Raw genomic sequence first — 72,089 nt, 5'->3', positions numbered from 1 at the left:
GTGAATATATGTGTTAATATATATACTTGATATAGGTTCGTGAATCCGAGGTCAACCCTATACTTGTTCAATGTCGTTCTATGTATTTTTACTACAAAAATACATTAGGTGAGTTCATTTGATTCCTTTTTACTCTTTACATTTTTGGGACTGAGAATACATGCGTTACTTTTACAACTGCTTTATTAAATGCTTTTGATATACATTTTGAACTGCGAATACATGAAATGCTTTTATAAATGCTTTACGAAATAGACACAATTGATCAAAACTACATTCTATGGTTGGATTATCAAATCGAATATCACCCTATATAGTCTGGTAATCTAAGAATTAGGGAACAGACACCCTAATTGACGCGAACTCTAAAGATAGATCTATCGGGCCCAACAAGCCCCATCCAAAGTACCGGATGCTTTAGTACTTCGAAATTAATATCATGTCCGAAGGAGGATCCCGGAATGATGGGGATATTCTTATAAGCATATTGTGAATGTCGGTTATCAGGTGTTCAATACATATGAATGATATTTTTGTCTCTATGCATGGGACGTATGTTTATGAGAAATGGAAATATGAAATCTTGTGGTCTATTAAAATTATGAAATGATTATTTATGTTAAACTAATGAACTCACCAACCTTTTGGTTGACACTTTAAAGCATGTTTATTCTCAGGTATGAAAGACATCTTCCGCTGTGCTTTTGCTCATCTTAGATATATTAATTGGAGTCATTCTTGACATATTTCAAAAGACGTTGCATTCGAGACGTTGAGTTCATCAAGATTATTATTAAATCAATTATAGTAAGATATGTTATGAAATGGCATGCATGTCGTCAACTTTAGATGTAATGAAAGATTGTCTTTTCAAAATGAATGCAATGTTTGTAAAATGTATCATATAGAGGTCAAGTTCCTCGCGATGTAATCAACTGTTGTGAATCGTTTATAATCAATATGGACTTCGTCCGGATGGATTAGGACGGGTCCTTTCATATGGTATCTCAAGATTACATAATATACAATACAAGTTGATTAAGTTATGGTTGGAATAGATTTGTTACCAATTTTCACGTAGCTAAAATGAGAAAAATTATCCAATCTTGTTTTACCCATAACTTCTTCATTTTAAATCCGTTTTGAGTGAATCAAATTGATATGGTTTCATATTGAACTCTATTTTATGAATCTAAACAGAAAAAGTATAGGTTTATAGTCGGAAAAATAAGTTACAAGTCGTTTTTGTAAAGGTAGTCATTTCAGTCGAAAGAACGACGTCTAGATGACCATTTTAGAAAACATACTTCCACTTTGAGTTTAACCATAATTTTTGGATAAAGTTTCATGTTCATAATAAAAATCATTTTCTCAGAATAACAACTTTTAAATCAAAGTTTATCATAATTTTTAATTAACTAACCCAAAACAGCCCGCGGTGTTACTACGACGGCGTAAATCCGGTTTTACGGTGTTTTTCGTGTTTCCAGGTTTTAAATCATTAAGTTAGCATATCATATAGATATAGAACATGTGTTTAGTTGATTTTAAAAGTCAAGTTAGAAGGATTAACTTTTGTTTGCGAACAAGTTTAGAATTAACTAAACTATGTTCTAGTGATTACAAGTTTAAACCTTCGAATAAGATAGCTTTATATGTATGAATCGAATGATGTTATGAACATCATTACTACCTTAAGTTCCTTGGATAAACCTATTGGAAAAGAGAAAAATGGATCTAGCTTCAACGGATCCTTGGATGGCTTGAAGTTCTTGAAGCAGAATCATGACATGAAAACAAGTTCAAGTAAGATCATCACTTGAAATAAGATTGTTATAGTTATAGAAATTGAACCAAAGTTTGAATATGATTATTACCTTGTATTAGAATGATAACCTACTGTAAGAAACAAAGATTTCTTGAGGTTGGATGATCACCTTACAAGATTGGAAGTGAGCTAGCAAACTTGAAAGTATTCTTGATTTTATGAAACTAGAACTTTTGGAATTTATGAAGAACACTTAGAACTTGAAGATAGAACTTGAGAGAGATCAATTAGATGAAGAAAATTGAAGAATTAAAGTGTTTTTAGGTGTTTTTGGTCGTTGGTGTATGGATTAGATATAAAGGATATGAAATTTTGTTTTCATGTAAATAAGTCATGAATGATTACTCATATTTTTGTAATTTTATGAGATATTTCATGCTAGTTGCCAAATGATGGTTCCCACATGTGTTAGGTGACTCACATGGGCTGCTAAGAGCTAATCATTGGAGTGTATATACCAATAGTACATACATCTAAAAGCTGTGTATTGTACGAGTACGAATACGGGTGCATACGAGTAGAATTGTTGATGAAACTGAACGAGGATGTAATTGTAAGCATTTTTGTTAAGTAGAAGTATTTTGATAAGTGTCTTGAAGTCTTTCAAAAGTGTATGAATACATATTAAAACACTACATGTATATACATTTTAACTGAGTCGTTAAGTCATCGTTAGTCGTTACATGTAAATGTTGTTTTGAAACCTTTAGGTTAACGATCTTGTTAAATGTTATTAACCTAATGTTTATAATATCAAAAGAGATTTTAAATTATTATATTATCATGATATTATGATGTACGAATATCTCTTAATATGATATATATATATATACATTAAATGTCGTTACAACGATAATCGTTACATATATGTCTCGTTTCAAAATCATTAAGTTAGTAGTCTTGTTTTTACATATGTAGTTCATTGTTAATATACTTAATGATATGTTTACTTATCATAATATCATGTTAACTATATATATAACCATATATATGTCATCATATAGTTTTTACAAGTTTTAACGTTCGTAATCACCGGTCAACTTGGGTGGTCAATTGTCTATATGAAACATATTTCAATTAATCAAGTCTTAACAAGTTTGATTGCTTAACATGTTGGAAACATTTAATCATGTAAATATCAATCTCAATTAATATATATAAACATGGAAAAGTTCGGGTCACTACAGCATATACAACCAAAGACACAGAAATATTTGACATTCGGGCATCTACCATATAGTAACCCATAAGGAGTTTTATCAAAACATTTATTAATGATATATTTACTTATCATAATATCATGTTAACTATATATATAACCATATATATGTCATCATATAGTTTTTACAAGTTTTAACGTTCGTGAATCACCGGTCAACTTGGGTGGTCAATTGTCTATATGAAACATATTTCAATTAATCAAGTCTTAACAAGTTTGATTGCTTAACATGTTGGAAACATTTAATCATGTAAATATCAATCTCAATTAATATATATAAACATGGAAAAGTTCGGGTCACTACAGCATATACAACCAAAGACACAGAAATATTTGACATTCGGGCATCTACCATATAGTAACCCATAAGGAGTTTTATCAAAACATTTATTAATGATATATTTACTTATCATAATATCATGTTAACTATATATATAACCATATATATGTCATCATATAGTTTTTACAAGTTTTAACGTTCGTGAATCACCGGTCAACTTGGGTGGTCAATTGTCTATATGAAACATATTTCAATTAATCAAGTCTTAACAAGTTTGATTGCTTAACATGTTGGAAACATTTAATAATGTAAATATCAATCTCAATTAATATATATAAACATGGAAAAGTTCGGGTCACTACAGCATATACAACCAAAGACACAAAAATATTTGACTTTCGGGCATCTACCATATAGTAACCCATAAGGAGTTTTATCAAAACATTTATTAATGATGCAGCGATTTTGGGTATAACATGCAGTAGAAATGGCTTCCCCCCACATTTTCGGAGGTAGTTTGGAGTAAGCAAGCATCATTCGAGCTGCTTCGCACAACGTACGATTACGTCGTTCGACTACTCCATTCTGTTTAGGGGTTCGTGTAGCAGAGAACTGATGTTCAATGCCTTGGACTTTCAAATAACTATCATGCAGGTCATTCTTAAATTCCGTCCCATTATCAGTTTGAATACTCTTAACATGTTTGTTAAAAGAGCGTTGAGTCTTTTTAATGAACTCAATGATAATGGCGGGGGTTTCTGACTTTGTTCGTAGAAGGAAAATCCATGTAAATCGGGTATAATCATAAACAATGACAAGTACATGTTTTCGGCCACCAAGACTAGAAATCCTCATGGGTCCACATAAGTCCATATACAATAATTGCAAGGACGATGAAGTACTAGGGTGTTGCTTAAGCAGATGATTAGTCCGTTTCAGCTTACCCATTGCACATGATGGACACACATGATGCTTATCATATTGAAAGCTTGGAATACCATCAACTAAGTCTTTAGAGATGAGTCGATTAATACCCTTGTAATTCAGGTGAGACATCTGGTGATGCCATAACCATGAATTTTCCTTTGTTAAATAAGTGACCAAACACATGGTTCCATGTGATGGTGCATCATTGAGGTCAATATTATAAAGTGAAGCACAACGTTTACCAACAAGGAGATCGATTCCATCGGTGGATTGCACCGAGCATTGACGACGTTCAAACAAAACCTTGAGATCTCCGTTACAAAATTGGCCGACACTAAATAAAGTGCACCCCAAACCCTCAACATATGAGACCCGTTTGATCGTTATGCCATTTTTCACAAAATCTCCATAACCCGTTATTGCTGCACTCTTATCATTTCCAAAAGTAACCGTTCCTAGGTATTTGTCAATGAAATTGACAAGCAAGGATTTATCGCCCGTCATGTGTCAAGAGCAACCGGAATTGATATACCAAACACAGACGTCGAAACCCTGTAAACGTTAATTTCCTAGAGTTTAGGTACCCAAAGTGTCTTGGGTCCTTTACGGTTAGTACCAACAATAAACTTTGGATCAACAATGAGATAATCACGTAAAGCATCATGCAATTTAGACAATAAAACATCATTTAAAACCACATTACATGAAGCATCATACGCAATATCAAGTTTTACATCGTTATCAGAAGTCTTAACACACGACTTATTCCAAGTAGATGTTTTGTTCACAGACGAAAATCAAAAAACATGAGATGATTTCCTAGGTCGACTAGCAGATTTCTTTGGTTTAGTTGCTACTTTCTTAGTCGTGGACTTAGGAACCCATACAGACTTGTAAGTCAAATTTGGATTATAACCCGTGACACGAAAAACACCTCTGTTAGTTAGACGTCCAAACTTTTTAGTTGACACATGAGATGATTGATTTTGCAAAATTTCCAATTTGATTTTACGTTCCTTTGCATCATACTCACTCAAATCAGGTTTTGAACTCTTGTGTTGTGTTGACTTGACTGATTTTGGTAAAAGACTTTCCTTTGATTGATTTGACATTGGAATCATAGGAATCTTTTCAGTTAACACAGAACCATTTTGAGAATGAACTTTCTTGACAACAAATTGTGTTGAAGGTGCAACTTTTGAAACACGTTTACCAAATTGAGAACGTAATGAGTTTTTAAGAATAGTAATGGGTTTTGCATCCGTAGATGTTGTTGTTCCCTTCCCCTTCTTATAAATCCCACCAACACATTCAGACACATTGGTTTCAACAGTAGATGATTGCTCAAGTGTATTGCCTGTTTCAGTTGAATTATTTTTTATTTTAAGCTCTTAATTTCAAGACATAATTCCTCTGCAGAAACAAGCACTTCACCTTCCGTAAAATCATAAGTACATTTTTTCTTAGGAAGTGGAGGCAATTTATCACACAAAGCAAGTATTTGTTCTAATGATTGACACTTAAGTTGCAAATCAAAATTTTCCTTTTCAACTATACCTAATATATGTTTCAAGTTTCGTACAACAGGTATGTTTGCATAAAATTCATTAATTATTGTGTCAAAGTTTATCATGTTTTCAACATTTGGTTCATCTCGAGGTTCTATCTTTACATCTAAATCAGGTTGACCTAGGGATTCTGTCTCAAAGAAGACAGTTAGTTCATGTGCTAGGTCTTCACGGAAAACATTATCAGAACATGCAGGCAAAGCTGGTAGAATTGGTTTCGCATCAAAAGTTGATTCATCAAACACCTCATCTATGGCAATAATGCTAGAACTAAGTTTGTTAAACACTTCATTCTCAAGCATTAAAATATATTTCTCTAGCATGAGTGTTGGGATATAAACCAGTCTACGCTTAGGCACATAATTTTCACGTTGCATATTCTTTTCAGTTTCAACAAGTTCCTTCAAGAAATCAGGATTTGATTTACCCATTTTCGCATTGATTTTCTCATACATTAAGCTAATTTGATGGTATTTTCTAGATTTGCAATTAACAATAATATCATCAAAATCAGCATCAGAAGCATGCACAAAATGATATGATAAACCAGCTTGAAAGTAATCAGAATGATATAATCCTGGAATCTTTTTGGAAGCATTTTCTAAGATCTTAGGATCTTCATAACCCAACCCCCACTTGTCACCATGAATTGTTTTTGGTCTATTCATGAAAATCGTTTGTTTTGAAAGTTCCATATTCATGATAGCTTTGGATTGATCTGTTCGATAGAGTTTTTCCTCATATCGAGCAAGTTGTGCTTTCATTTAAAAAGACTCTTTTGACAACGAAGAGATTTCAGAGTTCTTTTCAATTATGGTGTTTTCCAATTGAATAATTTTCTTGTTTAGCTTTAAAAGTGTGGGTTCATGTTGAGTTTTTAAATCAGAAAGATCTTTTTCTAGAAATTGAACTTTTTCAGCAAGTCGTTCCAATTTTAGACGATAATCTGTCCGTTCGACCTTAATCGGATGAACTGATTTTTTAAGATCTTCCAACTCAGTTTCTGTGGAGCTGAGTTGGACAGTCAATCTTTGCAATTCCGATTGTAATTTAGATGAAGATGGTTTGGTCTCAAAAAGTTTGATTTTATCTTTTAAAGCCTTGTTTTCAGATTTTAAACCTTTGACTTCTTTTGACATTGAGACCAAATTCTTCATCATGTTATTTTTGTGATGACCCAGAAATTTCGACTAAATTTAAACTTAATCTTTGTATGATTAACATTTCCGACACGATAAGCAAAGTCTGTAAAACTGAATCTCAAAATTTTTGAATTACTTTTATATATTTAAATACCCTTCGGTTGTTTTAGACGATTCGCGAACAATTATATGTAAATAGATACATATATACTATAACATGAAAAGGTAACAATGTATTAATTGTTTGATACCGTACATTAAACTTATTGGTTTAAATATCTATTTGAATGTATATGATAAGTTGAAATATTTATTATTAAAATTTATTTATAAATAACTTCCAATGTGTATTTAAAAACTGATTTATGTATATTAAAAAGATATATACATATATATAATAAACGATAGTAACATTCGTTTATTGATTCAATTGATATTTAGATAAGTTAACTAAAGCGTTTAAGATGAACCAGTTAAACACTAATTTGTTACAGTGTTTTCAAATTGCCACATTACTCAAAATGCTACAGTGTTTTCGAAAATCACTATTTGCTACAGTAAAATTTGACTTTGCTACAGTAACTTTGCTACAGTAAAACGCTATTATAAAAATGTATTTTAACAAATAGCGAGACGATGATTTATAGAAGTAAATGACCAAAACACTCGAAAGTTTAAGATACACTTTGAGTGATATAATTAAGGGATAATTTAAGGCTATTGATAAGGCTAAAAAGGAACATATATTTCATAGCATTATCCCCCAAGAAAGACAGGATTTTAGTTGTAATTGTTCCATATTCAAGTAATATTCGTTTATATTTAATAAGTGCGAAGACAAAAGGCGAAAACGAAGAATTGAAGACGGAAAGGTCCAAAATGCTCAAATGTACAAGATACAATTAAAAAGGTTCAAATTATTGATGAAGAACGTCTAAAAATAACAAGAGTACAAGTTGCGGAACGCAAAGTACACGATATAAAATAGTACGCAAGGACGTCTGAAAATCCGGAACCGGGACCCGAGTCAAGAAGAAACGCCCGACGCAACGGACCAAAAATATCTAGTCTACTATGCACAAGAATAAAATATAATATATAAATAATTATATTAATTATTTATATATTTATATTTATTTTATATTATGTCGACAAGCTAGGAGCCAAAACAATGTGAGCTGTCCCTGGTCCTCATGCGAGTCGCATGGCCAGAAGGCCATTTCCATGCGAGTCGCATGACTCCAGATTTCAGGCCACATCTATAAATTTCAGTGTTTTCGCTCGATTTAAATCACACACATACACAAATATATATATACTCCGTAATATTATTTATTATTTATTATTATTATTATTATTATTAATAAGATTATTATTAATCTTATTATTTTTTTTATTATTATTAGTGTTATTATTTTTGCGATACAAAAATAATAATGTAAAAAAAAATATTACGACGGAGTGCTGTCCAAGTAATTTTCAAAACGAGTTTCCGAGCGAGCTAGAGCTAAGGAAAATATGGGTTATTGCCAAGGAAATTATGGGTAATGTTCGGGGGTATTTTTGTGAATCAAACCTCGTGTTTATCATCTCCGATGCGTCTACGTGCTTTCCTGCAATATTGTATATCAATATTAAACTGTGAGTTTCATAAGATCCCTTTTACTCTCTACATTTTTGGGCTGAGAATACATGCAAATGCTTTATTAACCGATATACAATATTTATATGCGTGAGTTTCATTTGCTCCCTTTTTAATTGCTTTTGCAATCTATATTTTTGGGCTGAGAATACATGCACTTTATTTTAAACACAATGGATACAAGTACATACTAAATTCTACACTGAGTTTGAACCGAAAATCCCTTAGCTTTGGTAACTAGTAACTGCCAGTTATAAGAACTGGTGGGCGCGAGTAGTAGTATATGGATCCATAGGGCTTGATATCCCCGTCCGAGCTAGAGCACTAGCCTTTTAACGGACGTATGCTATTTGAGAAGCGTACACGTTGGTTTGCGTGTATTATTAAGATGATTATACAAAGGGTACAGATTATATATACGTTAAGTTTAGTTACCAGGGTGCTCAATCTTGTAGAATATTTTGATAAACGTTTCTGGATGAAACAACTGAAATCTTGTGATCCACCTTTATATACAGATTATACGAAACATTAAAACTATGAACTCACCAACCTTTGTGTTGACACTTGCTAGCATGTTTATTCTCAGGTTCCCTAGAAGTCTTCCGCTGTTTGCTTATATGTTAGACAAGCTATGTGCATGGAGTCTTACATGACATGTTTATCAAGGAAACGTTGCATTCACCAAATCATCACCGTGTATCTTATTTTGACTGCATTGTCAATGGAAGTACTATTGTAAACTATTATTTACGGTGATTGTCTATATGTAGAAATCATCAAATGTCGAAAACCTTTGATTTAAATATTCATTTATGGTGTGCCTTTTCAAAAGAATGCAATGTTTACAAAACATCTCATATAGAGGTCAAATACCTCGCAATGAAATCGATGAATGACGTGTTCGTCCATATGGATTTGGAGCGATCGTCACAGTTGGTATCAGAGCGTTGGTCTTAACGAACCAGAATTTGCATTAGTGTGTCTAACCGGTTATTGTTAGGATACATTAATGAGTCTGGACTTCGACCATGTCTGCATGATAAAAGTTGTTGCTTATAATTTTTTTGTTAGAAATTACCTGCTTATCATTCCTTGTGTGGAAAATTACCTGCTTATCATTTGTAGTATAGACACACCTTATTGCATGGATTGCATGACTAGTGTATAGACAAAATGAATATCTTAGCGTATCTGTTACTGTTACCTTTACTTGACAGTTTCCGAAAGTTTCTCCATAATTTACGGATCCTTTGTACTATATAAAGGTATTCTATGTAATTAAAATATCATCCGATATCCGAAAATCATTTCACATCGAAAATTATTTATCTAACCGTGTAAGATGAATTCTGCAAGTAATTCGAGTTCTTCGGATTCCGATATGAATTTCCACCTGAGTTCCGAAAGCAGTGTAACCGGAATGAATCAACCAATCAGTCATCACCAATTCTGGATGAATTGGAGATGGGTTCGTAATCAACTTAATCAATGGAGACAAGAGGAAGGCGATCCTTTCCACCAACCAAATTCACCTCTTGGTGAGGAACCTGAGGCACTTACCGGCGAACCCGTTCGAAACACTATCTTTACCCTAATTTCCAGGATATTTCGCAACGATTATATGATAACTAGAATTTTAAACTTTATTCATCCTCTCGTACCAACCGCCAATCATCCCGGAATAATAGAAGAAGTTAACGAGCTTCGCGCTCGAGTTGTGGCTTTGGAGAATATGATGCACAATTTGCAGGCATCACAGGCAGCACCGGTAGCACCACCAGAACCAGCAGCACAACCAACAACAGTACCAGTACCACCAACAACAACATCTACACCGTAAACCTTAACCTCACAATCTGTCCCACGAGTATCAACCTCATACGCACCGAAGGCACCGAAGAATACTAATAACCATAAACGATGAAGTATTAATTCATAACTTCATTGGAGAAATATCCTGCGACGATTATGTAATCTTTAATATAGAAGAGATTATTCGTTTCTAGTTCCAACCGAAAATCAAATGAGTTTAATAACTCATTAAATCTATATTACATCTGAAGGAAATATACATACATATATTTTCATAAAGATTGTAATTGAAAATCCTTTTGTACAAACTGTTAATGATGAGAATATTTTAACGGGTAGGTAATACCCTAGAAATATATAAATTCCACATTAATATGTTACACTATACATTCTTCAATTCTGATTCAGCAATCATTAACTATACTGCTCAAACCTATAGATATACGTATCTGTTCATCGCAGAATAACCATTTTCATTCAATTTCATATTCTGATTTCGATAGATCAGAATCCAAGTCAAGATTAAACGAAAAACATCACTCTTAGATTCCTACATCTTTCAAAACCATGCTTCGAAACCCATGCTTTGAATTCAGAACAGTACTAGAACATTATATGATTATATTTTGCGTTCAAACCCATCGAAATTCTTGGAAACACTTCAACTAATGAACAAACGAGAAGACAAACCAAGTACACGATATCTACGAGAAGAAAGATTTGTACTTATAATCATATATCTGGAAAGCTCTCGAAACATAAGTAAAACTTTAACACGTATCTGTGATAAATCCTTCGGCATTATTATTACTGAAAGTAACCTTGCAATTCCTTTTTAAAAGTATCCAGTATTATCACCCATTCAACTAGTCAACGACGACCTTTCAGACTTATAACTTTGGCACATACGTTTTTGTTATCGGGGAATCTTTCATGTTCCACCACATTAGCAGTAAATCTACCAACGACTTCATTGATCTTTGACCTTTCAAAAAAATCCTTATACTCATTGAAACCGTATCATGTACTCATCCACATCTTATAACGGCAATTGCCATACCAACTATCGGGAATTAGCAATCAGTATTTTGAAATCTTGTAGCACGTCTACGCCAACAGTTATATGTGTACATATAACGTCTACCTCCTGGACTTACATACTTCGAATGTGAAGTTTCCGAAAAACACCCCAAACTACTAAACTAGTTCTCCGAATTTTGGAAAAATGTTGATGAAGCAGCAAAAACTGTAAACGACCTTAACAGTCAAAAGTTTGATGATAAAGAATAGTATGGTGGTAAAGCTGAGAAAAAGAGAAAGTTTGGAACTAGAAAACGGATTGAGCAAAGTATGAAAGAGGCTGTGGATAAATCACAAGGACAAAACCTGTCTTCAAAGAATCCAAATGATTCAGTATCTGTTGAAGCCATTAACGAATACCTTGCTTCCGAATCTAAACCCTTGCGGACAATATTCTTCATCATCCTTCGATATTAGAAATTCTAAGATATTATCATATCTTTCATTATAAATATCTTCAATATTTCTGAAGATATCTTCATAACTATTATCATCCGAAATTATTTATCTCTTCACGCTATATGTGTTACATCATAAAAGAAACTATTTTAGTTTCTAATTTCTGAAAATTTTGAAAAATGGATGTTTTTGAAGTAATGTTGGGAATTGAAGCATGAGTTAATATAATATAATGACACTTGATCAACGTGATTATATTACAGTAAGTCATGCTGAGTTTCTAATGGAACGTGATAAAGGTTCACAGATCACACCCTCATCATGAACAATGTTACATAACTCTTTTATTCTATTTAACCTCTAAACATATCAAGAAAATATTTTTCTTGATGATTCGGTCTTTTCCGGATATTCTGGTAATTTGACAAATCAAGATCGTACGATTACGATTACCTTCTCGGAACATTAACTATGTTCATCCAAAACTCCATACCTACGAATTCTGGACCATTACAAGAGATGCCTAATCGCAAGAAGAAGAAACGAAGGGACAAAGCTCCGAAATAGAAATTGGAGTATAAATCGCATCAAATAGGAGGAAGTATTAACTGTGAATGATAATGATTATAGAAGACAGAAGTAGGGACATTGAAATATAAGGGGAGATATAAGCCCGATAACAAACCTGAAATTACAAACCGTGTATATCAATGCGTATAGCAATATAAAGACACGGGAGAATGATAAATACAACAATCCCTAGAGCATAATAGAAATAAACAGATTCTTCTGGTGGGAGCTGGAAAAGAAGGATGATTGTGGCAAACGTCAATATTAGGTCAAGAACCAGAACTGGATTGAGCATTTTCACAATTTTTTTTGAATGTATTAATTGGGGAAGAAAGTTTTAAGGGTGGTGAATATTATGAAATGGAAGAAGTCAATTTATAATGGAAATACCGGACAAAGTAGCCAGGGCAGGTTACCGCATTTAATTAAAGTGGATCCTAATTTTCTTAAATCCCGGTGAATCAAATCTTTTATATATTTCAAAGATTTTCTTTTAATTTCCTTGAATTTCGGAAATCAATCGTTACTACGTCAAGAGATAAAACGAATCTCTATTTTCCATTTCACTCTATTACGATAACTTCTCTCATACGCTTCGAGTAATCGGATTGTTTTATCCGTATTATTCAACGATGATAAAATTCTATTTATCAACTCATATTCGTCATGAAAACATTTTTATTGTTAGCCATGACGACCTCACTCAAATTTCGGGACGAAATTTCTTTAACGGGTAGGTACTGTGATGACCCAGAAATTTCGACTAAATTTAAACTTAATCTTTGTATGATTAACATTTCCGACACGATAAGCAAAGTCTGTAAAACTGAATCTCAAAATTTTTGAATTACTTTTATATATTTAAATACCCTTCGGTTGTTTTAGACGATTCGCGAACAATTATATGTAAATAGATACATATATACTATAACATGAAAAAGTAACAATGTATTAATTGTTTGATACCGTACATTAAACTTATTGGTTTAAATATCTATTTGAATGTATATGATAAGTTGAAATATTTATTATTAAAATTTATTTATAAATAACTTCCAATGTGTATTTAAAAACTGATTTATGTATATTAAAAAGATATATACATATATATAATAAACGATAGTAACATTCGTTTATTGATTCAATTGATATTTAGATAAGTTAACTAAAGCGTTTAAGATGAACCAGTTAAACACTAATTTGTTACAGTGTTTTCAAATTGCCACATTACTCAAAATGCTACAGTGTTTTCGAAAATCACTATTTGCTACAGTGAAATTGACTTTGCTACAGTGAATTGCTACAGTAAAACGCTATTATAAAAATGTATTTTAACAAATAGCGAGACGATGATTTATAGAAGTAAATGACCAAAACACTCGAAAGTTTAAGATACACTTTGAGTGATATAATTAAGGGATAATTTAAGGCTATTGATAAGGCTAAAAAGGAACATATATTTCATAGCATTATCCCCCAAGAAAGACAGGATTTTAGTTGTAATTGTTCCATATTCAAGTAATATTCGTTTATATTTAATAAGTGCGAAGACAAAAGGCGAAAACGAAGAATTGAAGACGGAAAGGTCCAAAATGCTCAAATGTACAAGATACAATTAAAAAGGTTCAAATTATTGATGAAGAACGTCTAAAAATGACAAGAGTACAAGTTGCGGAACGCAAAGTACACGATATAAAATAGTACGCAAGGACGTCTGAAAATCCGGAACCGGGACCCGAGTCAAGAAGAAACGCCCGACGCAACGGACCAAAAATATCTAGTCTACTATGCACAAGAATAAAATATAATATATAAATAATTATATTAATTATTTATATATTTATATTTATTGTATATTATGTCGACAAGCTAGGAGCCAAAACAATGTGAGCTGTCCCTGGTCCTCATGCGAGTCGCATGGCCAGAAGGCCATTTCCATGCGAGTCGCATGACTCCAGATTTCAGGCCAGATCTATAAATTTCAGTGTTTTCGCTCGATTTAAATCACACACATACACAAATATATATATACTCCGTAATATTATTTATTATTTATTATTATTATTATTATTATTATTATTATTATTAATAAGATTATTATTAATCTTATTATTTTTTTTATTATTATTAGTGTTATTATTTTTGCGATACAAAAATAATAATGTAAAAAAAAATATTACGACGGAGTGCTGTCCAAGTAATTTTCAAAACGAGTTTCCGAGCGAGCTAGAGCTAAGGAAAATATGGGTTATTGCCAAGGAAATTATGGGTAATGTTCGGGGGTATTTTTGTGAATCAAACCTCGTGTTTATCATCTCCGATGCGTCTACGTGCTTTCCTGCAATATTGTATATCAATATTAAACTGTGAGTTTCATAAGATCCCTTTTACTCTCTACATTTTTGGGCTGAGAATACATGCAAATGCTTTATTAACCGATATACAATATTTATATGCGTGAGTTTCATTTGCTCCCTTTTTAATTGCTTTTGCAATCTATATTTTTGGGCTGAGAATACATGCACTTTATTTTAAACACAATGGATACAAGTACATACTAAATTCTACACTGAGTTTGAACCGAAAATCCCTTAGCTTTGGTAACTAGTAACTGCCAGTTATAAGAACTGGTGGGCGCGAGTAGTAGTATATGGATCCATAGGGCTTGATATCCCCGTCCGAGCTAGAGCACTAGCCTTTTAACGGACGTATGCTATTTGAGAAGCGTACACGTTGGTTTGCGTGTATTATTAAGATGATTATACAAAGGGTACAGATTATATATACGTTAAGTTTAGTTACCAGGGTGCTCAATCTTGTAGAATATTTTGATAAACGTTTCTGGATGAAACAACTGAAATCTTGTGATCCACCTTTATATACAGATTATACGAAACATTAAAACTATGAACTCACCAACCTTTGTGTTGACACTTGCTAGCATGTTTATTCTCAGGTTCCCTAGAAGTCTTCCGCTGTTTGCTTATATGTTAGACAAGCTATGTGCATGGAGTCTTACATGACATGTTTATCAAGGAAACGTTGCATTCACCAAATCATCACCGTGTATCTTATTTTGACTGCATTGTCAATGGAAGTACTATTGTAAACTATTATTTACGGTGATTGTCTATATGTAGAAATCATCAAATGTCGAAAACCTTTGATTTAAATATTCATTTATGGTGTGCCTTTTCAAAAGAATGCAATGTTTACAAAACATCTCATATAGAGGTCAAATACCTCGCAATGAAATCGATGAATGACGTGTTCGTCCATATGGATTTGGAGCGATCGTCACAATTTTGCACTTTGATAAAATCAGGTGGAATTTCAGATGATTGTACCTCATCATCATCAGATGCTGAGTCAGAATTCTCCATTACTTCCGTAGCTTTGATGAGCTTAGTCACCTTGCAAACATTTGCATGTTCAACCTCTGAATCTGAATCTTCAGTCCAGTTAAACCAAGTATCATCAACCGGTTTCAGCTCTCCCCCAGTTTCTATAATCTTAGCCATCAACATTTTCTTCTTGTAGTAAGCTGCATCCTTCTTCTTAGGCATCTTGCACTTACGAGAGTAATGACCAGCTTTGCCACAATTGAAACAGATTGAATCATCCTTCTTGGAATCATCAGCACGTTGTTGTTGTTTTGATTGATCAGCTTTCTTGTAGTACGAGGAAGATGATGAATTCTTGCATTGATTGCTTGATTTGCCTTTGAATTTGTATTTGTTCAAGGCTTTTGTGAACATGGCTGCCATCTTAACTAATTCAAGGTGAGAATCATCAACATCAGACAGATTCAATTCTTCAGAATCAGTTGAATCTTCAACAAGCACTTTCTTGGACAAGCTTTTGGAAGTTGTCAATGATTTTCTCTTCTTTTTGGCAATGAGAGCAAGAGGATCACTTGGAGATGACTCTTTCCTTCCTTCTTGAAGTTTAGACACTTCAGGTTGGTAATGCATAAGAACTCCAACAAGCTCATGAATAGTCAACTTGTCAATCTCTTTGGTTGATCGAACAATGGTTCCATAAGGAAGCCAATCAACATTGAGCTTTTTGAGAAATTTCATGTTGACTTCAGCATTTACTTTTATGATCTTGCACCTTTTCAACTCATTGAGAACACTATTGAAATGACGATAGGTATCCTTGAGTGGTTCATCAGGTTCCTGCTTGAAATCTTCATAAAATCCCAGAGCCTTATTTAGTTTAGTAACATCTGACATGTCATAACCTTCTTGCTATCATTTGATCTCATCCCATATATCTTTTGCTATTGTGTTGCTATCAACATTTTCAAACAACTCATATGGGATAGCTTGCATAACAATGTTCTTTGCCTCTATGTCACCCTGAGCTCTCTCACGTTTATCACCAGAAAGTTCATAGACTGGAATTGGCATACCAATATCCGGATGATAATCTACAACTGGACCATCTCTCAGAGAAGCCCATATGTACTTTGCTTTCTCACCCTTGTAGTCTATGTACTGAGTGATCCGGTGAAGCCACTGAGTGTACTTGCCATCAAACAACACTGGAGGACGGGAATCTGATCCAATGATCAAAGTATCTTGAGTAGACATCTTGAAAATGAGGTAGATTCGGTAAAGATTCGGTATTACTCAAATCTAAGATGAAAAATCACAACAATCTAACTCAAATGTCAGATTCGGTAACTGATTCGGTACTGTAGCAGATTCGGTACAGATTCTGTACTGTAGCAGATTCGGTAAACCAGATTCTGTATCAGAAACTGATCAGAAATACAAGTAACACACCCAGATTCGGTATAGATTCTGTAACCACACGATTTGTAGCCTAAGAACACTTAAAACCAATGAACTAAGTGATACCGAGATCCTGATTCAGTATCTGACTCGGTAGTCAGATTCTGTATGAATTTGAATTCAAACACAATTCAGTTCCTTTGAATTAGATTCTGTAACCTTGCTGCACAAGGAAACAAGTTAGTATCACATAAAATATTAAAGATACCGAATATATAGGATACCGAATGTCAACTGTAGCAGTTGACAATACCGAGTCTAAGTATGAAAACTTAGAATTCAAACGAATCCTTTCTCAAATCACACCAATTAGCTACGTATAACCAAACCGAATGTGATAGAATCACAAACACACCACAATCTGCAACACTGAATGAGAATTAATAGCTTTGAAGCAGATTCGGTATGGTAGTTACGATATCGAATATGTATCAAGTCTTCAAAACTTGAAGAATTGATGAAATTAAACCGTCGGAAATGTGATTAAACACCTCACGATCACAAATGAAACCTCAAATCTTTACTTAACTACAGAATCAAGCTGTAATTGATGAATACCGAGAGTTTTAGCCATGAACTCTAAAAATCAACTTGATTCTCCATAATTGATGTTAAAAAGCTGTAATGATGATTAAAACTCTTTCTAATCAGCCTAATACACCTTCGCTGAACTTATCACAGGAATCTGAACGTCAGATTATCAGATTCGATTATATCAAATCTGATTCAATATACCGAGAGTGTTCAGATTCTATAATCTTCAATCTCTGGATCGATCTAGTGATGTAATATCACTCCCTGGAAGCTCTAATACCAAATGATAGGTCAGATCATGTTGAGATTAGAAGAAAAGACAAGTTAGAATGAGATTCGATAAGTGTGAAGGAGATTCGGTATTAGGGAGAATTAACAAGATTTACATTCCACAGCTTCTAGAACTCAGTTACAATACAATGGCTATCTAATTAGGACTACTTAGGTTCCTTATATAGCCCTCTTCTAAGGAATCATCAATTAATCTTATTTCACATTAACACTATACAACTTCGGGATCCTAACATACCTAAATACAATATTAAATAAAAACAAGTATCATAGTTGTTTTTAAACATGCACAACAATTTACATGTGGAGGTATTACTTATCCTAAGATCTAAAAGGTATCGGCTATTCAGCCAACACTGCAGTACAATTTACTGGCAGGTATCTTTATCGAAAAAAATTTACTGGCAGGTATCGACTGATTCAACCCATCAAGATTATGTCTTTACCATTAGGGGATAACAGGTTGCGATTATAACTATGAGGTTTGAACCGGGTTTAACAGATAAAAATAGAACCAATTATTATATATATTGATGGTGGTAGTATTTAGTATTTTAGAATACACATTACAATCAAACATAATGCATGGTTGAGAGCAGAGACCTTTAATTCATTCTCAGATGGCTAGACAAAACCTAAAACATTGAGTTACACGGGCATCTACAGATTACCACCCATCCGCAACTAACACCACAAATGTTGAAGTTAAGTAACCAACTTTACAAAAACAATATTTTTTCAGACTAGAAATACAACAACACCACATTAGTATAATCAAGGTTATTAAAACCTCGATTTCAATGGGATTTTGCAATTCAATCAAGGTTAGAAAGTTGATTTTCCAAATTATTTAAAAGATAAGTTGTGTTCCAATTTATGATTGAAGCAACATCAAATTAGGGTTCTTCATTGTCAATCTCAGAATTTCGTAGAACAATTTGATCGTTATACTGCAAAAAACGATTTAATTAACCTAACTGAGATTGGGGTTTAGCAGGTCAGCTCGAACTATAACATAAATTGAAGAACAAAGATGGTCAAAGTATTAGTTGAAGAAGGAGATGACCTGCGATTCTAATCCTCTAATTATATCGACTCCGTAATTTGTAAGTCACCAATAACTCAACAGTGCAAAACCCTTGTCATTCTTAGATTATTTTTTGGTGCTATTAAAGTTTATCAAGATAAAAAAATTTAATTTAAAGGATTATAGGATAAACAACTAAAAATTAACTTCAGTTAGATATTCATCTGCGAATATGTAAAAAGTATATTATTCCAACCAGTTGGCATAAACTGTTAGTAGAGACACATAGACAATGAAGAATACTGAAAACTATAGTAGGAATAATATAAGAATGACAAAGGTTTTGCATTGTAATTTGTTGGATGGCTTACAGAACACAGATTACAGAATCGGCCAGCATAACGCTGTTTGTACTATAACGATTGGCATCTGTCTTATCTCAGCTTATCTTTTAAGAAGACGTAGATAATCTTCAATGACCTGCAAAACCCCAATTCGATCAGGTGGCTTCACTCTGACTTTTAAAATGAATAATACTAAATTTGTTAGAAAAATGAAGAACCCTATTTTAAAAGAACACCCCAATTGTTAATTCTAACTATTTGCAGAATCAATTCGAACCTTTAATGATTTGTGAAAACCAACTGAACTATATTTTGACAGTATACGACATATAATTGTAAATATTTCCATCATAAATTATCGTACCTTGATTGAAGCGAAAAGCCTGTATATTCGATTCGATGTTTCAATATATGATAGGAATATAAACCCGATGCAATTGATTTTGTTGAATAGGTTCATTGTGGATGAAAAAGCGGATGGAATTGAATGTGTTGAATAGGGTAATTGTGGAAGAACTGACGAATTTTGTTTATTGTATACGTTAGATGAGAGGGTACTGTGGTCACTCAACAATTGAATTTGAGGAGAGAGACAAATGTTGAGTGATCATTTGATCCAAGGGTTGATTTTGAAAGTTGGTTTTTGATCTAATGGTTATTTTTCTTCCATTTGAATTTTTTTGAAAAAGATTAGGCAAATTGGACTTTGTTATTATATATAATGTAGAATGTAGATGTAGATTGATACATTATTTGAGAGAAAATAGTTAAAATAACTAAATAAGAAAAAATTAACCAGCCGATGAGTGCCCACCAATTTTATTATGGTGCCCGTTGAATTTATGCTCGACGCCTCTCCATAATGCCACCACAATGCGCCACCACACTTGTTGTGGGTACTGTGGAGGTCCACATAATAAACCACACCTCACACTACCCCACAAATGGTCTTAACGATACTTAGTTAATCGGTTAAATAACACTTTGGATACTTGATAACCGGTTAGTTAATTAATTAAATTAAAATTAAAACATAAACAAATTTTGAAAAGTTAATATATCTTTTTATTTAGAAAAATGATAGTCAGGCAGATATAAATATTTTTTTGTTGGAGCAAAAAAAAAAGGTTAAAGGTTTAATAAACTCAATACATAATTGTTGAAATCGTATATGTGTTAGTGCATTATTAATTTGAGAGTGATGAAAACAGATAAAATGCACTAATACATGGACGATTTTAGCAATTTTTAACTCAATTAAATGATAATTTGATACGACTGTTCATGTAAAATTTTCTTTCTAGAAGAAACTAGTTGTTGAACTCTCGCTTCGCGCCGGGGGTTTGGTTTTCAATGTATTTTATTGCGTTTAGTTTGTAAAATTATTTTGTGGCTAAAGAATGATGTCCTTGAAGCACAACTCGAGTCGAACTAAAAGGTATAACCCGTGAAAGATTTAAATGTTATTTTAAATTAACAATATATGTCCATCTCTGCGTTTAGCTATGTAATTATCAACTTTTAAAAAATTAACACAAAATCAACGTGTATGAAAAGTACCCCAAATATTTAGCGTTTTTTAAAAAGCGTCCGTTTTGCGTATAGTTAGTGACATTGTGTTCCTAAAATTATTTCGAGTTTAACGATGGTGTCAGAAAAATTTAACTCGTTGCGAGTGAGTTTGACCCGTTGAATATTTGGGTGGAGTTTATTTAATTTTTTTTATAAAAATGGTTATTTGACACTTTACCCCCCTGTTTGGGTGGTCAATTTGAATATTTGAAAAAGTGTGGGGTCTTTGATGGTGTAATGAAATTTAATTAGGATTAAAAAAAGTGAAAGAACGAAAATGCCCCTAATTATTATTCACCATTTTTGTCGATTAGATAATATAGTAATTAATAAAAAGTAAGTAGCAAAAAGAAATTTGTTATAATAATAATAATAATAATATAGATATGGATAGTCAATTTTGGTATATACATATAGTCAATTTTGGTACATAAAATATGTATTTTTATATTGAGATTTTAGGCTATAAATACTCATGAATGCAAGCATTAAACTTGCACCATTTCTCACACTTACAAAGTGTTTCTTTCTTTCTCTCCATTATCATCTTTGTTCTTACACTTCATTATTAGTATTCTTAATCAAGAATCAAACCACTAAAGGTAGTTATAAGCCTACTGAATTATAACATAATCAAACCACTAAAGGTAGTTATAAGCCTACTGAATTATAACACGTTATCAGCACGAAGTGCTTCGTATAATCAAGGTTTATCTAAGCAAACACAAGTCACTAATCAAGGTAATCATAAAAAAAAAAAATTTTAACGATATCTTCTATTATTTATTAGTAAGGTAAATATTATTATCATCATAACTAACATTTATATTTATGTTATTTAAGTTATATATGGTCGGTTATACCGCCTGAATTATATTTCTGTAATCTAACTTTTATTAACTTCACTAACATTTATATTTATGTTATATATGGTCGGTTATACAGCCTGAATTATATTTCAGTAATCTAACTATTATTAACTTCACTAACATTTATATTTATGTTATATATGGTCGGTTATACCGCCTGAATTATATTTCTGTAATCTAACTCGTATTAACTTCACTAACATTTATATTTATGATTTATGATTACTTAAGCAATTAATCATTATTTATTTCATGCATACTAATGTTTATTCTTAAAATTTATTATTTATGCATAATATGTTTATTCTCTTAATCTTCGTATTTATATTAAACGTATTTATACTAAATGTATTTATAGTAATCGTATTTATACTAATAAAATTCTTTTATTAAAATTATTAATAATACAACGAGTACATAACATTCGTTAACGTCAACTAATGACGTTACAACGGTCATATATACATAACGGTTGTTAACGTCAACTGACGACGTTACAACGACTATATTTTTCAAATATAAAATAAACATCTCCGTTTTCACATTTTCACAAATCAATCTTCATTTTCTCAGATTACCACTCTCAAAAAGTTTTTTTGTAAAGATGATACACACAAGGATGATTTTTCCTATTGTATTGGTCATACTAACTATCATCATTTTTGCTAATATACCACGGGGGGAACCTATAGTCTATCCTACTCTTGTGGTTTTATTATTTGTAATCATTCCATTATTCTGTTGTTTGCTACTTATGAATTTAAAATGATTATAATTTCATTTTATTATTTGTCTATGAATAGAAGTTGATTATGATTATGATTTATGTTGTTCATCTTTTTGATAATAGAAAATGTCGAATTTGAAAAGGCTTAAATTTGATCCTTTAGAATCAAGTGGGAACAACTACTTAACACGGGTTATGAATGTAGAAAAACATCTCGAATCAATCGGTATTTTAGAAACCCTGAATGAAAATAACAATTGTTCCGAACAAGAGAAAGCAATAGCAAGTATTTTTCTTAGCAAACATATTGACGAGTTCTTAGAATCTACATATTATATGATCAAAGATCCAAGTGTATTATGGAAAATACTCAAAGATAGATACGATATTAATTATCAAGAAATAACGGTGATCCATGAAAGAATAAAATTGAAGATGTTAGTAGACGCTCTTACAAAAATCCCGGAGATTCTTATTAATGATCTGGTAATGTGGATCACCAGTCTAGTATTTATTGAATACATGAACATCTTGTTTAGCTCTACAAATAAGTCTCAAAAGAAAAGAAAACGAGAGTAAATCTGTTGAAAAATCTTGATTAAATAAACCCTAAGCTACCTTTAGACTTGAATGGTTTGAATTTTCTAAGATGCCTAGCTTGTTATGTATCACTCATAAATAAATGGTTTTAGACTATAACGCATATGTTTATTAGATGTTATCTTTTATGTACTTCGGATTGTAACTTGTTTGCAGGTAATATAATTTGATTATCTAGCTGAAATATTACTCATTATTTGCTTATCTTATTTGAAGTTTTAGTATGAATCTTGCTGAAATACATCATCAATTAAATGGTAAAGACCTATGTATTGCAGATATTGGTAACATACACACTATGATCAAATCTAAGAAATATTTCATTGATTCAAATCAAATGAAGGAATTATAAATACTATATCCGGTCTTGCAAATTTGATATAAGGAACGGAAAGTTAAAAATTCATATTACCAAATGGTACGAATTTTCTGATAAACAATGCCTTGTTTTCTACCAAATCAAAGAGAAATTTGTTAAGTTTCTCTGATATATATCATAATAGATATGATTATCAGTCAATGATATCCGGAAATGAGAAATATCTATGTTGCACCGAAAAGTGCATATGATAAAAAGCGCAGCGCATATGATTAAAAGCGCATATGATAAAAAGTGCATATGATGAAAAGCGCATATGATGAAAAGCATAGCGCATATGGTTAAAAGTGCATATGATGAAAAGTGCATATGATGAAAAGCACAGCGCATATGATTAAAAGCGCATATGGTGAAAAAGATATATGATTAAAAGCGCATATGATGAAAAGTGCATATGATGAAAAGCGCATCGCATATGATTAAAAGCGCATACGATGAAAAGCGCATATGATGAAAAGCGCATCGCATATGATTAAAAGCGCATATGATGAAAAGTGCATATGATGAAAAGCGCAGCACATATGATTAAAAGCGCATATGGTGAAAAGGATATATGATGAAAAGCGCATATGGTGATTAATGAAAAAGCACATATGGTGATTAATGAAAAGCACATATGGTGATTAATGAAAAGCGCATATGGTGATTAATGAAAAAGCACATATGGTGATTAATGAAAATCATATATTGTGATTAATGAAAAGCACATATGATGATTAATGAAAAGCACATATGGTGATTAATAGCACAAATGGTGATTAATGAAAAGCACATTAAGAAAGAATCACCAATGTTTCTTGAAAGAATTCAAGGGGATATATATGGACCAATTCATCCATCATGTGGACCATTTTGATATTTCATGGTTCTAATAGACGCATCTAGCGGATGGTCTCATGTTTGTATGTTATCAAGCCGTAATATGGCATTTGCAAAGTTTCTTGCACAAATTATTAAATTGAGAACACATTATTCTGATTACACTATTAAAAAGGATGAGACTTGATAATGCTGGTGAGTTAACAACTCAAGCATTTAATGATTATTATATTGTCTACATGGATTGTTGTTGAACATCCAGTTGCTCATGTGCATACACAAAATTGGTTTAGCTGAATCAATAGATAAACGCTTGCAGCTAATAACTAGACAATTGAAAATGAGTATAAAACTCTCAATATTTATATGGGGACATGTAAATTTACATGATGCGACATTAATTCGCATTAAACCAAGTGCAAGTCATAAATATTCTCCATTACCAACTTAATTTTGGTCGAGAGCCAAATATTTTCCACCTTAGAATATATGGTTGTGCAGTGTATTTTTAATTGCACCACCACAACAAATGGTTCCTAAAAGAAGGATGGAAATATATGTTGGATATGAAACATATTCAATTATAAGATATATTGAACCCATGACGGGTGATGTTTTTACAGGATATTTTGCTGATTGTCATTATAATGAAAAATGGTTCTCTATATTAGGGGAATAAATGAAAAATAAAGAAAAAGATATTTCATGATGTGAACATAAATTAATGTATCTTGATCATCGCACAAAAGAATGCGAAAAGAAAGTTCAAAAATAATACATATGCAAGAACTTGCAAATAAATTACCTAATGTATTTACAGATACAAAAAGTAGTGACTAAATCATATATACTAGCAGTAAATGCTTCAGCTAGAATTGAAATTCTAAAAGTTAGCAGTAATGTCACTCTTGAGTCTTTGCCACGCTAGAAACGTGGGAGACCAATTGGTTCAAAAGATAAAAATCCTCGAAAAAGAAAATCAGCTGATAATAAGGTAAAAGAAAGTGTTCAAGAAGAACCACAAATCAATAATCCTTCTGCAGAGGAGATTGATGATGTCAATACGGAAATTGCAATCAATTATGCACATTCAAAAAATATTATGGAACCGAAATGACATGAAAAATCTTGATGAGATATTTTCATATAATATTGCATATGACATCATGAATGATGATGATGATCCAGAACCAAAATCTGTCATGGAAAAATAGACATGATTGGGATCATTGGAAAATAGCAATACGAGCTGAATTTGAATCGCTCAATAAAATAAAAGTTTTCGGATCTATCGTTCTCACACCTAAAGATGTGAAACATGTGGAGTATAGATGAATTTTTATGCGAAAATAAAATGAGAAAAATGAAGTTACAAGGTATAAAGCTAGACTTGTAACTCAAGATTTTTCTCAAAGACCGGGAATTGATTATGATGAAATTTATTCCCCTGTTATGGATGAAATTACTTAATCAGCCTGGCAGTTTCTAAAAATTTAGAAATGCATCTCATGAATGTTGTTACTGCTTATCTATATGGATCACTTGATAGTGATATATATATGAAGATACCTGAAGGATTTAAGGTATCAGAAGCATCTAATGCTGAATATACATGACGGGTTTAAGGTATCAGAAGCATCTAATGTAAAACACAAAGAAATGTATTCCATTGAATCACATAGATTTTTATATGGGTTGATACAATAGTATAACCAATTAAGTGATTACTTGATAAGCAAAGGGTATACAAATAACCTTACTTGCCCTTGTGTTTTCATTAAGAAAATAACATCCGGATATGTGATCATAGCTGTTTATGTTGATGATCTTAACATCATAGGTACAAATAAAGAGATCCATGAATCCAGTCAACTTCTAAAGAAAGAATTTGAAATGAAAGATCTCGGAAAAACCAAGTATTGCCTTGGTTTACAAATTGAGCATATGCCTAATGGTTTACTTGTACATCAAACAACATATACTGAAAAGATTTTAAAACGTTTCAATATGGACAAGGCAAAACCATTAAGTACTCATATGGTTGTTAGATCACTCAATGTTGAAGCTGATCCATTTCGTCCATGTGAAGATCATGAAGATATTCTTGGACCAGAAGTACCATATCTTAGTGCAATTGGAGCTCTTATGTATCTTACAAATTGTATAAGACCTGACATTTATTTTGCAGTTAATTTGTTGGCAAGGTTCAGCTCTGCTCCTACCAAAAGACACTAAAATGGGATCAAACACATATTTCGATACCTTCGAGGAACTACTGATTTAGGATTATTTTATTCTAACGAATCAAAATAAGATTTGATTGGTTATACAGATGCAGGTTATTTATCCGATCCACATAAAGCTAAATCTCAAACTGGATATGTATTCCTAAATAGAGGTACTGCAATATCATGGCGTTCTCAAAAACAAACACTTGTTGCTACATCATCAAATCATGCCAAAGTGATTGCATTACATGAAGCTACTCGAGAATGTTTTTGGTTGAGATCAATGACACAACTCATTACTGATTCTTGTGGACTAGAACGCGATAAAAATCCAACAACTATCTATGAAGATAATGCAGCTTGTATAGCACATATGAAAGAAGGGTACATCAAAAGTGACCGAACAAAACACATACCTCCTAGATTCTTCTCATACACTCAAAATCTCATTAAGGACAACCACATTGAAATAAGATATGTGCAATCCAGCAAAAACTCTGCTGATCTTTTCACGAAAGCACTTCCAACTGCCATTTTCAGAACACACGGTCATAACATTGGCATGAGACATGTTCAAAAGATGTAACAGTTGAAGCGATGTCTACTTGAGGGGAAGTCAACTCCATGCTGCACTCTTTTTCCCTTAGCTAAAGTTTTTTCCCACTGGGTTATCTTTAGCAAGGTTTTTAATGAGGCAGTAATTTATAGTTGATCTTCAACAAAACAAAATTTGTAAGATCCTGTCTTTGCAGTTGTATGGGACGCTGTCCAAATGGATGGGACGCCGTTCAAGTGTGAAGGACTGGACGCCGTCCAGAAATTTGGACGCCGTCCAGATTAACTGGTGGGCCAGCTGTCTTGTTTTTAGACATTACAAATGGGTATTTTGGTAATTTCACTTTGTAGATGAATTTAAGGCCCTAGATTCAATTTTGGAGCACCATTTACTTCATATCCAACAACCACACCTTTTCCAATTCAATTCTAGAGATAGAGAAGGGTTCTAGTGTGAGAAATCTCAATCCAAAGAGGAAGAAGCTAGTATCGGGCCAAAGTGCGTGTTTTAAAGTTATTCATGTTTTAAAGTTATTCATCTACTTCCTAGCTACGTTGTGATAGTAGTGGTAAGTCCTAAACCTAATTTCCTTATTCTAAGTTGTTTAAGGGTTAGGTTTTGGGTTATAGTTGAACCTAAAACCCATATTTGGTGATTTTGGGTGCTCTTGGGTAAGATTGAGTCATGAAGACTCGATAGTGACTAACCTAGGGTTTCAAAGTGTAAATTGGTGTTTGTAAGTCTTAAATTGGTTAGTTAACTACTAGCATACCTAGATGTGATGTAAGTGGGTGTTATTTGGGCAATTGGTGACCAAATGGGTGTGTGAACCTTGAGATGGGTCAAAAGGGTCTTTGATGACCTAAGTTGTCTAAATGTGTGTGAAAATGCGATAACCTTGTGTTAATGAATGAGTTAAGACCCAAAACTTGTTAGTGTTAGGGTTTTGGTGAAGTTGACTTAATATCATGATTAAGAGTGCAAATGGGTCGAAATTGCACTACGGGTCAAAACGATACTAAGATGGCGAGTGAGTTGGTTGACCAACTTGACTGTGTGATTGATTATATGCAATATATATATATATATATATATATATATATATATATATATATATATATATATATATATATATATATATATATATATATATATATATATATATATATATATATATATATATATATATATATATATATATATAGGTACGTCGCGTTGAAGGTTGTGAGCTTGATCATCTCACCGAAGACGTTAAGGTGAGTGGAATAATTATATATGTGTGTATATGATTTATTTGCTTGTGGGGTATGGATTTAAAGTTCGATGTTGACGATGCCATACCACTATTGTTTGTTGGATGAGGGTTTAAAGTTCGTTGTTGAAGATACCTCATGTATGGAATTAAAGTTTGATGTCGACGATGCCATACCGCTATTGTAGTGATTTTGATGAGGGGTTAAAGTTCGATGTAGACGATACCTCATGTGTGGGTTTAAAGTTCGATGTTGACGATACCACATTAATTGGGATGGATGGGGTTTAAGTTCGATGTTGACGATACCATTCGTAGGGCTAGCCTTGGGATTTGAGTATTAATGGATGTTGTGAACATCAATGTCGTGTATTGTGCATAGCATACTATATTGTTTGTGTTATATGCTATTGATATACTAGCTTGTGATATCGGAGTCTTGGCGTTATACTTTTTGATGGTATGCTAATTATATTGCTAGTATGTATGCGGAAATGTTGTAAGTGATTGCAAGTAAGTAAGTGATATATGTGTATGTATAATTATTGCATTCACTAAGCGTCATGCTTACCCTCTCGTTGTTTACTCTTTTTAGGTTTCGGCGTGGACAAGGGTAAGGGTGTTCGGTTGGATTAGTGGCCTCCCGCTTTGTTTTAATAGGGGACGCATTTGTGATGTTTAGCTGTTGAAGTTTGGCCAAGATGAGGGTAGTTTAACCCCAAACACCATGCTCTAGTGTAGTTTGGAAATTAAACTCGTACGGTCGAAACTTGTATTTTGAACGGAACTCGTAAAATGGCCGAGGTGGGCCCGATGTTGTAAAACTCGATTTTATTGTGGAAATCTCTTAGTTTAATCTATATTGACATGTTGTAAAAAGGGTTACGTTTGAAAGTGGTGGGAAGCGGGTTTTTCGCTCATGTAAGATGAGCACGGTGATCAGTCCCTGGTAGATCATTGGGACGCCGTCCCAAAAGGCTGGACGCCGTCCAGGCCTTCAGATCTGGACGCCGTCCAGAATGCTGGACGCCGTCCAGATGAATTGAAAAAGAATTTTTTTTTTTTGGGTCGTATTTTTGGCAAACGAGGGTTGGGTTGTTACAAGTGGTATCAAAGCATGGTCTAAGGGATTTAGGCGACTTGAGATAGGTGCCTAGACTTAGACTTTATTGTGTATGCGCTTATTGCGGGACTTGTAAGAGACGGGTCGGACCGGGATGGGTTAGTGCTTAGGTTCATGTGAACTAACCTTGCACTAATTGTTTTTATGTTGTATTGCGAACATCAAGCGAGATAAGCGTTGTACTAGCAAGTTAATGCGACGTTCTCGCTTAACAATGATTAGCTACCCTTGTTACGGGTGCAAATCGTGTCAAACAAGCAATGTACGATGAATGTCAAGCAAGATGGGGCGGTGTGATATATATGTATGTAGTTCTCGTTTGTTCCGTTGCTTAACCTATTCCGTTTTGTAGAATGAAGATGACAAATGGTCATGATACCGAAACTGGAGGCCTGAGCGAGGACTCCGAATTCACGGCCAAAGTTGAGGCCATCATTAAAAAGCAAAGAGCGGAATTTATTGACGATGTCCGAAAGGTTTTCCAAGAGTCGGTCGATGGGCAAGTAACGGAGCTAATTAATGAGCGAATGAATGCCGCGATTGAAGAGTCATTAGAAGCTAGAAATATTTATCCTCGGGGCGAAGGGGGTGATGGAAATGGTGGTTATGGAAGGTGAGACTTCCATTACAAAAACTTCAAGGATGCTCAACCTCCTATGTTTAATGGGGTGAGGGATCCATTGAAGAGCACATGTTGGATTTCCGACATTGAGGGGGCCTTCCGTACCGCGGAGTGTCCTCCCGAGAAGAAGACGAGGTATGGTTCTAGCATGTTATGTGAAGAAGCCAAGTTGTGGTGGGACGATAAAATTAAGTTTTATGGTGAAGAGCAATGCATGAGCTTAACGTGGGAAGAGTTTAAAAAGGAATTTTTCAAAGAATACCGAACTCCTTCCGACCTTGATAAAATCCGGGACGAGTTGCACAATTTGCGACAAGGTTCAATGGACTTGGTTACTCTCAAGTCGACCTTTTTGGCAAAGACTTGTTTTTGCCAGGAGTATGTTGGCGATGATCACAAGTTGATGCTATATTTTTATCGTACACTAAGCAACTAGTTATAGCGTAAGATTAGTCGGGGAATGGCTAAGTCTTTTGAGGAATTGTTTGAGTTAGCCCGGGGCTTCGAACCGGAAGTTCCAAAGCAAAGCAATTTCTCTTTCTCTAAGAGAAAATTTGAAGGTTCGAGTCATTCGAATATTACAAACAAGAAGAACAAGAAGAGTTCCGAGAGTGCGAATAGTGTGAAGAAAGGCGGTTTTGGAAGTTTTGTCCCTACTTGCTACAATTGTGGGGTACGGGGTCATTTGGCCCGAGATTGTACAAAGCCTTCTTCGACAAGCAAGCTCACTTGTTTTAATTGCAACAAGGAAGGGCACCTAAAGTCGGAGTGTCCCGACTTGAACACCGACCATGTTAAACGGTTAGAGAAGGCGGTGGGTACGGCTAGAGGGAGAAATTATTTGATGACTAATGACGAAGCCAAGCAATCAAACGAAGTTGTCTCAGGTACTTTCATGATTAACTCTAATCCGGCAAGGATCCTATTTGATAGTGGTGCTAATTTATTGTTTGTTTCTCCAAGATTTGTGCCTAAACTTAATAAACCATTATCTAAGTTAAGACGTCTGGTAGAAGTCGAAATAGCGGATGGCAAGACGGTGCTGGGGGTTGATGTTTTTAAAGATTGTAATGTTGTGTTTGGTATCGAAATGTTCAAAATCGATCTTACCCCGATCACTTTAGGCGAGTTTGATATTGTTGTAGGCATGGATTGGCTCGATCGTTATAGAGCCAATATTGCATGGCACGAAAAGTTCATTCGTGTGAAGACCCCAAGTGGGGGAGAATTAATCATTTATAGTGATAAGCGAAGAAGACTTATGCCACTATGCACTATTGCACGGGCACGTCATTTTCTTAGAAGTGGTGGCATGGCCTTTCTTGCTCATGTAGTTGATACTCGTGAAGAGCCACCATCCATTCGTGAAATTCCGGTTTCCGGATGAGTTACCGGGTGTTCCGGCGGAAAGACAAGTCGAATTCCGCATTGAGTTGGTTCCGGGGGCTACTCTCATTGCTAAAACTCCTTATCGTTTAGCACCAACGGAAATGCAAGAGTTGTTAAATCAAACCCAAGAGTTGCTTGAAAAGGGTTTTATTCGACCTAGTATTTCACCATGGGGCTCTCCGGTTTTATTCATGAAGAAGAAAGATGGTAGTATGCGGATGTGCATCGATTATCGTGAGTTGAATAAAGTGACGATCAAGAATCGCTATCCGTTGCCTCGGATTGACGATTTGTTTGATCAACTCCAAGGCGCGACATACTTTTCTAAAATTGACTTACGGTCCGGCTATCACTAAATGAGGGTCCGTGAGGAAGATATTGAGAAAACGGCTTTCTGAACGCATTACGGGCATTACGAGTTTGTGGTTATGCCTTTTGGTCTTACGAATGCACCGGCGGCATTCGTGGATCTTATGAACCGAGTGTGCCAACCTATGTTGGACAAGTCGGTAATTGTGTTCATTGACGACATACTAGTCTACTCGAAAAGTATGAATGAACATGAACGTCATTTGCGTGAAGTATTGAAGACGTTATGAAAGGAGAAGTTGTATGCAAAGTTCTCCAAATGTGAATTTTGGCTAAGGGAAGTTCAATTCCTTGGCCATATTGTGAACAAATAGGGGATTCAAGTGGACCCGAGAAAGATTGAGACGGTGAAGAGTTGGGGACGACCGACTACGCCTACAAAAATCCGAAGTTTTCTCGGATTGGCCGGTTATTACCATCGATTTATCCAATACTTTTCTAAGATTGCTTCCCCATTGACGAAATTGACAAGAAAGAACGTGAGGTTTAATTGGGAGAACGAGCAAGAAATTACTTTTCAATTGTTAAAGAGAAGTTATGTCAAGCTCCGGTGTTAGTGTTACCGGAAGGTGTAGAAGACATGACGGTTTATTGTGATGCTTCCCTAAGTGGGATCGGGTGCGTTCTAATGCAACGTGGTAAAGTCATCGCTTATGCTTCTCGACAATTAAAGGAACACGAAACGAGATACCCGACTCACGATCTTGAATTGGCGGCGGTAGTTCATGCATTAAAAATTTGGCGCCATTATTTGTACAGTGTCAAGTGTACGATTTATTCGGATCACAAGAGCTTAAAACACCTTTTTGATCAAAGAGATTTGAATTATCATCAACGTAGATGGATGGATGTGGTGAAAGAATATGATTGTGAAATCTTATATCATCCGGGGAAGGCGAACGTGGTTGCGGATGCGTTAAGTCGAAAGAGTCAACATCCGGCGATACGAGTGGGATCGTTACGCATGATTATTACTAACGATTTTCTTGTAAAGCTTGGTGAGATTCAAATTGAAGCTTTTGTTAATAATAAGCACGAAGAACGAATCGTGGGTCAAACGGAGTTTATTACCTTAGGCCTGCATGGTTTGTTGTCCTTTCAAGGACGGGTGTGGGTGCCTAGAATCGGAGATTTCCGACGAGTGCTACTTGATGAGGCACATAAGTCAAAGTATTCCATTCACCCGGGCGCGACAAAAATGTATTATGATTTGAAGAAAGAGTATTGGTGGCCGGGCATGAAACGTGATGTTGTAAAATATGTTGAGTAATGCGTTACGTGTTTGCAAGTTAAGGCCGAGCACCAAAAGCCGTATGGTAAGTTACAACCGTTAGAAATCCCGAAATGGAAATGGGAGCACATTACCATGGATTTTATCACAAAGTTACCAAAGACGGCGAGAACCCAATTTGACTCGATTTGGGTAATAGTTGATCGATTGACGAAAAGTGCCTTGTTTCTTCCCATCCGGGAAGCGATATCATCGGAGGCTTTGTCTAAGTTGTTTATCAAAGAGGTGAAAGCGAGACACGGGGTTCCTATATCTATTATTTCGGATCGAGATACCCGTTTCACATCTCGGTTTTGGGAAAAGTTTCATGAAGATATGGGTACACAATTGAAATTGAGCACGGCGTATCATCCTCAAACGGACGGTCAAACCGAACGTACGAATCAAACTTTGGAGGATATGTTACGGGCGTGTATAATTGATTTCAGTGGTAGTTGGAATGAGCACTTACCTTTGGTGGAATTCTCATACAATAATAGTTATCATACTAGTATTGGGATGCCACCTTACGAGATGCTTTATGGGCGTAGGTGTAGAACTCCAATTTGTTGGGGTGAAGTGGGTCAAAGAGAAATCGGGAGTACCGATTAAGTTTTAGAGACGAATAGCAAGATTGATATGATTCGGGCTCATTTGAAAAAGGCTCAAGATCGACAAAAAGCGTATGCCGACAAAAGAAGGCGACCGATTGAGTTTCAAGAAGGTGACATGGTGATGCTTGAAGTTTTGCTGTGGAAAGGTGTTATTCGGTTTCAAAAACGAGGAAAGTTAGCTCCTCGGTTTATTGGGTCATTTAAAATTTTAGCTCGAGTTGGTGAAGTAGCGTACCGTTTGGAGTTACCCGAAGAGCTTACGGGGATACATAATACATTTCATGTTTCTCATCTTCGTAAGTGTCTTGCAGATGACACGGCATAGGTACCGTTGGACGAGATTTCCTTAAACAACAAATTAGAGTATGTTGAGGAACCAATGGCAATTCTTGATGAAAAACTTAAAATGTTGCGTAACAAAGAAGTGAGGACATTTAAAGTCCAATGGCATCGTAGTAAGGGTTCCGAGTTTACGTGGGAATCCGAAGAGTTTGTTTTGGTGTATCTTCCTGCTTGTCATGCGGCTTGAATCGCGAGGACGCAATCCGGTTCAAGTGGGGGAGAGTTGTAAGATCCTGTCGTTGCAGTTGTATGGGACGCCGTCCATGTGACGACCCGGGAATTTCCGACTAAATTTGAACTTAATCTTTATATAATTTCGATACGATAAGCAAAGTCTGTTAGGTTGAGTCTTAAAAACTTTGAACTGTGTTCATGTATTCATTGAACTTCGACCATTTTCGACGATTCACGAACCATTATTTGTAAATAGATAGGTATATATATCAATAGGTAAATATAAATTATTATATATAAGAAACTGTTATATGCAATTGTTGTTATTAATTATATGTAAATTAATATAAGATATAATAAATTTTATTATTAAATGAATATATAAAGTATACTATATATATGTGATTTTAAATTTATTTAGTGAACGACGGTGTCACTAATTTATCATTCGATCAATATTAAGCAAGTTAAATTCAAACTATTGTAATTTCGAAATAAACGGTGGTCCGAAAACAAGTTAAATGGATTATAGTATTTTTAACATTTAGTATTTTTACTTGGGGTTGGGAGCTCATAATTAATTTAATTTTTATTTAAATAATTGTATATAATTAATGACCAATTTTACACCCTAAAAGACTGAAATAAATAAAGTTATTTAATTTAAAATTTTAGAATTTTTCCAAAGACTTTTATCCGTCCCTGATTTCAAATAGTGCACGATACACGGGCCGTGAAGAAGTGTCGGCAGAAGAAAATTCCATATGCATTACTAGTTACTGTTTTTCCAATCATTCACTCAATTATAGTTTAATTATTATAATTATTATTAATTATTAAATATTATTATATATATTACATAATATATATATATATATATATATATATATATATATATATATATATATATATATATATATATATATATATATATATATATATATATATATATATATCTACGCATGTATCAAAGGAGGAGGGAGAAGACACAAACCACCACCGGCATTCTCTTCATCACCTCCGGCCACCCAAGCTCACCCCCACCTCCGTAAACCGCCATCAATCGCCGGAAAACCCAAACCCATTGAAACCGTGATATTTTATTTATTTATTTAGTTATGTTTTCGGTTCACCTCAATCCACCCTCATCATAATTCCGATTCTGTTCCTTCTTAGTCACCATAACCGCTACTGTTATTGCTTTCTTTCCTTTCTTACTTTCTTTTCTTTTCTTTTCTTTTCTTTCGTTTCTTGATCTTGAAGAAGATGAATAGTGATAATGGTAATGATAGGATTCGCGATGAAGATGAGTAATAACGGATGATGATGATCGTGATGGCGAGGAGGATTATTCTGATGATGAATGATGATAACGGTGTAAGATGATGATCGTGAGCATGATTTAACGAGGATGAAGAATCTGTGAAAGATGTTCCTGTTATTTTTTTTTCGAAGACTCAAGAAGTCATCAAGCTTCTGTTACTGTTGAACGATGATAATGATTGTGATGTTACAGCGAATACGATGATGACGATGAAATAGTGAAGTTGATACGATACAAAAGATGATGATGATAGTTGATGATGATATTATTGATGATGGTGACTAGCGATGTGAATTACGATGATGATGATGATGATGATGATGATGATGGATGATGTGATGTACGGTGATGATGATAGATTATGATGTGAACATGATAAAGATTCGATGATGATGATACAAGAAGGAAAATAAAGATGATGATGGTAAGCTGAGATGATTCACGAATATGATGATAATGATATGAAGATATCATGAAGAACGGGTTATAATCATAATAAATGATTTCGATGATGAAGATGAAAGGGTTACAGGGAGAGGAGAGTTGATGATGGCGTGAGATGATTATGATAATGATTATTATGATGATGATGTATATACAGTAATTAGATGATGATGATGGGTATCTAGTCGACTTAATTTACAAGGAAGAAGAAGACCAACAGAAAATGGTTAATTAGATATGTAATACGTTTTAAATCAGAAAAATCGGATAGTTCAACTGGTTAGGTGTGTTGAATTTAAAGGGGGAGGTTGTGGGTTCTAATCTAGGCTGCTGCAGCCTATTTTTTTTTTTTTTTTTTTTTTGTAATCCATAAATAACTTCACAGATTGGGCTTGTGTAGATTGGGCTATCATATTCGGTTTACACTTGGGCCGAGTTCCCTTTTCTTGTTGGGCCGAAGAGAATTGGATAAATATAAATGGGTTTTATATTAAATCACAAAGACAGAAATGGATGAGTGGTTTGGGGTGTTAGCGTGGAGAGAGAGGTCTTGGGTTCAAGTCCGATTCGCGGCAGTTTTTCTTTTTAAGGCTTCTTTTGAGGTAGTTACTTAATTATTATTATTATTATTATTATTATCATTATTATTATTATTATTATTATTATTATTATTATTATTATTATTATTATCATTATCAATATTATTATTATTATTAATGTTGTTGTTGTTATTATTATTATTATTATTATTATTATTATTATTATTATTATTATTATTATTATTATTATTATTATTAATTAGTGTTGTTATTATGTTAAAGCTAATAAGATAATTAATATTATTATCATTTTTGTTATTACTAAGTAAAATCACTAAGTATTAACAATGAGTAATATTAGTATTATTATCACTATCGTAATGCACATTATTGTTATCATTAATATTAATATTTTTATCATATTTATATTTATTATTACAAAATATTAGCACTAGGTATTATTAAGTCTGAAATTAGAATCAAAACTAATGTTTTCATTGTAAAAAATAATACAACTTTTATATTAGAATCATTAATATGATTCTTAAAATATTTATAAAAACTATCATATAATTTTATTATTTAAATTATTATCCTTATTAAAAATTTTCATTTTTTATTTACATTTTTATTATTAATATTACTAATATTACTATCATTATTATTAATATCTTTAATCTGGTATTATTATAATTACTAATTTTGCAAACGAAAGATATATATATATATATATATATATATATATATATATATATATATATATATATATATATATATATATATATATATATATATATATATATATATATATATATATATATATATATATATATATATATATATATATAAATACAAAACCTAACTATAATAATATTGTTATTTATTTGAAATATATAAATTGACATATATAAGATATTAATACAAAAATTATATCACTAATAATAAAATATAAATTTGTTCGAATACGATTATGTGTATTAATAAATATAAAAATGATATAGGTTCGTGACTCCGAGGCCAACCCTGCATTGTTCAATGTCATCATATGTATTTTTACTACAAAATACAGTATTGTGAGTTTCATTACTCCCTTTTTAAATGCTTTTGCAATATATATTTTTGGGACTGAGAATAAATGCGCTGCTTTTATAAATGTTTTATGAAATAGACACAAGTAATCGAAACTACATTATATGGTTGAATGATCGAAGCCGAATATGCCCATTTTTACTTGGTAACCTAAGAATGAGTAAACCAGTCTACTAATTGACGCGAATCCTAAAGATAGATCTATTGGGCCTAACGAACCCCATCCGTTGGAGCGGATGCTTTAGTACTTCGATGTTGTTTTATCATGTCCGAAGGATTTTCCAGAATGATAGGGGATATTCTTATATGCATCTTGTTAATGTCGGTTACCAGGTGTTCAATCCATATGAATAATTTTTGTCTCTATGCATGGGACGTATATTTATGAGAAATGAAAATGAAAATCTTGTGGTCTATTAAAATGTTGGAAATGATTATTTATGTTAAACTAATGAACTCGCCAACCTTTTAGTTGACACTTTAAAGCATGTTTATTCTCAGGTATGAAAGAAATCTTCCGCTGTGCATTTGCTCATTTTAGAGATATTACTTGGAGTCATTCATGACATATTTCAAAAGACGTTGCATTCGAGTCGTTGAGTTCATCAAGATTATTATCAAGTCATTTATAGTTTGGATATATTATGATATGGTATGCATGCCGTCAACTTTCGATTTAAAGAAAGTTTGTCTTTTTAAAAACGAATGCAACGTTTGTAAAATGTATCATATAGAGGTCAAGTACCTCGCGATGTAATCAACTATTGTGAATCGTTTATAATGTATATGAACGGGTCCTTTCAGTTGGTATCAGAGCGGTGGTCTTAGCGAACCATGTCTTGCATTAGTGTGTCTAACTGATAGTTGTTTAGATGCATTAGTGAGTCTGGACTTCGACCGTGTCTGCATGTCAAAAGTTTTTCTTATCAATTAGTGTCAAAAATCATTTGCTTACCATCCTTAAGGTCTAGACATGTCTTACTGCCTCTATTGCATAGACAGTGTATAGATAAATTCATATCTTAGCGTATCTGTTATTGCTACCTTTGCCTGACAGCTTTCGTAGATTCCTCCGTAACTTATGGGATTTTAGTATTATATATGCATATGTAACTTATGTATTGCAGGGTACTAATCTACATCATATTATCTATTTCTTATCGAAAATCCTTCATCTGATCGTATGAGATGAATCCCTCAACTAGTTCGAGTCCTCAGATTCCGATAGCTATTCCGATAGTTATTCCGACAGTTATTCCGATATGGAGTTTCACTCGAGCTCCGAAAGCAGCGTCACCAGAATGAATCAACCAAATCAGCCATTTCCGATTCATCTGATGGGTTCGTAGTTGACTTAATCAATGGAGACAAGAAGAAGGTGATCCCTTCCATCCACCACATTGCCCTCTTGGCTAAGAACCTGAAGCACTTACCGACGAACCTATCTGAAACACCATTTTCAGCCTCATATCCAGGGTAGCTCATCACGATTATATTCAATCTAAAATTCTAAACCTTATTCGTTTACTCTTTTCGACCGACAATCATCCCGGAGTAATCGAAGAAGTCAACGAACTTCGCGCTCGAGTAATTAAATTGGAAAACGTGGTGCAAAACCTACCAGCTTCAGCAACAACACCGGCAACACCAGTACCACCAACAACCCAAGTTTCAACATTCACGTGCCTCAACATCTCATTCGGTACCTCGAGTATAATCATCGTTCTACGTATCGTTCTACATCAATTATCTTCGTTCAGTATGGCGATTATGCAATCTCTAATGTTTTAGAGATTATATATTCTTGTTCTAACAATAAATCAAATGAGATTAATATCACATTAACTCATTAAATCCGTGATTATAGCTGAAGAAAATATATATGTATATATATTTTCATAAAGATTGTAATTAAAAATTCTTTTGTACAAACTGTTAATGGTGAAAATATTTTAACGGATATGTAATACCTGAGGAATATTTAGTTTTCGCATTAGTAAGTTACATTGTACATTCTTCGAATCTGATTCAACAGTCATTTACAATCCTACTTACATCCATTGATATACGTATCCGTTCACCACAGAATAACCATTTTCATTCAATTTCATATTTGGATTTTGACCTATCAGAATCCGACAAGTGGCATAATGAAGAAAACTTTGGACAAAATAAAATTTGTTACAAACAAACAAATTAACTATGAGAAATTTTGTTAAGAATCCACGCTAACAAAATCCTAGCTAACTGTTCCTAGCTAACTGTTAATTCCTTATTGTACCTTTAATTATCGCAATTTATTTTATCGCAATTTAATTCTCGCAATTTTATTTATTGTCATTTACATTCTGTTACGCACTTTATTTATCGTCATTTAAATACTGTTATTTACGCATTTTAAATATCGGGACACGTATACAACATTTTGACATATCATATCTACGCATTTATATATATTATTTGGAATAACCATAGACACTCTATATGCAGTAATGATAGAGTTAGCTATACAGGGTTGAGGTTGATTCTCAAATAATATATATAATTTGAGTTGTGATCGAGTCTGAGACATGTACACGGGTCACGATACGTATTAATTAATTCGAATATTATATAATATATTATATATGAATTATTGAATTGTTAACTGTGGACTATCGACTGTGGACTAATAATGTTGGACAATTAAAATGAATTAAAATATTGATTATAACATATGAAACTAAAAACTTCTTCAAGTTTGCCACTTGATTTCATCTTAAACCTCATTTGCATCTTGACGATTCAAATCTACGTTCAAACCTTTCGTGATTCTTGAAAACACCTCAATCGAGAGGATGAACCAACCGCACTTCATCTACGGAAGGAAAGACTTATGCATATAGCCATGCATCCGGAAAACTCTTGTAACCTAATTAGAAGATTAACCCGAATCTATGATCCATAGGTGTTGTTATTACTGAAAATAACTTTGCAACTCCTGTTCAAGATAACCAATTTTGTCACAGCTCCAGCAAGTCAACTTCGACTTTTCATTCGGATTAGCCTTATCATAAACTTTATATATAAGTTTATTTTTCATCATCGTTACCAGAGAACCGTTTATATTCCATCACATTAGCAGTAAACTTACCAGCAACATCATTACTCATTGGATTACATCTCCCAGACAAATCACTATATTTATCCATTGAAGTCTCATCATGTACTCATCCGCATCTTGTAACAAGAATTGCCATACCAATTACCGAAAATCAGCAAATCTGTATTGTGTGTCTCGCAATGTTTCCACAACAACAGTTATATGTATCCATATAACATTTATCTCTTAGAACTATGATCTTCCATTCTGAAATTCTAAAAAGCACCTAGTCTACGAATCAATACTCTGAATTTTGAAAATGCTGATGAAGCAGCAAAAACAGTAAACAACCTTAACCGTCAGAAGTTTGATGACAAAGAATAGTATATTGGCAAAGTAGAAAAGTTGGAATTGGAAAACGGATTGAGCAAACCATGAAGGAGACCAATGACGAATACAAGGACCAAATTTTGTATTTAAAGAATCCTGATGATTCTGTTTCTGATGAAATCTTTAGCGAATACCTTACTCCTTAATTGCTCTAAATCATTGAGAATGAATTTCTTCATCACAATTTGATTCTAAAATTCTAAGATATTATCGTATCTTTCATTATAAATATCCTCCATATTTCTGAAGATATTTTCATAACTATTCTTATCTGAAATCATTAATCTCTTAGTGCTATCAGTGTTACATCATATAGAAACTGTTAGTTTCTATATTCTGTAAACTTTCGAGCTTAAAATATGAATGTTATTGAAGTAATGTTGGGAACTGATGCATGAGTTAGTATAATATAATGACACTTAATCAACGTGATTATATTACAGTAAGTCATGCTGAGTTTCCACGTGATGATTCACAAATCATAACGTCATCATGTGCCATGTTACATAACTCTTTCATTCATCCTTAACTTTTGAACATATCAAGAAAGTATATTCTTGATAGTTCTATTCTCAGTGACACTGGTAATTTGACAAATCAAATCGTGCTATTACATTCTTTCTTGTTTAGAACATCAAGTTTATTCGAAACTCCATACTTACGAATTCTGGACCGTTACTCGCTTTACTGGAGACCGAGAGGATAATAAAAAGGCAAGGAGCTCCAAAATATAAGAGAAAATATAAAGTCCAATAACAACACAGAGGTTACAAATCGTGGATATTAATACGAATAGAAATATAAAGACACGGTAGAATTAAGAATAGTATCACCCCAAAGTAATAGTAGAAGTAAACAGATTTTTCTGTTGGAGGATTGTAAAGAAGGATGACTGAAATAATAATTAGGAAAATATCAGGGATTAGAACGGGATTAAGCATTTTCACGATCTTTTGGATGTATGAACTAAGAAAGAAAGTATAGGAATGGTGAGAATAATAGGACGGAAAAGTTTAATTTATAATGGAAATATCAGATAGAGTAATCGAGGCAGATCATCGTATTTAATTATAGAGATCTTAATTTCCTTATTCGCTGAAGAATCAAATTTGTTAGATTTCGAAGATTTCCTCTAAACCCCTTGAATTCCTGAAATTAACCATGACTGCGTCACCGGTCAAAACGAACATGCAATTATTCATTTCACTCTTTAGTGATAGCTTCACTCATACTCTTCGAATAATCGAATTGTTTTATCCATATTACTCAATGATGATAAAAACTCTACTGATCAACTCATATTCGTCATGAAAACATTTTATTGTTAGCCATGACCAACTCACTCAAATTTCTGGACGAAATTTCTTTAACGGGTAAGTACTGTGACGACCCGGGAATTTTCGACTAAATTTGAACTTAATCTTTATATGATTTTGATACGATAAGCAAAGTCTGTTAGGTTGAGTCTTAAAAACTTTGAACTGTGTTCATGTATTCATTGACCTTCGACCATTTTCGACGATTCACGAACCATTATTTGTAAATAGATAGGTATATATATCAATAGGTAAATATAAATTATTATATATAAGAAACTGTTATTTGCAATTGTTGTTATTAATTATATGTAAATTAATATAAGATATAATAAATTTTATTATTAAATGAATATATAAAGTATACTATATATATGTGATTTTAAATTTATTTAGTGAACGACGGTGTCACTAATTTATCATTCGATCAATATTAAGCAAGTTAAATTCAAACTATTGTAATTTCAAAATAAACGGTGGTCCGAAAACAAGTTAAACGGATTATAGCTTTGTTAAAAATATAATTAGAATCTATTTGATTAATTTTAACATTTAGTATTTTTACTTGGGGTTGGGAGCTCATAATTAATTTAATTTTTATTTAAATAATTGTATATAATTAATGACCAATTTTACACCCTAAAAGACTGAAATAAATAAAGTTATTTAATTTAAAATTTTAGAATTTTTTCGAAGACTTTTATCCGCCCCTGATTTCAAATAGTGCACGATACACGGGCCGTGAAGAAGTGTCGGCAGAAGAAAATTCCATATGCATTACTGGTTACTGTTTTTCCAATCATTCACTCAATTATAGTTTAATTATTATAATTATTATTAATTATTAAATATTATTATATATATTACATAATATATATATATATATATATATATATATATATATATATATATATATATATATATATATATATATATATATATATATATATATATATATATATATCTACGCATGTATCAAAGGAGGAGGGAGAAGACACAAACTACCACCGGCATCCTCTTCATCACCTCCGGCCACCCAAGCTCACCCCCACCTCCGTAAACCGCCATCAATCGCCGGAAAACCCAAACCCATTGAAACCGTGATATTTTTATTTATTTATTTGGTTATGTTTTCGGTTCACTTCAATCTACCCTCATCATAATTCCGATTATGTTCCTTCTTAGTCACCATAACCGCTACTATTATTGCTTTCTTTCCTTTCTTACTTTCTTTTCTTTTCTTTTCTTTTCTTTTATTTCGTTTCTTGATCTTGAAGAAGATGAATAGTGATAATGGTAATGATAGGATTCGCGATGATTATGAGTAATAAAGGATGATGATGATCGTGATGGCGAGGAGGATTATTCCGATGATGAATGATGATAACGGTGTAAGATGATGAACGTGAGCATGATTTAACGAGGATGAAGAATCTGTGAAAGATGTTCCTGTTATTTTTTTTTTTCGAAGACTCAAGAAGTCATCAAGCTTCTGTTACTATTGAACGATGATAATGATTGTGATGTTACAGCGAATACGATGATGACGATGAAATAGTGAAGTTGATACGATACAAAAGATGATGACGATAGTTGATGATGACGATAGTTGATGATGGTGACTAGCGATGTGAATTACGATGATGATGATGGAAGATGTGAGTACGATGATGATGATAGATTATGATGTGAACATGATAAAGATTCGATGATGATGATACAAGAACGAAAATAAAGATGATGATGGTAAGCTGAGACGATTCACGAATATGATGATAATGATATGAAGATATCATGAAGAACGGGTTATAATCATAATAAATGATTTCGATGATGAAGATGAAAGGGTTGCAGGGAGAGGAGAGTTGATGATGGCGTGAGATGATTATGATAATGATTATTATGATGATGATGTATATACAGTAATTAGATGATGATGATGGGTATCTGGTCGACTTAATTTACAAGGAAGAAGAAGACCAACAGAAAATGGTTAATTAGATATGTAATACGTTTTAAATCAGAAAAATCGGATAGTTCAACTGGTTAGGCATGTTGCGTTTAAAGGGGGAGGTTGTGGGTTCTAATCTAGGCTGCTGCAGCCTATTTTTTTTTTTTTTTTTTTTTTTTTGTAATTCATAAATAACTTCACAGATTGGGCTTGTGTAGATTGGGCTATCATATTCGGTTTACACTTGGGCCGAGTTCCCTTTTCTTGTTGGGCCGAAGAGAATTGGATAAATATAAATGGGTTTTATATTAAAAATCACAAAGACAGAAATGGATGAGTGGTTTGGGTGTTAGCGTGGAGCGAGAGGTCTTGAGTTCGAGTTCGATTCGCGACAGTTTTTCTTTTTAAGGCTTCTTTTGAGGTAGTTACTTAATTATTATTATTATTATTATTATTATTATTATTATTATTATCATTATTATTATTATTATTATTATTATTATTATTATTATTAATGTTGTTATTATTATTATTATTATTATTAATTAGTGTTGTTATTATGTTAAAGCTAATAAGATAATTAATATTATTATCATTTTTGTTATTACTAAGTAAAATCACTAAGTATTAACAATGAGTAATATTAGTATTATTATCACTATCGTAATGCAAATTATTATTATCATTAATATTAATATTTTTATCATATTTATATTTATTATTACAAAATATTAGCACTAGGTATTATTAAGTCTGAAATTAGAATCAAAACTAATGTTTTCATTGTAAAAAATAATACAACTTTTATATTAGAATCATTAATATGATTCTTAAAATATTTATAAAAACTATCATATAATTTTATTATTTAAATTATTATCCTTATTAAAAATTTTCATTTTTTATTTACATTTTTATTATTAATATTACTAATATTACTATCATTATTATTAATATCTTTAATCTGGTATTATTATAATTACTAATTTTGCAAACGAAAGATATATATATATATATATATATATATATATATATATATATATATATATATATATATAAAATACAAAACCTAACTATAATAATATTGTTATTTATTTGAAATATATATATATATATATATATATATATATATATATATATATATATATATATATATATATATATAAAATACAAAACCTAACTATAATAATATTGTTATTTATTTGAAATATATAAATTGACATATATAAGATATTAATACAAAAATTATATCACTAATAATAAAATATAAATTTGTTCGAATACGATTATGTGTATTAATAAATATATAAATGATATAGGTTCGTGAATCCGAGGCCAACCCTGCATTGTTCAATGTCGTTATATGTATTTTTACTACAAAATACAGTATTGTGAGTTTTATTACTCCCTTTTTAAATGCTTTTGCAATATATATTTTTGGGACTGAGAATACATGCACTGCTTTTATAAATGTTTTACGAAATAGACACAAGTAATCGAAACTACATTATATGGTTGAATGATCGAAGCCGAATATGCCCCTTTTTACTTGGTAACTTAAGAATTAGTAAACCAGTCTACTAATTGACGCGAATCCTAAAGATAGATCTATTGGGCCTAACGAACCCCATCCGTTGGAGCGGATGCTTTAGTACTTCGATGTTGTTTTATCATGTCCGAAGGATTTTCTGGAATGATAGTGGATATTCTTATATGCATCTTGTTAATGTCGGTTACCAGGTGTTCAATCCATATGAATGATTTTTGTCTCTATGTATGGGACGTATATTTATGAGAAATGAAAATGAAAATCTTGTGGTCTATTAAAATGATGGAAATGATTATTTATGTTAAACTAATGAACTCACCAACCTTTTGGTTGACACTTTAAAGCATGTTTATTCTCAGGTATGAAAGAAATCTTCAGCTGTGCATTTGCTCATTCATGACATATTTCAAAAGACGTTGCATTCGAGTCGTTGAGTTCATCAAGATTATTATCAAGTCATTTATAGTTTGGATATATTATGATATGGTATGCATGCTGTCAACTTTCGATGAAAAGAAAGTTTGTCTTTTTAAAAACGAATGCAATATTTGTAAAATGTATCATATAGAGGTCAAGTACCTCGCGATGTAATCAACTATTGTGAATCGTTTATAATATATATGAACGGGCCCTTTCAGTCCAAATGGATTGGACGCCGTCCAAGTGTAAAGGACTGGATGTCGTCCAGAAATTTGGACGCCGTCTGTGATGCCCCGTACAAAACCATCGTGTACGAATCATCAACAACAGGATCATTACAAGGTCAAATACTATATGCTGTTTCAAAAGAAGTTTGCATTCATAATAAAAGGTGATGTCTTAACCAACATCAAATGTTTTACAACAGAAGTATGCTTCAATGAACAGAAGCAATTAGTAATAGTACGTAACCCCAATGGTCGTTACAAATCATTGTTTCAAAAGGTAACATAGTTTGAATGCAATAAAAATAAATGTTTCATGCGGTGACATCTCTAGTAAGCACAGCGGAAGTCTACAAGGCATGACTAGTACAGCGGAAGCAAGCAAACCTTAAGCACCTGAGAAAAACATGCTTAAAAATGTCAACACAAAGGTTGGTGAGCTATAGTTTAAGTATAACAGTAATGTAAGGTAGGCCACGAGATTTCAGTGCTTCAACAGCGTTTCAAAACAGTATGAAAAGTATATGTATAACCGTGGGCACTTGGTAACTAACTTAATGTTTATCACCCCCTAAAAGTACACTTGGCGAGTGCGTATGTTTACGAAGTATTAAACACCCGTTAAATGCTAGCGCTACTAGCCCGAGTGGGGATGTCAAACCCTATGGATCCATATCTATGATTCGCGTTCACCGGTTCAAATACCAATGACTAAACGTTACCGAGCTAAGGGGAAAGTTTATGCCGTTGTATAACCCACACATATATAAAGTTTAAGTACTCGTGCCTAGTATGTAAAATGTAAAATGCGCATGTATTCTCAGTTCCCAAAATAGTTAAAGTAAAAAGGGATGCTATAACTCACAGTGATTAAGTAGTTAAGTTGACACGGAAAAAGTAAGCAAGTATGTTTGTCCGAAAAGGTCCTCAACCTAAGTCAAAAGTTACTAAGTTAGTAAATCGTTCTAATATGTTTAAAAGTATGTAAATTAGGTCATAAGTATCATCATCATTCATCATTAAACAAAAAGTGTAAAGTAAGTTTTAAGTCAAGACTAGGGTTTGAAACCAAGGCTGACTTCGTCCAGTCGCCACGGCCTCTATACAAACTGAAATGAGGCTAGACCAGTGGACATGGTTCCGTATATGAGTCTCCTAGGTACTGACCAATTTCCAGAACCAAACTCGTCATCATTTGACCGTGGTGACGGTTTAAGTGCGAGTAGTTCAGAAATTTCAGCACAATGTTAATAGGGTGTAGTGACTTTCGGGATGCCATAGATCCTAAACCGTAACTCGGATTTAGACGAGGTCTAAATGGAAAATTATCTATTCGAACCGAACTAACTAAAATTAACTTTACAGTAGCCCAGGTGGTCTGATCAGTTCCAGAAAATAGTAGCTAAAATGTTCCGGTGGGTTCTTGGTGCTTGATGCTCATCACGGTTCTCATCCTTGATGCTTGTAGCTTCAAGTGCACAACTCGTTGATGGGTTTGCATCATCTTTATCAAGTTTTGACCATCATAACACTAGTACAAGTCTAAGATATGTAGCACAACTCAATTAAGTGTTGCAAGTAGTTTGATGAACCAAAGTTACATCAAGATCTTAGATCCTACACATTCATGAGTTCTAAAAGTAATATAAAGCTATAAACTTGAAAGTAACTAAATAAACAAGATCTTAAGTTGTAGAACATAGTTCTTAGTTAGATCTTGAAGATTCAAGACCCAAAAGTCTAGATCTAAAGTTACTAAGTTAAATCCTAAGTCATCACACTTGAATCTTTACTTTAATGAAACCATAAGTTATGAAACTTAGATTCTCATCTTGTAAAGTGTATGTAAGCTCATAAGCTCTTGTTTACAACAAAATTAGAAGACCATAAGCTATAGAAACTTAGATCTTTCATAAGTATGTGAAGTTGTAACTAGAAAGTTAAACTTCCATGTTCTTGAACTTATAAAGTTAACTTTAGTTTCAAGAAGTATGAGATCAAGATTAACTTGTAATACTTGACCATTAAACCATAATCACGAATTCAAAAGTACAAGAAATGAAGAAATAAACTAATCTACAAGTTATTAAGTTCATGGTTGTTCATACTTTTAAAGATTCAAGCCAAGGCTTTGATCTTTAAGAAAGTAAACCTTAAGTTTACAAACATGAACACAAGTAATGATTTTTACAACACATGAACCTTCTTTCTTTAAAACATTAAGTGTAGAACCATAACTAGAAAGTTTAGGTTCTTGTATGTTCTTGTATGAACAAGATGATATGAAGAACAAACTAGAGAGTTTGATTCTTAATAACTAGTAAGTAAACAATAATAACAAAAGAACAAGTAATTAATCAACAGCAAGAACAAGTAATGATGATGATTATGTGTGTGTATGTTACGGTTTTAAGACAAGGAAAAAAAAGAAGAAAATCTCATGTTACTTACAATATTTGAGAGAAAATGAGAGAAAAAGGAGAAGTAAGTTTGTGTGTGTGAAAAGTGAGGAAGTATAAGTGATTAAGTAACCAAAATTTGAAAACAAAAACCATCCCCACACATCACCTAGCTGACGGTCAAGGGAGGCTCAAAGAGGAAGGGATCAGTTTCACTTTCATACATGGGGAGGTGGTGAGAGCTTGGAATGGAAATAAAGCTAAATGGTGTTGGAACAAGGTGTAAGGATACTTGTAACTAGATTCCTTCACTAATTACTCCTTGATTAAGTCTTAAAGCATCATTATCATAATGTTGGGCTCTTAATTAATCCATTAAGATAAGTAGGGTGGGCTTCTAAGTCCATTAACACAAGCCCAAGTCCAATTAAGCAATAAACTAAATAAAAGCCCAAGTAATTAACTAGTAACCTTAGTTAAATAAAAAAAATGATTAATAATAAATAATCATGAATGTAAATAATATTTAAGAATATTATTCGTGAAAAGTACGCGTATCACAAAGACGTGTCAGGCCATGTAAAGTCAAGTACGATAACAAGTAAACGTATAAAAATACATTTATTAATGCGCAAGTATTAATAATAAATATTATTAATAAAAGTTGGAATTTCCAGGGTCGTTACATTACCCACCTGTTAAAGAAAATTTCGTCCCGAAATTTTAAGCTTAGGTAGATGGAGGAGTCGGGAAAAGGTGAGGATACTTTTGTATCATTTGATCCTCTCGCTCCCAGGTAAACTCAGGTCCTCGTTTGGCATTCCATCGTACTCGGACGATCGGAATCTTGTTGCGTTTCAAAGTTTTGACCTCACGGTCCATAATTTCGACAGGCTCTTCCACAAAGTAGAGTTTGTCATAAATTGTAAGTTCCTCCAATGGTATGACATGTTCCGGTTCAGCAAGACACTTCTTCAAATTCGATACATGAAAGGTAGGATGAACTGAGCTCAATTGAGTTGGAAGATCCAAACGGTAAGCAACGGGTCCAACGCGCTCCAAGATTTCAAATGGACCTATGTATCGCGGATTTAACTTCCCACGTTTTCCAAAACGGATCACACCTTTCCAAGGCGCGACCTTCAACATTACACGGTCACCCACGTTGAATTCAAAGTCTTTACGTTTAAGGTCGGCATAACTCTTTTGACGATCACGGGCCGTCTTGAGTCTCGCTTGAATTTGGACAATCTTCTCAGTTGTTTCATGGACTATCTCAGGTCCGGTGATTTGCGTTTCGCCTACATCGGCCCAACAAATAGGAGATCGGCACTTGCGGCCATACAATGCTTCAAAAGGTGCAACATTAATACTCGAATGATAACTGTTGTTGTAAGAGAATTCGGCTAACGGTAAATGCCTTTCCCAAGCCTTTCTGAAATCAATGACACATGCACGCAACATGTCCTCCAAAGTCTGAATCGTTCGCTCGCTCTGACCGTCGGTCTGTGGGTGTGATAATGCTAAAAACGAACATATATTTCATAGCATTATCCCTCAAGAAAGACAAGCTTTTAGTTACAATTGTTCTATTTACAAGTGATATTCGTTTAAATAATAAAAGGTGAAGACAAAAGACAGATTCGACGAATTGAAGACGCAAACGACCAAAAAGCTCAAAAGTACAAAATACAATCAAAGTGGTTCCAATTATTGATGAGAAACGTCTCAAAATTACAAGAGTACAAGATACTAAACGCAAAGTACAAGATATTAAATTGTACGCAAGGACGTTCGAAAATTCGGAACCGGGACCAAAGTCAACTATCAACGCTCGACGCAACGGACTAAAAATTACAAGTCAACTATGCACACGAATATAATATAATATTTAAATAATTCTATAAATTATTTATATATTATATTATTATTATAAACCGTCAGCAAAACAAGAAAACAAATCATGTGAGCTGGAAAAAGTGGCCATGCGATCGCATGGCCTGGAAGGAAAAAATCCATGCGATCACATGGCAGTAGGTGACAGCCCACATGCCTATAAATTCGCAGTTTTGGTTGATCATATATCCATATTTTTCTCTTCTTCCTTCATACGTAAATATATATATATATATATATATATATATATATATATATATATATATATATATATATATATATATATATATATATATATATATATATATATATATATATTATATTTTAATTTTAATTTTAATTTTAATTTTAAATGCTAACAATAAGGGTATGATAGCGAATGTTGTAAGGGTGTAAGTCGAAATTCTGTCCGTGTAACGCTACGCTATTTTTAATCACTGTAAGTTATGGTTAATGTTATTTTTAATTTAATGTCTCGTAGCTAAGTTATTATTATGCTTATTTAAGACGAAGTAATCATGATGTTGGACTAAAATATTTAAAATTGGGTAATTGGGCTTTGTACCATAATTGGAGTTTGGACAAAAGAACGACACTTGTGGAAATTAGACTATGGGCTATTAATGGGCTTTATATTTGTTTAAGTAAATGATAGTTTGTTAATTTTAATATAAAGATTTACAATTGGACGTACCTATAAATAACCATATACACTCGATCGGACACGATGGGCGGGATATTTATATGTACGAATAATCGTTCATTTAACCGGACACGGGAATGGATTAATAGTCTATGGAATTATTAAAACAGGGGTGAAATTATGTACAAGGACACTTGGCGTAATTGTTAACAAAGTATTAAAACCTTGGGTTACACGCAGTCGATATCATGGTGTAATTATTAAACAAAGTATTAAAACCTTGTTACAGTTTAAGTCCCCAATTAGTTGGAATATTTGACTTCGGATATAAGGATAAAATGACGAGGACACTCGCACTTTATATTTATGACAGATGGACTGTTATGGACAAAAACCAGACAGACATATTAAATAATACAGGACAAAGGACAATTAACCCATGGGAATAAACTAAAATCAACACGTCAAACATCATGATTACGGAAATTTAAATAAGCATAATTCCTTTATTTTCATATTTAATTGCACTTTTAATTATCGCACTTTTATTTATTGTCATTGTATTTAATTGCACTTTTAATTATCGTACTTTTTAATTATCGCAATTTTATTTTCGTTATTTACTTTACGTTTTAAATTAAGTCTTTTATATAATTAATATTTTACATTAGGTTTTAACTGCGACTAAAGTTTTAAAATCGACAATCCGGTCACTAAACGATAAAAACCCCTCTTTTATAATAATAATAATACTACTTATATATATTTTTGTATTTTTACAATTATAAGTTAAAAATATAGCGTTAAACTTGTTTTAAGTCTCCCTGTGGAACGAACCGGACTTACTAAAAACTACACTACTGTATGATTAGGTACACTGCCTATAAGTGTTGTAGCAAGGTTTAGGTATATCCATTCTATAAATAAATAAATTTCTTGTGTAAAATTGTATCGTATTTAATAGTATTTCCTTGTAAAAATTAATACTCTTTCCTAGTACACCTCGCACACATCAAGTATTTTTGGCGCCGCTTCCGGGGACAAGCTTAAACGCCGGAAGCGAAACGCTATCTAAAAAAAAAGATTTTTATTAATTTTTAGTTTACTTTTATAAAAATACGCTTTTGTAAAAATACGTTTTAAATATTCAAAAATATAAAAACAAAAACAAAAAAATATATCTATATTTAAGAGTTTATTAAATATATAAGTTTTATAAAGTTTCTTTATTTTTATTTTAGTTTGTAAAAATATAAGTTTTATATAAATATTTTTATTTAAACAGAAAAACAGAAAAAAAAAAAATATAAAACCATTCGGCCGGATCACTGTTGCAGTCCAGGTTCTGGCCCAAATTCGCAGACCATGCGATCGTATGGTATTTCAACGGTCAGGCCATGCGATCGCATGACCTGATTTGACTCGCCTGGTAACCTCAGCCGACAGTAGGGTGTAATTATTATTATTATTATTATTATTATTATTTAATTAAAACCCTAATTAGGGTTTAGTTATTTAATTATTTAGTTTAGTTTTTATTTAATTTATATTATTAAGTTTAATTAGTTTAATTAAATTACAAAATTAATAGTTTTATAAAATAAATAATAAAAAAATAATATTTTTATAAAAATAGTACTTTTTATAACTTTAAGATTATTTTTATCTTTTTATTTGTTTTAGCGTAATATTTGTATTTTTCGCTCGTATTTAGTTTTAAGACATAGTATTTGCCATAGTTATTTTTATTTCTAGATTTTTAGGCTTTGCCATAAAATCCCTTAAGTGTTTTTTCTTTAGACTAAGATTTAGGTGCTTTAGAAATTTACGACGCCGTTTTATATATTTTAGTACCTTTTTAAGTTATTGCCATTTGGGATATAGTTTTTCTTTTAAGCTTTAATATTTTTAGACGCAACTTTTAATTCTTAGTTTTTAGTTCCTTTTTAAGTTTCGACGCGCTACTTTCTTATTTTTATTTTTCAACGCCTATTATTTTTTGACCTTTTATTTTTCGACGTTTTTTGACGCGTTCTTTTTCTTTCTTATTTCTCGACATTCTAGTTTTTAGGACTTAGAATTTTCTATTTCTTCTCTAAAATTTCTTTAAATTTCAACGAAAAATTATTTTGAGCGGTTAAATTGAAAGACATCCAAATTTTCTGTTTCGTAGTAATAGTTGGATTTGTTAGTGGCTGAGTTGTGAGCTTCCGATTTAAAGGGTTCTGGCTCCCTGTTGCATCTATTGGCTATTCGAAACGTGGGCAAAAGAAGAAAAGTCTATTAATTGGATAACTTATATAATTTTTCTTTCTTTTTAAAAACTTAATAGGATATTCAGTGAATGCACCGAGCAAAACATTCGCCACCTTTTGTACGTTCACCACCTGTAACTCGATCAAGACATCTAGCAAATATTGTCGCCGTTGATTTTTCTTTAGAATCGTCATCAAGTCGACCAAGTACTCCAATTCAAATTTCCGATAATCCATTTTTTGAACCTGACCTCACAATTGAGAATCCGGAGAATATTCAGGGACGATTCCGAGATCCTGAACCAGTAATCTTTCCTCCGGAACCACCAATCATTCAAACAGAGATTGTCGAGGAACTAACCATTAAATCAGAATCCTATAGTGATTCAGATTCAACAAATTCAATCATGAAAAATCTGGAACCTCTAAGTATGGAAGACCGAATGCGAGCTAAACGCACTGGCCAATGTCACGCAATTACTCAACCTGACATTAATGCGCCAGATTATGAAATCAAAGGACAAATTCTACACATGGTAACTAATCAATGCCAATTTAGTGGTGCGCCGAAGGAAGATCCAAATGAACATCTTCGTACATTTAATAGGATCTGCACTCTATTTAAAATAAGAGAAGTGGAGCATGAACAGATATATCTCATGTTATTTCCCTGGACTTTAAAGGGAGAAGCCAAAGATTGGTTAGAATCGTTACCTAAAGGGGCGATTGATACATGGGACGTTTTAGTTGAAAAATTTCTTAAACAATTCTTTCCGGCATCTAAAGTCGTAAGACTTCAAGGAGAAATTGTTACGTTCACACAAAAGCCAAACGAAACTCTATATGAGGCGTGGACAAGATTTGGAAAGTTATTAAGAGGATTTCCGCAACATGATTTAGACACTTGTCAAATAGTACAAATATTCTACCAAGGATGCGACATCACTACAAGGAAAGACATCGATATAGCAGCTGGTGGTTCCATTATGAAGAAAACAGCAACTGACGCTTACAAAATTATTGATAACACTGCTTCCCACTCACATGAGTGGCACCAAGAAAAAGATATCGTTAGATCATCTAAAGCAGATAGAGCCGATTCTAGCCATGACTTAGATTCCATTTCTGCAAAGATAGATGCTGTCGAGAGACGAATGGAAAAGATGACTAAAGATATACACTCAATACGAATTAGTTGTGAGCACTGTGGAGGACTACATTTGACAAAAGATTGTCTCAGTATTGAACTAACAATGGAAAAAAGAGAGAATGTTTCATACATAAACCAAAGGCCTGGAAATAATTATCAGAATAATTATCAACCGCCAAAACCAAACTACAATCAAAACCAGAATTATAATCGAAATGTTCCATACAACAACCAACAAGGTCCTAGCAATCAACAAGTATCCAATAATACTTACAATCAGTAAAGACCTATTTTTCAAAACAAACCACCACAAACCGATGATAAAAAGCCAAATTTAGAAGATATGATGTCGAAGTTAGTTGAATCTCAAACTCAATTTTTCACATCTCAGAAACAAACCAATGAACAAAATGCTCAAGCATTTAGAAATCAACAAGCTTCTATTCAAAATTTGGAACAAGAAGTAAGCAACTTAGCAAGGTTAATAGGTGAAAGAAAACCGGGAAGTCTACCTAGTGATACAAATGCTAACCCCCGGAATGAAACAGCTAAAGCCATTACCACAAGAAGTGGTATCACAATTAAACCACCTGAAATGGCTGTAATTTCTGATGAAGCAATTCCTACTCTACAAGAACTACAATCTGAACAAGATAAGGAAAAAGAACCGGTAGTTGAAAAGGTTAATGAAGATAACACAGTTAAGGCTAAACCTTATGTTAAACCATACCAACCACCACTTCCTTACCCAAGTAAAATGAGAAAAGAGAGACTTGAAACCGAGCAATCTAAATTCTTGGATATGTTTAAACAGATAAATGTTAATCTTCCTTTCATTGATGTGATTTCAGGAATGCCTAGATATGCTAAATTTTTAAAAGATCTAATCACAAATAGAAAAAAAATGGAAGAACTCTCTGCTGCTACTATGAATGCTAATTGTTCTGCAGTGTTGTTGAATAAGATACCAGAAAAATTATCAGATCCAGAAAGTTTCACGATTCCATATTTTCTGGGTAGTCTTAGTTCAATAGAAGCATTGGCAGACTTAGGTGCTAGTATAAATCTAATGTCGTATTCATTATACGCTAAACTAGACCTTGGAGAATTGAAACCAACACGAATAAGTATACAACTAGCAGATAGATCAGTAAAATATTCTAGAGGGATAATGGAGAACATGCTAGTTAAAGTTGGTACTTTAGTATTTCCAGTAGATTTTGTTATTCTGGACATGGAAGAAGATTCTTGAGTACCTCTCATATTAGGAAGACCATTCTTAAACACGGCCAAAGCAATAATAGACGTGTTTGGTAAGAAGCTGACCCTAAGTATAGAGGACGAGAGTGTTACCTTTTTTGTTGATAGAGCCATGCAACAACTGCAATCTGCAGATGATACATGTTATTATATTCAAACTATAGATTCACGTGCAGAATTGTTAGAAGAATTTCCAGAATTACAAGGAACAGGAGAATGTTCTTTAGGAGAAGGTACTGAACCAATTAATGAAACTGAAATGTTAGGTACACTAATGGCTAATGGATATGAACCAACAACAGAAGAAATTCAAATGCTAAAAGAAGAAGACAGGTATCGATATAAATTGTGACGACCCAGAAATTTCCGACCAAATTTAAACTTAACCTTTATATGTTTCCGACACGATAAGCAGAATTTGTAATGTTGAATCTCAAAAAGTTTGGAACTACATTCATGTAATCAATTACCCTTTAACAGTGTTCGACGATTCACGAACAATTATGTGTATATAGATATGTATATATAATATATAATAACTGAAAACATTAACAAAGTGTTTGATATATATGATACTTTACATGAACGTATTTGTTTCGATATATTTATCGACAGAATTAAGAGATAATATCAAATGATTGATTTATCAGATACATTATGATATGATTACGGGCCAATGTTATGAGGTCCACTGTGATTTAAGAAATCTATTCTTTTTGACAATATTCGGAAAATGGTAAAGTGATCTATAAGTAAGAACGTGGAGTGTAAATAACTTAGATGTTGGATATCGACAAGTTAAGTAACTCGACATTTTTCATTAAGATGATTTCATACGTTTATTAAACCTTTGGATTTTATCCCATGCTTCACCAACAGACTGTAATTTAAAAACTTGAAACCTATTATGAATATATATAATTCTACTTTTCTAAAATGTTTTATGATATAACGATTTAAATTAATATTAAATATATTTATACGCGTATTATACGTACATAGTTTTATACTTTTACTATACTTTAACTTTACCTTTACTTTACTTTTACTTTACTTTTACTTTACTTTAATTTTAATAATTCATACTTTAATAATTCACTTTAATAATTCATACTTTAATAATTCACTTTAATAATTCATACTTTAATAATTCACTTTAATAATTTAAAAATCTATTATAAATAGAATTCAATAGGTTTTATTATTTCATAGAAACTTGAAAATATATTTCTCTAAACTCTCTCAATCGAATTACATATATATATTTACTTAGTATTATTTCAAGATATTATTAGTATACATAAAATACTACGACGGAGTTATATTCAGACGATTTCAAAATAAGTTTTCAAACGGGATAGAGCTAAGGAAATTATGGGTTATAGCTATGGAGGTTATGGATATTGTTCGAGGGTATTGCTCGTGAGGTTAACCTAACGTTTATCATTTTCGTTGCGTCTACGTACTTTCCTGCAATATTGAATCACAATATTGATACGTGAGCATTCATATCTTATCTTTTATATATTAATAGTGTATCCCTGACTAGTGCTCGAGTATATATGATTATGCATGTTTGTATGCTTAGTTTCGTCGTTAAATAGTTTATGATAAATCACGAATTTGATACATATGCTACTGAGATAAGGTATATGATATGCATCTCGTTGAAAAGCTAAAGAAAAATTAATAACTTTTTATTTAGAAATCGTGTGGGTTCGATGAACGGATTAAAAGATATGGTCAACTGAATTATTATTAATTTTAATATTATTATTAAAACGATTATTATAATTGTTATCAGTTGATGTTATTACTAAAATTATTTTTATTACTAAAAATTAATATTTTTATTGAAACTATCATTTTATTATTTTTATCATTATTATTATTATCAATATTATTTAATCAAATAAATATGCGTACAAAGATATTTTTACCACACGTAATATAATTACATTAATAATACATACCACTATATTTTTATGATATTAAGTGAATTTTATAAATTTTATTACTTGAGATATATAAAAGTATATTTTTATCATATATAAATTTAAATATAAATTTTTATTTATTAATAAATGACTTGTATTATTTAGTATAATAAGATCTGATAAATATATTTAAATATATAAAATGACTATATATAAGTTATATAATAAACATGTATAGATTTTGGAAGTCATTTTGGGTCAAGTTGACTTTTGTTGACTTTTGCATGTCGGTCTCGAGCATTAGGATTGTGATACACTACGACCTGACCTAAATTGTTAGACAGATATTGACCAACATATAAATATATATATACTTAATATAGGTTCATGAATTCGAGACAAACCCTACACTTGTTCAGTGCCGTCATATACATAATTGCTACGAAATACAGTATTGTGAGTTTCATTTGCTCCCTTTTTAATTGCTTTTGCAATATATATTTTTGGGTTGAGAATACATGCGCTGTTTTATAAATGTTTTACGAAATAGACACAAGTACTAAAACTAATTCTACGTGGGTTTAAAGCAGAAATATACCCTTAGCTTGGTAACATTAAACTACTTGTCTATGTACGATAGGCGTGAATCCTAAAGATAGATCTATTGGGCCTGACAAACCCCATTCTGACTATGGGATGCTTTAGTACTTCGAGGTTATATTAAACACACCTGATCTGGTGTACTTCAGAGGGTAAAACATGAACGTTAAGGCTTGTTACCGGGTGCCTACAACTTATAGAATACTTTTATACACTTGCGAGTGTACATATATTTATAAACAGAAATCTTGTGGTCTATTAATATATTGAAATGATTGATATGATAAACCTATGAACTCACCAACCTTTTGGTTGACACTTTTAAGCATGTTTATTCTCAGGTATTAAAGAAATCTTCCGCTGTGCATTAGCTCATTTTAAGGATATTACCTGGAGTCATTCATGACATACTTTGAAAGACATTGCATTCGAGTCGTTGAGTTCATCAAGATTAATATTAAGTCAATTATAGTTGGATGTAATATGAAATGGTATGCATGCCGTCAATTTTTGATGTAAAGAAAGTTTGTCTTTTAAAAACGAATGCAATGTTTGTAAAACGTATCATATAGAGGTCAAATACCTCGCGATGTAATCAATTATTGTGAATCGTTTATAATGTATATGAACGGATCCTTTCAGTTGGTATCAGAGCTGGTTTAATGCCGTTTATTAGCGGGTTAATCGTAGAGGGGGTTCTCACAGTGTTACCTGTGACGAAGCATTGGCTCTTACTCCTCGCGGTCCCTATTAGGCTTGGTTGTACTGCCGAGAGGCGGGCCGTAAAATCAGTGTCTGAGGTACGCTCAGTGGTCACAGGCGGTTAGCTGAGAAGGCACTGAGTGGGATGCGTCCCCAACTTTCATTTGGTATCAGAGCGGTGGTCTTAGCGAACCAGGTCTTGCATTAGTGTGTCTAACTGATAGTTGTTAAGATGCATTAGTGAGTCTGGACTTCGACCGTGTCTGCATGTCAAAAGTTTTGTTTATCATTTTTAGTCAGAAATCATCTACTTACCATCCTTAGGAAATTACCTGTTTATCATTCTTAGTCTAGACACGTCTTGCTGCATTGATTGCATGAATAGTGTATAGACAAAATTCATATCTTAGCATATCTGCTAAATCATATCTTATCGTATCTATTACCGTAAACTTTGCCTGACATATTCCGTAAATTCCTCCGTAATCTATGAAATTTTTTGATCTATATATATATATATATATATATATATATATATATATATATATATATATATATATATATATATATATATATATATATATATATTCTATGTAGTTAGAATACCACCCGATAGCCGGAAAATCATTTCGTATCGAAAAATCCTTTATCAAATCGTACGAAATGGAATTCGTCATCAGTTCAAGTTCCCCGGATTCCGAAATGGAATCCCACTCAAGCTCCGAAAGCAGTGTGACTGGAATGGATCAACCAATCAGCCATCATCTATTCTGGATGAATTGGGGATGGGTTCGTAGCCTCCTTAATCATTGGAGACAAGAAGAAGGCGATCCTTTCCATCCACCACATTGCCCTCTTGGCAATGAACCTGAAGCACTTACCGGCGAACCTGTCCGAAACACCATTTTCTCTCTCATTTCCAGAGTATCTCGTCATGATTATATACTACACCAAATTTTAGATCTTATTTATCCGCTCGTCCGAACCGACAATCACCCCGGTGTAATAGAAGAAGTCAACGAGCTTCGCGCTCGGGTAGTGGCTTTGGAGAATATGGTGCAAAGGTTACAAACACCAGCAGCAGCACCAGCAACATAACCAGTACCACCATCAACAACATCAACAGTACCATTACCACCACCAACAACAACCGCATCGCAAACCTCAACTTCACAATCTGTCCCATGAGCATCGACATCATACGCTCTGTAGATACTAAGAAATACCACAACGATGAAGTATTGATTCATAACTTCATTGGGAAAACATTCTACGACGATTATGTAATTTCTAAAGTTTAGAAATTATCTATCCTAGCCTTAACCATAAATCAAGTGAGTTTAATTTAATATTAACTCATTAAATTTATATTACATCTGAAGAAATATACACATATATTTTCATAAAGACTGTAATAAAATTTTTTTGTACAAAATATTAATTGTGACATTTTTTTAACGGGTATGTAATACCCGAGAGATATATAAATTCACAATTAATATGTTACATTCTTCGAATCTGATTCAGCAAATCATCCATTATACTCCCTACTTTCACAACAATATACATTCTTTTATAAAAATTAAAACAACCATACTCATTCAAAAATCTAATTACATATTCTGATTTTGAAATCGCCGAATTCAATTCAAGTTATAACTGGTATCATCACTCTTAGATTCTTACATCTTTCAAAGCTATACTTTAACTTCAAAACTGTGTTAGAACATCGTATGTATATTAACGATTATAATCTGTGTTCAAGCCCTTCAAAATACCTGAAGACACTTCAAAAAATGAACAATCGAGATGATGATCCAACCACATGTTATCCACAGTTACGTACCTGAAAAACTCTTGAAACCAAAGTCATAATTTAACATGTATCCATGTCAGACCTTTTGGCATTTACTAGCTAAAATAACTTTTCAATCCCTTCTAAAAATAGACGGTTTTGTCACAGCTCCAGCAAACCAACTTCAATTGTTCATATGAATAAGCCTTATTATAATGATTACCCCTTCATCATTATTACCGGGGAACCTTTCATATCTCGCCACATTAGCAGTAAACTTATTAACAACTTCATTGATCTTTGACTTTTAGAAAAATCTTTATATTTATCAAAACCCCATCATTTACTCATCTGCATCTTGTAACGAGAATTGCCATATGAATCATCGGAAATTAGCAATCAGTATTTTGAAATCTCGCAGCATGTCTACGCCAACAATTATATGTGTCTATCTTCTGGACTTATATACTTTGAATGTGAAGTTTCTGAAAAACACCCTAAACTGCGAACTAGTTCTCGAAATACTGATGAAGCAGCAAAAACTATAAACGACCTTAACAGTAAAAAGTTTGATGATAAAGAGTAGTGTGTTGGCAAAGCTCAGAAAAAGAGAAGATTTGGTACTGAAAAATACGGATTGAGCAAACCATGAAGAAGGCTGTGGATAAATCACAAGGACGAAATCTACCTTTAAAGAATCCAAATGATTCCATGTCTGCTGAAGTCATTATCGAATACCTTGCTCCTGACTCTAAACCCTTACGGACAATATTCTTCATCATCCTCTGATATTAGAAATTTTAAGATATCATCGTATCTTTCATTATAAATATCCTCCATATTTCTGAAGATATTTCCATAATTATTCTTATCTGAAATCATTTACCTCTTCGTGTTGTCTATATTACATCATAAAAGAAACTATTTTAGTTTCTAAATTCTGAAACTTTCGAATTTAAAATAGGAATATTTTTGAAGTAGTATTGGGAACTGAAGCATGAACTAGTATAATATAATGACACTTGATCAACGTGATTATATTACAGTAAGTCATGCTGAGTTTCTAAATGGAACGTGATGATTCACAGATCATAATGTCATCATGTGCTATGTTACACGACTCTTGTATTCTCTTTAACCTCTAAAATATCAAGAAAATATTTCTTGATGATTCGGCCTTTTCCGAGGTATTCTAGTAATTTGACAAGTCAAGATCGTTCCATTACAATTTCCTTCTTAGAACATTAACAATGTTCATTCCAAAATTCATATATACAAATTCTGGACCATTACAAGCGGTGCTTAATCGCAAGAAGAAGAAACGAAAGGACAAAACTCCGAAATAGAAATTGGGGTATAAATCGCAGCAAATAAAAGAGAGCATTAATTGGGGATGACAATGATTATAGAAGACAGAAGCAGGGACATCAAAATATAAGGGAAGATATAAAACCCAACAACAACCCAGAAACTATAAACCGTATATATCGATGCATATAGCAATATAAAGACATGGGAGAACTAAAAACACTATAAAACCAAGAGTATAGTAGAAGTAAATAGATTCTTCTGGAGGTAGATGAAAAAGAAGAACGAAAGATATGAAAGTGAGGAGTATATCGAGAATCAGCACTGGATGAAGCATATTGACGAATAATTTTAAAGTAAGAATTAAGAGAGAGAGAATAGAAGGTGTGAATTAAAAGGAAACGAAGGAGGTGGATTTATAGTGGAATATCCGACAGAAAAATCGAGATGAATCATCGCATTAAATCGAAGAGGATCATAATTTCCTTAATCACTAAAGAATCAAATCCTATATAGATTACAAAGATTTTCTTTAATCCGGAGATCAACCGTGATGACGTCAAAAGATAAGATGAATCCCTATTTTCTCATTTCACTCTTTTACGATAGCTTCACTCATACGTTTCGAGTAATCGAATTATTTTATCCATATTTTTCAATCAAGATAAAACCCTATGAATCAACTTATATTCGTCATAATAACATTCTTATTGTTAGCCATGACGACCTCGATCAAATTTCGGGACGAAATTTCTTTAACGGGTAGGTACTGTGACGACCCAAAAATTTCCGACCAAATTTAAACTTAACCTTTATATGTTTCCGACACGATAAGCAGAATTTGTAATGTTGAATCTCAAAAAGTTTGGAACTACATTCATGTAATCAATTACCCTTTGACCGTGTTCGACGATTCACGAATAATTATGTGTATATAGATATGTATATATAATATATAATAACTGAAAACATTAACAAAGTGTTTGATATATATGATACTTTACATGAACGTATTTGTTTTGATATATTTATTGACAGAATTAAGAGATAATATCAAATGATTGATTTATCAGATACATTATGATATGATTACGGGCCAATGTTATGAGGTCCACTGTGATTTAAGAAATCTATTCTTTTTGACAATATTCGGAAAATGGTAAAGTGATCTATAAGTAAGAACGTGGAGTGTAAATAACTTAGATGTTGGATATCGACAAGTTAAGTAACTCGACATTTTTCATTAAGATGATTTCATACGTTTATTAAACCTTTGGATTTTATCCCATGCTTCACCAACAGACTGTAATTTAAAAACTTGAAACCTATTATGAATATATATAATTCTACTTTTCTAAAATGTTTTATGATATAACGATTTAAATTAATATTAAATATATTTATACGCGTATTATACGTACATAGTTTTATACTTTTACTATACTTTAACTTTACCTTTACTTTACTTTTACTTTACTTTTACTTTACTTTAATTTTAATAATTCATACTTTAATAATTCACTTTAATAATTCATACTTTAATAATTCACTTTAATAATTCATACTTTAATAATTCACTTTAATAATTTAAAAATCTATTATAAATAGAATTCAATAGGTTTTATTATTTCATAGAAACTTGAAAATATATTTCTCTAAACTCTCTCAATCGAATTACATATATATATTTACTTAGTATTATTTCAAGATATTATTAGTATACATAAAATACTACGACGGAGTTATATTCAGACGATTTCAAAATAAGTTTTCAAACGGGATAGAGCTAAGGAAATTATGGGTTATAGCTATGGAGGTTATGGATATTGTTCGAGGGTATTGCTCGTGAGGTCAACCTAACGTTTATCATTTTCGTTGCGTCTACGTACTTTCCTGCAATATTGAATCACAATATTGATACGTGAGCATTCATATCTTATCTTTTATATATTAATAGTGTATCCCTGACTAGTGCTCGAGTATATATGATTATGCATGTTTGTATGCTTAGTTTCGTCGTTAAATAGTTTATGATAAATCACGAATTTGATACATATGCTACTGAGATAAGGTATATGATATGCATCTCGTTGAAAAGCTAAAGAAAAATTAATAACTTTTCATTTAGAAATCGTGTGGGTTCGATGAACGGATTAAAAGATATGGTCAACTGAATTATTATTAATTTTAATATTATTATTAAAACGATTATTATAATTGTTATCAGTTGATGTTATTACTAAAATTATTTTTATTACTAAAAATTAATATTTTTATTGAAACTATCATTTTATTATTTTTATCATTATTATTATTATCAATATTATTTAATCAAATAAATATGCGTACAAAGATATTTTTACCACACGTAATATAATTACATTAATAATACATACCACTATATTTTTATGATATTAAGTGAATTTTATAAATTTTATTACTTGAGATATATAAAAGTATATTTTTATCATATATAAATTTAAATATAAATTTTTATTTATTAATAAATGACTTGTATTATTTAGTATAATAAGATCTGATAAATATATTTAAATATATAAAATGACTATATATAAGTTATAAAATAAACATGTATAGATTTTGGAAGTCATTTTGGGTCAAGTTGACTTTTGTTGACTTTTGCATGTCGGTCTCGAGCATTAGGATTGTGATACACTACGACCTGACCTAAATTGTTAGACAGATATTGACCAACATATAAATATATATATACTTAATATAGGTTCATGAATCCGAGACAAACCCTGCACTTGTTCAGTGCCGTCATATACATAATTGCTACGAAATACAGTATTGTGAGTTTCATTTGCTCCCTTTTTAATTGCTTTTGCAATATATATTTTTGGGTTGAGAATACATGCGCTGTTTTATAAATGTTTTACGAAATAGACACAAGTACTAAAACTAATTCTACGTGCGTTTAAACCAGAAATATACCCTTAGCTTGATAACATTAAACTACTTATCTATGTACGGTAGGCGTGAATCCTAAAGATAGATCTATTGGGCCTGACAAACCCCATCCTGACTATGGGATGCTTTAGTACTTCGAGGTTATATTAAACACACCTGATCTGGTGTACTTCAGAGGGTAAAACATGAACGTTAAGGCTTGTTACCGGGTGCCTACAACTTATAGAATACTTTTATACACTTGCGAGTGTACATATATTTATAAACGGAAATCTTGTGGTCTATTAATATATTGAAATGATTGATATGATAAACCTATGAACTCACCAACCTTTAGGTTGACACTTTTAAGCATGTTTATTCTCAGGTATTAAAGAAATCTTCCGCTGTGCATTAGCTCATTTTAAGGATATTACCTGGAGTCATTCATGACATACTTTGAAAGACGTTGCATTCGAGTCGTTGAGTTCATCAAGATTAATATTAAGTCAATTATAGTTGGATGTAATATGAAATGGTATGCATGCCGTCAATTTTTGATGTAAAGAAAGTTTGTCTTTTAAAAACGAATGCAATGTTTGTAAAACGTATCATATAGAGGTCAAATACCTCGCGATGTAATCAACTATTGTGAATCGTTTATAATGTATATGAACGGATCCTTTCAGTTGGTATCAGAGCTGGTTTAATGCCATTTATTAGCGGGTTAATCGTAGAGGGGGTTCTCACAGTGTTACCTGTGACGAAGCATTGGCTCTTACTCCTCGCGGTCCCTATTAGGGTTGGCTGTACTACCGAGAGGCGGGCCATAAAATCAGTGTCTGAGGTACGCTCAGTGGTCACAGGCGGTTAGCTGAGAAGGCACTGAGTGGGATGCGTCCCCAACTTTCAGTTGGTATCAGAGCGGTGGTCTTAGCGAACCAGGTCTTGCATTAGTGTGTCTAACTGATAGTTGTTAAGATGCATTAGTGAGTCTGGACTTCGACCGTGTCTGCATGTCAAAAGTTTTGTTTATCATTTTTAGTCAGAAATCATCTACTTACCATCCTTAGGAAATTACCTGCTTATCATTCTTAGTCTAGACACGTCTTGCTGCATTGATTGCATGAATAGTGTATAGACAAAATTCATATCTTAGCGTATCTGCTAAATCATATCTTATCGTATATATTACCGTAAACTTTGCCTGACATATTCCGTAAATTCCTCCGTAATCTATGAAATCTTTTAATCTATATATATAGATATTCTATGTAGTTAGAATACCACCCGATAGCCGGAAAATCATTTCGTATCGAAAAATCCTTTATCAAATCGTACGAAATGGAATTTGTCATCAGTTCAAGTTCCCCGGATTCCGAAATGGAATCCCACTCAAGCTCCGAAAGCAGTGTGACTGGAATGGATCAACCAATCAGCCATCATCTATTCTGGATGAATTGGGGATGGGTTCGTAGCCTCCTTAATCTTTGGAGACAAGAAGAAGGCGATCCTTTCCATCCACCACATTGCCCTCTTGGCAATGAACCTGAAGCACTTACCGGCGAACCTGTCCGAAACACCATTTTCTCTCTCATTTCCAGAGTATCTCGTCATGATTATATACTACACCAAATTCTAGATCTTATTTATCCGCTCGTCCGAACCGACAATCACCCCGGTGTAATAGAAGAAGTCAACGAGCTTCGCGCTCGGGTAGTGGCTTTAGAGAATATGGTGCAAAAGTTACAAACACCAGCACCAGCACCAGCAACATAACTAGTACCACCATCAACAACATCAACAGTACCATTACCACCACCAACAACAACCGCATCGCAAACCTCAACTTCACAATCTGTCCCATGAGCATCGACGTCATATGCTCTTTAGATACTAAGAAATACCACAACGATGAAGTATTGATTCATAACTTCATTGGGAAAACATTCTACGATGATTATGTAATTTCTAAAGTTTAGAAATTATCTATCCTAGCCTTGACCATAAATCAAGTGAGTTTAATTTAATATTAACTCATTAAATCTATATTACATCTGAAGAAATATACACATATATTTTCATAAAGACTGTAATAAAATTTTTTTGTACAAAATATTAATTGTGACATTTTTTTAACGGGTAGGTAATACCCGAGAGATATATAAATTCACAATTAATATGTTACATTCTTCGAATCTGATTCAGCAAATCATCCATTATACTCCCTACTTTCACAACAATATACATTCTTTTATAGAAATCAAAACAACCATACTCATTCAAAAATCTAATTACATATTCTGATTTTGAAATCGCCGAATTCAATTCAAGTTATAACCGGTATCATCACTCTTAGATTCTTACATCTTTTAAAGCTATACTTTAACTTCAAAACTGTGTTAGAACATTGTATGTATATTAACGATTATAATCTGTGTTCAAGCCCTTCAAAATACCTGAAGACACTTCAAATAATGAACAATCGAGATGATGATCCAACCACATGTTATCCACAATTACGTACCTGAAAAACTCTTGAAACCGAAGTCATAATTTAACATGTATCCATGTCAGACCTTTTGGCATTTACTAGCTAAAATAACTTTTCAATCCCTTCTAAAATTATACAGTTTTGTCACAGCTCCAGCAAACCAACTTCAATTGTTCATATGAATAAGCCTTATTATAATGATTACCCCTTCATCATTATTACCGGGGAACCTTTCATATCTCGCCACATTAGCAGTAAACTTATTAACAACTTCATTGATCTTTGACTTTCCGAAAAATCTTTATATTTATCAAAACCCCATCATTTACTCATCTGCATCTTGTAATGAGAATTGCCATACGAATCATCGGAAATTAGCAATCAGTATTTTGAAATCTCGCAGCATGTCTACGCCAACAATTATATGTGTCTATCTTCTGGACTTATATACTTTGAATGTGAAGTTTCTGAAAAACACCCTAAACTACGAACTAGTTTTCGAAATACTGATGAAGCAGCAAAAACTATAAACGACCTTAACAGTAAAAAGTTTGATGATAAAGAGTAGTGTGTTGGCAAAGCTCAGAAAAAGAGAAGATTTGGTACTGAAAAATACGGATTGAGCAAACCATGAAGAAGGCTGTGGATAAATCACAAGGACGAAATCTACCTTCAAAGAATCCAAATGATTCCGTGTCTGCTAAAGTCATTATCGAATACCTTGCTCCTGACTCTAAACCCTTACGGACAATATTCTTCATCATCCTCTGATATTAGAAATTTTAAGATATCATCGTATCTTTCATTATAAATATCCTCCATATTTCTGAAGATATTTCCATAATTATTCTTATCTGAAATCATTTACCTCTTCGTGTTGTCTATATTACATCATAAAAGAAACTATTTTAGTTTCTAAATTCTGAAACTTTCGAATTTAAAATAGGAATATTTTTGAAGTAGTGTTGGGAACTGAAGCATGAACTAGTATAATATAATGACACTTGATCAACGTGATTATATTACAGTAAGTCATGCTGAGTTTCTAAATGGAACGTGATGATTCACAGATCATAATGTCATCGTGTGCTATGTTACACGACTCTTGTATTCTCTTTAACCTCTAAAATATCAAGAAAATATTTCTTGATGATTCGGCCTTTTCCGAGGTATTCTAGTAATTTGACAAGTCAAGATCGTTCCATTACAATTTCCTTCTTAGAACATTAACAATGTTCATTCCAAAATTCATATATACGAATTCTGGACCATTACAAGCGGTGCTTAATCGCAAGAAGAAGAAACGAAAGGACAAAACTCCGAAATAGAAATTGGGGTATAAATCGCTGCAAATAAAAGAGAGCATTAATTGGGGATGACAATGATTATAGAAGACAGAAGCAGGGACATCAAAATATAAGGGAAGATATAAAACCCAACAACAACCCAGAAACTATAAACCGTATATATCGATGCATATAGCAATATAAAGACACAGGAGAACTAAAAACACTATAAAACCAAGAGTATAGTAGAAGTAAATAGATTCTTCTGGAGGTAGATGAAAAAGAAGAACGAAAGATATGAAAGTGAGGAGTATATCGAGAATCAAATCCTATATAGATTACAAAGAGTTTCTTTAATCCGGAGATCAACCGTGATGACGTCAAAAGATAAGATGAATCCCTATTTTCTCATTTCACTCTTTTACGATAGCTTCACTCATACGTTTCGAGTAATCGAATTATTTTATCCATATTTCTCAATCAAGATAAAACCCTATGAATCAACTTATATTCGTCATAATAACATTCTTATTGTTAGCCATGACGACCTCGATCAAATTTTGGGACGAAATTTCTTTAACGGGTAGGTACTGTGACGACCCAAAAATTTCCGACCAAATTTAAACTTAACCTTTATATGTTTCCGACACGATAAGCAGAATTTGTAATGTTGAATCTCAAAAAGTTTGGAACTACATTCATGTAATCAATTACCCTTTGACCGTGTTCGACGATTCACAAACAATTATGTGTATATAGATATGTATATATAATATATAATAACTGAAAACATTAACAAAGTATTTGATATATATGATACTTTACATGAACGTATTTGTTTCGATATATTTATCGACAGAATTAAGAGATAATATCAAATGATTGATTTATCAGATACATTATGATATGATTACGGGCCAATGTTATGAGGTCCACTGTGATTTAAGAAATCTATTCTTTTTGACAATATTCGGAAAATGGTAAAGTGATCTATAAGTAAGAACGTGGAGTGTAAATAACTTAGATGTTGGATATCGACAAGTTAAGTAACTCGACATTTTTCATTAAGATGATTTCATACGTTTATTAAACCTTTGGATTTTATCCCATGCTTCACCAACAGACTGTAATTTAAAAACTTGAAACCTATTATGAATATATATAATTCTACTTTTCTAAAATGTTTTATGATATAACGATTTAAATTAATATTAAATATATTTATACGCGTATTATACGTACATAGTTTTATACTTTTACTATACTTTAACTTTACCTTTACTTTACTTTTACTTTACTTTTACTTTACTTTAACTTTAATAATTCACTTTAATAATTCATACTTTAATAATTCACTTTAATAATTCATACTTTAATAATTTACTTTAATAATTCATACTTTAATAATTCACTTTAATAATTTAAAAATCTATTATAAATAGAATTCAATAGGTTTTATTATTTCATAAAAACTTGAAAATATATTTCTCTAAACTCTCTCAATCGAATTACATATATATATTTACTTAGTATTATTTCAAGATATTATTAGTATACATAAAATACTACGACGGAGTTATATTCAGACGATTTCAAAATAAGTTTTCAAACGGGATAGAGCTAAGGAAATTATGGGTTATAGCTATGGAGGTTATGGATATTGTTCGAGGGTATTGCTCGTGAGGTCAACCTAACGTTTATCATTTTCGTTGCGTCTACGTACTTTCCTGCAATATTGAATCACAATATTGATACGTGAGCATTCATATCTTATCTTTTATATATTAATAGTGTATCCCTGACTAGTGCTCGAGTATATATGATTATGCATGTTTGTATGCTTAGTTTCGTCGTTAAATAGTTTATGATAAATCACGAATTTGATACATATGCTACTGAGATAAGGTATATGATATGCATGTCGTTGAAAAGCTAAAGAAAAATTAATAACTTTTCATTTAGAAATCGTGTGGGTTCGATGAACGGATTAAAAGATATGGTCAACTGAATTATTATTAATTTTAATATTATTATTAAAACGATTATTATAATTGTTATCAGTTGATGTTATTACTAAAATTATTTTTATTACTAAAAATTAATATTTTTATTGAAACTATCATTTTATTATTTTTATCATTATTATTATTATCAATATTATTTAATCAAATAAATATGCGTACAAAGATATTTTTACCACACGTAATATAATTACATTAATAATACATACCACTATATTTTTATGATATTAAGTGAATTTTATAAATTTTATTACTTGAGATATATAAAAGTATATTTTTATCATATATGAATTTAAATATAAATTTTTATTTATTAATAAATGACTTGTATTATTTAGTATAATAAGATCTGATAAATATATTTAAATATATAAAACGACTATATATAAGTTATATAATAAACATGTATAGATTTTGGAAGTCATTTTGGGTCAAGTTGACTTTTGTTGACTTTTGCATGTCGGTCTCGAGCATTAGGATTGTGATACACTACGACCTGACCTAAATTGTTAGACAGATATTGACCAACATATAAATATATATATACTTAATATAGGTTCATGAATCCGAGACAAACCCTGCACTTGTTCAGTGCCGTCATATACATAATTGCTACGAAATACAGTATTGTGAGTTTCATTTGCTCCCTTTTTAATTGCTTTTGCAATATATATTTTTGGGCTGAGAATACATGCGCTGTTTTATAAATGTTTTACGAAATAGACACAA

The sequence above is a fragment of the Rutidosis leptorrhynchoides genome, chromosome 6 (genome assembly GCF_046630445.1).
Source record: "Rutidosis leptorrhynchoides isolate AG116_Rl617_1_P2 chromosome 6, CSIRO_AGI_Rlap_v1, whole genome shotgun sequence".
Taxonomy (NCBI): Eukaryota; Viridiplantae; Streptophyta; class Magnoliopsida; order Asterales; family Asteraceae; genus Rutidosis; species Rutidosis leptorrhynchoides.
This window is presented reverse-complemented; position numbering follows the sequence as displayed.